This window comes from Phragmites australis, chromosome 4, assembly GCF_958298935.1.
Source record: "Phragmites australis chromosome 4, lpPhrAust1.1, whole genome shotgun sequence".
Classification (NCBI taxonomy): domain Eukaryota; kingdom Viridiplantae; phylum Streptophyta; class Magnoliopsida; order Poales; family Poaceae; genus Phragmites; species Phragmites australis.
The window spans coordinates 19,806,686-19,878,774 of NC_084924.1; the positions used below are offsets into that span (position 1 = coordinate 19,806,686).

General features: G+C 44.2%; 3 protein-coding genes and 1 pseudogene across 4 annotated transcripts; 3 read left to right on the forward strand and 1 right to left on the reverse strand.

Moving 5' to 3' along the window:
- Positions 1-13,644: 13,644 nt before the first annotated feature.
- Positions 13,645-17,272, forward strand: LOC133915884 (DNA-directed RNA polymerases II, IV and V subunit 6A-like). The gene is made up of 6 exons (XM_062359260.1): positions 13,645-13,901; positions 14,600-14,633; positions 14,726-14,898; positions 14,977-15,028; positions 16,775-16,842; positions 16,928-17,272. The coding sequence occupies exons 1-6, from the start codon at positions 13,867-13,869 to the stop codon at positions 16,995-16,997; spliced, it is 432 nt and encodes a 143-aa protein (XP_062215244.1). The 5' UTR covers positions 13,645-13,866; the 3' UTR covers positions 16,998-17,272.
- Positions 17,273-17,589: 317 nt separating this feature from the next.
- On the reverse strand, positions 17,590-19,185 carry LOC133915883 (protein POST-ILLUMINATION CHLOROPHYLL FLUORESCENCE INCREASE, chloroplastic-like). The gene is made up of 6 exons (XM_062359259.1): positions 18,866-19,185; positions 18,706-18,793; positions 18,347-18,539; positions 18,133-18,245; positions 17,951-18,058; positions 17,590-17,848 (listed from the first exon to the last, which is right to left on the reverse strand). Exons 1-6 carry the CDS (start codon positions 19,039-19,041, stop codon positions 17,729-17,731), a joined length of 798 nt encoding a protein of 265 aa, XP_062215243.1. The 5' UTR covers positions 19,042-19,185; the 3' UTR covers positions 17,590-17,728.
- A 23,451-nt stretch (positions 19,186-42,636) lies between these two features.
- On the forward strand, positions 42,637-53,559 carry LOC133915885 (arabinosyltransferase XEG113-like). 2 transcript variants are annotated; one of them, XM_062359261.1, is made up of 10 exons: positions 42,637-43,490; positions 48,651-48,907; positions 49,161-49,296; positions 49,595-49,689; positions 49,798-49,851; positions 50,431-50,544; positions 51,819-51,917; positions 52,025-52,144; positions 52,623-52,709; positions 52,790-53,559. In XM_062359261.1, the coding sequence occupies exons 1-10, from the start codon at positions 42,779-42,781 to the stop codon at positions 52,958-52,960; spliced, it is 1,845 nt and encodes a 614-aa protein (XP_062215245.1). In that variant the 5' UTR covers positions 42,637-42,778; the 3' UTR covers positions 52,961-53,559. The 2 variants fall into 2 exon arrangements, with proteins under 2 accessions (XP_062215245.1, XP_062215246.1); XM_062359262.1 differs by lacking the exon at positions 49,798-49,851.
- A 14,145-nt stretch (positions 53,560-67,704) lies between these two features.
- LOC133914659 (putative receptor-like protein kinase At3g47110) lies at positions 67,705-69,943 on the forward strand (annotated as a pseudogene).
- The last annotated feature ends 2,146 nt before the right edge of the window (positions 69,944-72,089 follow it).

Consider the following 72,089-nt stretch of genomic DNA (forward strand, 5'->3'; position numbering starts at 1 on the left):
TCTTCGAGTGAGACTCCGAGAAAGAGTCTCTGCCTGTCAAACGTGCTAAAACCGGAGTCTCCGAGTTGGTTCAGAGTCTCCAGGTCCTGATGCTTCCGGACCCTCCGAGCATCCTCCGGACTGAGTACTCGGCTGTTTCACAAGTGTTACCTAGAGTCTCCGGGTGAACCCGGATACTCCAGGTCAATGTAAAAGTCCTGTAATGGCTAGTTTCTGACAGGGTTGGTGCGTGTGTTTCTGTGCTACCCGGAGTCTCCGGGTGAACCTGGATACTCCAGATCTGTTCGAAAAGCACTGTAACGGCTAGTTTTTGGGCGAAAGGTATAAATACCTCTTCACCCCCTCCATTCAATACTGCTGAGCTACCTACGAATAAACCTCTTAAAAGCATTCAATAGCCCTCCCAAAACCCCTTTAGTGCTTTGATCTTTGCAAGATTTGAGAGTTAGGGTTTGGGGAGTGAAATCTATAGCAAGATAGCAAAAATCCAATTTTGAGCATTTGAGTTCTTTGCCAAGCTGTGATTTGCATTCTTTACTCTTGAAGCTTCATGCTTCTAGATGGCAAGAAGTCATCCGTAGAGCACCCAACCTTTGTGAAGTGCCACGGAAAGTTTGTATCACCCTTGATTTGAGCAAGAACCCTAGCTTGATCTTTGTGGTCGCTTGGGTGAAGATAGGGTTGAAAGAGACCCGACTCTTTGTGAGCTCCTCAATGGAGACGTAGGCACTTCTTTGTGAGGTGGCCAAATTTTGGGAACAAATCTTGTCAACATTACTTTCGTGCTCTTTCCTCGTTCAAATTGATATTTGGGGATTTACCCCAATATTGTTGTTTGTGAGTATTTGGTGCAGGTTGTTCTTGAAAATGAGCATATACATCTTATAGCCTGTGGTAACTCATAGACCAAACTAGACTTGCTTAGATTCACTTTGATTTTGAGTTCCTGTTTAGTCTGGATAATCCGGGTAAACTCGGATACTCTGGAAGCCGGAGTATCCGAATTAAGCCGTAGTTTTTGGACACTGTCTGATTCGCTACAAAGTTTTATTTTTCAGAAATGACTATTCATCCCCCTCTAGTCGATATCAAGTACTTTCACCATGTCTACAAGAAGAGCAAACTAACTCACTATCACCATTAAGCTTAGACAAACCACAAATAAGATCTAAATCACTAACTCGAGTGATATGATCCTGACCAATATGATCAAGTGTACGATGCAAAAAGAATAGATATTTAGAATCATTAGCAACAAGACATCTAAGCTTAGAAGAAGGTGATGCATCAAAATCAGCTTTAAAAACTCTTCCAAAACGTAAAATTCTAAAAACAAGATCACCTGAAGCATCTAATACTTTGCATTCATTTTTGTTAAAACACACCTCAAGGTCTTCATCAATCATTTGTAGGACAAAAAGAGTTAAATTTTAAGTTCTTGACTAGAGTAATATCCTTGAACATAAACTTATCATTTACATGTATTGTACCTTTTGCCACAATAGAAGTAGAAGACACATCTTTAAATGTAACACTCTCAGCATGAGATGCACGTACAAGAGAGGAGAACTAATTCTTATCACCGGATATATGACGTGAGCATCCAAAATCAACTAACCATATGCTCTCCTTTCTTTCTCGAGAAACCTACAAAGCAACAAAAGATGTCGATGCCTCAGTACTGGGGTTAGTAATAAAGCATTTAGAAATCCAGTACTGAGTCACCCGACTAAAAGAGCAAGTAGGAAAAATATGAGTAACCAGAGTACACTCAACTCGAGAAGCTCGAGTAGGTTCAACTTGAGAAGTACTAGCAGCCTGAGTAGTCTCAACTCGAGAAGCCCAAGTAGGCTCATGACGAGTTACACGTGTAGTGTAAGGTGATGACTATTTCACCTCATGAGGGATAACACGTGCCTTTCAAAAATTAGATCTAACCTTAAACTTTTCTTTCTTTTGTTGCTTAGCTAGTCTAAAGCAAAACTCTACTAAATGTCCATCTCTACCACAATAACTGCAAGTGTACTTAACCCGGTGTGTGGATTTAGAAGAAAAGGCTACATTTCATTCATTATAGAAAATAAAAATCCAGCAAAGTTAAAAACAACCTTCTTATATTTAGATTCAACAAGTGTTTCAAATTTACCACTACCAAGAGCTCTAAGAACAGTGGGTGCATTTGTCTTAGAATGAGTATAGTGATCAAAACCTAAACCTTGTTTACATATGCTTGACTTAGATGAATCTAAAATCAAGTTCAGATTTTTCTTTCTTTTAGAGAAGTTCTAAAGTTCCTTTCAAGTAATCAACCTATTTAGAAAGAGTTGGGCACTTATTATAAGCAACATTCATGAATTTCTTTTGTTTACGATATTAGAGCATGAAAGACCCTCATGAGTAATCATGTCATTAGCTATTTGAGAAATTCTAGCATTAACATCATGCAACTTGAATTCTAGAATTGAGTAATTAGAATAGGAAGTTGAATCAAACAAATCAGACGTTGAACAACTAGGATTTTTAACTTGTCTGCAATTTAACACAACAAGTTTCACATTCTTCTCAATTTCTTCTCTAAATTTGTTAAGAGTGAAAGCATAAACATCTCTAAGAGAAGTGAGCTCGGTATAAATTAAGTCATGACTTGCAAGCATCATCATCAGGAATTAAAATCTTAAGTCTTGCAATTTTAGTATTCAGCGATTCAATTAAAACATCATGTTTCTTAATTTTTTTGTTACGTTTCTCTAAGAGTGTACCAAGATGAACAACAACATTAAATAGATCATTATAAGTAGGTAATACTTCATTACCATCGCTGTCAAATTCATCTTCGATTGAGCTTTCTTTATTGCTTGACATAAGACATAACCCAGTCAAATCATGTAATTTCTTACTCTTGGATGTTGTCTCATCTTCGTTGCTCTCCAAATCAACGTCACTCAAGTTGTCTTATTTGAGCGTTGGAAGAACTCGATGCACGACCTTACTGTTGAGAAATATATTCTTCTTCTTGTCATTGATCAAGCACTTCTTTTTCTCCTTCTCCTCTTTTGTTGCCTTCTCTGCAAGCATAGGACAATTGGAACGAATATGGTTGAGATCACCATATTCATAGCATCTTTGAGGATCTCCACTTTCTCTCTTCCTCATACGCACATTCTGCAATGTTTTAGAGAAACGAGTAGAGAGTAGTGCTAAATCTTCTTCAGAAATCAACTCAAACTAATCATTGGTTAATAAAGATATAGAAGATAAGGAAAAGCTTGATGAAGAATATTCAATAAGAGACATGCTAGGTTGAGATATCAAAGCAATTGATTTATTAGCGTTCTTACTAACAAAAACATCTAGCTCATGAGTTTTTAATTTAGAATAAAGAACATCTCATATAAGTATACACATGACAGTAGATTCTCTAATAGATGTTACTTTCATCTCCCACATTGAGATATCTAAATCTCCTAGTAATTGACGTGCATTCTCAGCATCAGTATATGTAACATTAACACCACGTAAATTGCTAAGAATTTTATTAAGTCGAGCAAAGAAATCATCTAGTGACTCACCAGATTTCATCTCAAATTTTATGTTTCTTTGTTATATAAATCTTGACGTACCTCTTTAATAGTAGTTGAACCTTCATAGTAATCATAGTGTTTTTCATTCCTTGTACGCTGATTTGAGATGTATTTCTTGGTCGAAGTCACTCCTTCCTAATCCTTGGATGATCAGGTTCCTTGCCTTGCTGTTCATCTCGACGGCCGGCATGTTTCGCACAATCACCTCATTATTCTTTGAAGCCACATATAGCTTGTAGACCTTTTCTCAAATTGTAAAGCCATGTGCTTGAAATGTAGGCATCCAAGGTGTTCCAAACTGAAAATCAACTCCATCAAAAACACAAGATTTTGTGGAATACATATGTGAAGTCATGTTTCTAATTGCCAATTAAGATCAATTAGAAAAGGATTAGGTTATGATACCAATTGTAGGATTGATTACACTCTAGTAAGGCAATCAGAGGAGGATGAATGATCGTGAAAACCAAATTCTACGATTAATTCACCCAAATCGAAAATCGATTTAAACTCAGTATTCCACTCGAAATAGATTATACAAATTCTAGTAAAAAATAATGTAGAGAAAGATCCGCTGATCTGATTACTTTCAAATTTTGATAGCTGAAACTAGATTCAAATAAGAAACTAACCAAATAAGAATCAAGTCAACAGCGCAGATAGATGAGGGCTCCCCCAAAACCCACGCCGGCGTTTACTCCGAGCCTGGCGGCCACCTCCTCCTCAGCCGCGGTGGCCACCTCCCCCTCGGCCGCGCGCGCGGTTCCCTCTCCTTCGCAGACGTCGAGTTCCCTCCCCTCCTTGTCCCCTCGCGCGGCGCCCTTCTTCCCCCGCTCGCGTGGTCGGTCTAAGCATGAACGCTGGAGCGACGATAGCCTTGACAGCCTAGGGTCCTCTGGCTCTGATGGCGGCCCTTCTTACCGCGACTTTGTCGTCTCATCTTCGGCTCCAGCATCGTTAGCTATTTCGGCAGCACACGACTCGGTGAGCGGTTCGGCTTCCGGTGGGGGCGACGCGGCAGCTGCTGGAGCTGGGGCCAGGCCCACCCCCAGGATCTTTCTCTCCCGTCGGCAGCGTCCTGTTGTCCCGCGTGGTCGTCCTGACTCGGAGGGGTGGCAGGTGGTTGAGTCGCGGGGGCCTCGGCACCAGCGCCGGTGTGCGGCTCGTCCTCCGTGTCGTCCAGTCCCTATCAACCTGGTCGGCAAGTGCTTCAACTGCTTCTCCACCGCGCACTCCGCAGCCCAGTGCCGCCAAAGAATTCGGTGCTTCCGCTGCAGGTCTCTGGGGCACCGATCTTACGTGTGCCCTGGACTGACTGGTGCGACCCCTCCGACGAAGCGTGTCCCTGTTTGGCGGCAGGTTCCTACAGTCCAGGTACCAGCGGTCGCTACCCTCCCGCAACGGTCTTCTCCGGCGGGCATGGTGTGTGGCGCGACTGGTGTGGCTGACCCTGCCCCTCCGTCAAGGCGAGTCTCCGTGTGGTAGCGCATCTCTCCAATACCGATGCCGGCTGACGCCAACCCCCCGCAACGGTCCCTCCCGGTGGGCGCGGCGCGTGGCGTGGCTGGCATTGCTGCGGCGCCTCAAGGGGGCTCCGCAGGCATGGTCAATGACATGGCGGCGCATGATTCTGGAGGCGTTTCGGGTGCCAGGGCGGGGCGGCACCGGCGTCATCGGCAGCGTTTCCGCCAGCGTGGGCACTCTGGCACACCCCCAGCAGCGGATGCCTTGCCTGAAACCACCTCAGAAGTGGTGCCTGTGAATCCCTCAGCCTGTGAGCAGCCTCTCCCATGTATCATCAACTGGACCGATCGCTTTGCTAGGGCTGAGGAGGACTTCGCACACACGGTGATCGTGACGGTCATTGGCGAAGAGCCTTTAGCCGAGGTAAGAGTGGTTGCGGCGGCGATTGCTGCCCAGTTGGATGTCGACGCGAATAGCCTGGTGCTTCGTCGTGCTTCTGCTTCAAGCTACCTACTAGTTCTTCCCGACCTCAACTCGGTGGAATCTCTGGTTGGTCTCCGACAGCCGCTCCGCAACACTAATTTCAGACTTCTGTGCAAAAAATGGAGTAGGCTGGTGGGTGCATCTGGGAAGGTTTTGCCTTCGCTGATCGATGTCGAGCTCCGCGACATTCCCGCCCATGTGTGGGAGACCTCGACTGTGGAACATCTGCTGAGCCTTCATGCCTGGATTCAACGCGTGCATCAGGACACTCTCAACTTGGTGGATTTGTCAGTTTTTCGCTGCTCGGCATGGTGCTCGGATCCTTGTTTGATTCCTCATTCCAGAAAGCTTTGGGTCACTGAGCCGCTAGTCGCTGTTGAGGAAGACCCACCGGTGAAGCGTGTGCTGGAATATGATATTGACATTCGTTTCTCCGTCCAGCTTCATCCTGATGGTTCTGCAGCAAGCCCACCTCCCCCGCCTGGGGATGATGACGACGACGGGGGTGCCTCTGCGCGTCGACGACGCCGACTGCGCTCTCCATCGCCACCGCGACCCCCAAGTCCGGCTGCTGGTGGCACGTCCGGCGTTTCTGGCGCTGGCGGTGCGGGACGTGGGCCTGGCCGAGTGCGAGAGACCCCAGCTGAGACGTCATCGGCCGTCCCAGGGCTGGTCGCCGATTCCCAGGCTGCCATTGGTGTCCCGCGTGGGATCCCAAGCGTCGAGCTCCTTAGCAATAAGTCTATTCATGTTACCGAGGGCGAGGGGGCGGCAGCCGCTTTTGCCCCAAAGACGCTGGTTGGCGGAACGCTATCCATTGCCGCCTCTTTCCCTGCGGATGAGGTAGCCCCATCTGTAATTTCTCCCACCTTGGTGCGCTACGAATTTGAGAGGGATTCGCTGCTCCCCTGGGCCGGTGGTGGGCTGGAATCGGAAAACTCCCCTGATGTGGCTTTGGGCCCGAAGCCTGGGCTGCAATCTTCTGAAGATGATGGCGAGAGGGGTCTTGGTGGGGCAACGGCGCTACCGGCCTCAACACGTTCCCCCCTCCTCTTCCCCGCTGATGAGGCTACGGTGGAGCCGGCCTCTCCGCAATCCCATTCCTCCCCCATACCAGAGTTCAACCTTCTGGTCACCTCGTCGCCACAATCCAAGACCCCAGCAAAGCCGCTCCAAGTATACTTCAGGCGCCGCTCCCGCCGCTGTTCGAGGGGACCAGCTCGGACCTCGCCGGTCCCTCCGCTAGCAGGGGAAGTGGCTGCTGCCCCCGCGGACGTGGCCCCGCCGGCGACAGGGGAAGTGGCTGTTGCCTGTGTGCTTCCTCTCGCCACGGATGTGGCCCCGCCGGCGACCGTGAGCCCCCCTCCCCCTCCGGACGCCCGGGCTGCCTTCATCAACAAACTTGCTCGGCGCGCAGGGGGGCCTTCTCCCTGTCCCTGCCATCAACAAGCGTCGAGGCAAGACCCTGCCACCAGGTGACACCCCATGGCGTAGCCGTCGCCTGGCTGGGGCGAAGACTGATTTTGGACTCAACAATCTGGAGAGGAGAACGAAGAAGAGGACAATGCGGACTCTAGAACTCATTGAGGAGCATGAGGGTATAGATCAACATGCCCTGGATGATTATGTGAAGCTGTTTGAGCAGCCCCTTCCTGATTCTCATCTCCAGGCTCTGGCTGCTCTTTTCAATTGGTCCCTCCCTGAAAATCTGGGTGAGGGGGAGGGTGGTGAGCTGCTGTTTTAAGCCACCAGTTGTTCTTTTTGGTCGTTTGACAAATCTATGTTTAATGGATCCTTCCAAAATTCTGATTTGGAATTTAGGGGTTTGAATTCTTCTTCCAGACAGGACTCTCTGTGCTCTCTTGTGGACTCTTCGCGGTCGGATATTGTGTGTGTTCAGGAAACCAAAATTGCAGGCATGTCTCGCAGGATTATTCTCTCAGCTCTTGGGTCTGATTTTCCAGATTATGCTGTTGTCCCCTCTGCCGGTGCTAGTGGAGGAATTCTGATTACCTGGAGACGTCATATTGGTGTTTCAGGAGTTCAGAGGATTGACAATCACAGTGTAACAATTCAGTTTGTTGCTGAGGATGGGCAAGCGTGGTGGCTAACTTGTGTTTATGGGCCACAAGGTAATGAAGATAAAATCCAATTTCTGCAGGAACTACGTGATGTCCGAGCAGCTTGCCCAGGACCGTGGATGATTGCTGGGGATTTCAATCTAATTTATAAGGCTGAGGACAAGAATAATGCTAATTTCAATAGGGCCATGATGGGTCGCTTCAGAAGGCTTATCAATGATCTTGCTATCAAGGAGATTCCATTGCACGGCCGCAAATTCACATGGTCAAACCAGCAGGTTTCCCCTACTCTAGTGAAATTGGGCAGAGTTCTCTGCACTATGGACTGGGAAGACAGATTTCCTAATTGTCTGCTACAGATTTTGGCTTCTGATGATTCGGATCACTGCCCCCTTTTACTTGGTCTACGAGATAACAATCCGGGTCGTCGCAGGTTCCATTTTGAGTCCTTCTGGCCCAAACTTGATGGCTTTCAGGAAGCCGTCTCCTCAGCCTGGGCCTCGATTCCTGCTGGCCTCTGTCCTTTCATAACCTTGAAAAAGAAATTCAAGGCCACCACCAGAGGTCTGCAGAGATGGAGCGACAAAGTGGTCGGTCAGGTGAATTTTCAGCTCGCTTTGGCTAGGGAAATTCTCCACCAGTTTGAGATCGCCCAAGATAGTCGTCAGTTATCCTCGGGGGAATTATGGCTCAAAAACAGTCTAAAAAAGCACAGCTTAGCTCTAGCATCCCTCCAGCGCACAATTGCTCGGCTGCGTTCAAGGATTAGTTGGCTCCGTGACGGAGATGCAAATACAAAGCTCTTCCACCTTCATGCTCATCACCGGAAAAGAAAGAACTTTATTGGAAAAATTGTTGATGGTGAGCAAATCTGCACTAGTCATGAGGATAAGGCTGCAGTTATTGATGGTTTCTTTGAAAATCTGCTGGGTAACTGTGCTGACAGGGAGTACACTATCAATTTATCGGAGTTAGAAATCAATGCTCATGATCTTGCTGATCTCGAGCTCCCATTTAGTGAGGCTGAAGTGTGGAACACAATTAAAATTTTACCTTCAAACAAAGCTCCCGGGCCAGACGGCTTCACGGGACGATTTTATAAAGCTTGCTGGCCCATCATAAGGGATGATATTATGGCGGCAGTTTCAGCAGTTTGGAACAGGAAGTTTCTGAATTTTGACATTCTCAATTCAGCCTATATCACTCTCCTTCCTAAGAAGAATGGTGCTGATCAGCCTAAAGATTTCCGACCCATAAGCCTGGTTCACAGCTTCGCCAAATTAATCACTAAAATGTTGGCTAATCGCCTCGCTGGTCGTTTACAACAAATGGTCTCTCCTATTCAAAGCGCCTTCATAAAAGGGCGATTCATTCAGGATAACTTCATGATGGCTCAGCAAACAGCAAGGCTCCTTCATCAACAAAAGCAGCCTCGGATTCTTCTCAAACTAGATATTTCAAAGGCCTTTGATTCTGTGTCTTGGCCTTTCCTTCTGGAGGTATTGCAGCAGCGTGGTTTCGAGCAAGTTTGCTGAGATATCATCAGTGGGCTGCTCTCCTCGTCATCAACCCAAGTTCTTTTAAATGGGGTGCCTGGGGATCATATTCATCATCGGCGAGGATTACGACAAGGTGACCCCCTCTCCCCCATGCTCTTTATCTTGGTAATGGATGTGTTGGGGCATATGATTAATAAAGCCACCAGTGAAGGTTTTTTGCTGCCACTGTCAACTCGTGGATTTCAGAACCGCATTTCTATCTATGCTGATGACGTGGCTCTCTTTCTCCGCCCGGAGGCTGGGGATATCTCTACAACCGTGGATATTCTTAATTTGTTTGGAGAGGCATCTGGGCTCAAGACAAATCTGCAGAAAAGTATTGTGCTCTCGATCAGGTGTGGTGATCCGGAGATTGCTACCATACAGAACCTGCTACCCTGTCCACTCTCAGAATTCCCATGCAAATACTTGGGTGTGCCCCTATCCCTAAGGAAACTAACCAAACAACAGGTGCAGCCCATTATTGACCACATTGCAGATAAATTGCCCGGCTGGAAGGCAGACTTAATGACTAGGGCTGGAAGATGGGTACTAGTACAATTTGTTCTCACTGGGATGCTCATTTATTTGGCTATGGCCGTTGATTTTCCTCCATGGGCTATCAAAGCGGTGGACAGAATTCGGCGCGGTTTTCTTTGGAGAGGTCGCAAAGAGGCGAAAGGTGGTCATTGTCTTGTGGCCTGGGTCAAAGTTTGCCGACCACCGGAGTTTGGGGGTCTGGGAATTTCAGATCTTAAGTCCCTTGGCTGGTCTCTGCGCATGAGATGGGTTTGGCTGCAGAAAACAGAGCCTCATCGCCCTTGGGCTACTCTCCCATTCCATGTGCCTGAGCAAGTGAAAGCCTTCTTCTCTGTAGCAGTGAATTCTTTAGTTGGAAATGGTACAAATACTCTTTTCTGGACAGATCGGTGGCTTCATGGGCAATGCATTGCAGACCTTGCCCCTAGCCTTTTCGCGGCTATTCCTAAAAGGAGGGTTAAGCGACGCACTGTCTGGGACGCCCTCAATAACCGGGCTTGGATTTCGGACATTCAGGGAGCCCTTACAGTTGGTGTGATTGCAGATTATCTCCAGTTATGGGATCTATTGATGGATTTTTAGCTGCAGCCGGAGGTTGAGGATAAACACTTATGGAGGCTCTCCTCCAATGGACAATATTCGGCTAAGTCGGCATATGAAGGATTCTTTTTGGGTTCTACTCTTTTCGAACCATGGGAAAGGATTTGGAAATCTTGGGCACCGCCCAAATGTCGCTTCTTTGTGTGGCTGGTCGCGCACAATAAGTGCTGGACGGCTGATCGTCTAGCACGTCGGGGGCTACCTCATCCGGAGTATTGTCCTCTTTGTGACCAAGAAAAGGAGACTATCGATCATCTCCTTGTCCATTGCGTGTTCGCAAGAGAATTTTGGTTCATTTTGTTCAGACAGGTCAGTCTTCAATCATTGTCCCCTCAGCCTACCGAAATATCCTTCCATGCTTGGTGGGAGAAAGCTAGCAGCAGCACCGATGATGAGATGATGAGGCAAGGAATTAATTCGCTCATTATACTCGGAGCCTGGACTATATGGAACCATCGCAATGGGTGTGTTTTCGATGGAGCACAACCGAACTTAGCTGGGGCTTTGATCATAGCAGGCGAGGAGCGCCGCTTATGGTCTATGGCTGGTGCTCGAGGGCTTTCATTCTTGACTGCCCTCCTTCCCGGTAGTTAGATTGTCTACCTTAGTTTGGTCGCCTTTGTGGTCTCGGGCGCGATTGTAATCCTGGAAACTGTTAAGGAGTGAGTGCGTGTGTGTGTGTGTGTGTGTTCTGTGTATGTGTGGTGTTTGTGGGGTTGTTTGGGCTCTTGCCCTTTTCTCTTCTTATATAATGAGGCACAGCTCTCCTGCGTTTTCGAAAAAAAAAGAATCGAGTCAATCGGATATGTGGATTAAGAATTATGCTTAGTCGAAGTAGACTGTATCAATAGAATCGAGTAAATCAAAACCTAGTCGAGTTGACCGAAAAGCTACTTGAGATCAACCAAATCCACTCTAAATTTTCTTAGATCAAACACTAAATACTCTAGCAAGGTTTTGGATGGATTAAACCAAGATGAAACTTTATAGAAACACGAAATTAATCGAAAACCAAAACTAAGTATGTAGAATATAAAACAGAGAGAAAATTTCAAATCAACTTACGAAACTTGATTTTTATTGCATATATGAGTTTACAAGATGCCTCTCTAAAGCATCCAATAAGGATTTTTATGAAATCTCAAAACCCTAAACAGATCTACTCTCTAGATCAAAAGTCTAAATCTGATCTCATTCTTGATGCACCTTACCCTGACTGAGACTCTCTCAATATATAGCCCTCCAAACCATCCTTGATTTGAAAATAACATGATCATATCCTACCTAGATATAAACCATACCAAGACACATTCACACATAACCGAATTCAATTTGTGCTTGAGTCCAACTCAAACTAGCACTCGATTCCTTATGGGACTGGACTCTTCGACCAATCAGATCGCAACCTGACCTTGCCATGTACTCGAACGGCTCTATCATCCGAACACACAATTTGGTTGTCCATGACTTCGCGTACGTCTACCCTTCTCCGCAACGCACCTAGTCACACACATGCAACATTGTCTTAACGTACACGATTATCTAGCCTGAACGTCCCACATAACATCGTCGATCACTACGACCTTAGTTCCTCCTTATCCTAGTCGCTGAACCTCAATTCCTCCCTAAACTTAGTTCGTCGATCCGTCATCGATATGTCACCATCGAGCAACACCTGCACATGAATCAAACAACAAACTAGTGCAAGTACAAATCCTTCCCGACTTGACTCAAAATCAATTCACGCAACACCATGCAAATGAGTATATTGCATCATCTCTACGCTAACACCAGCGTATAAGAATATCTAAGCAGCATCTTAGCAACTCATGAACATTATCCTAATATTATTATGTTAAATCACTTTGCTCTGTTAATTTCATTATTCAAACTATTTTTTTATCACATGAACTGCACTGCGAACTGAAAATAATGCTAGCTCTCCACTTGGGTTGACCTCTCACTCCTCTCTAGCCCAAAAGGTTAATAGGCACTACATATCCTCACACCATGGCTGGTGGGATGTACAACAATATTGTGCAACTTGAGGGTGTAAATCCTAGAGAGCTCGATATAAATTTTTTTGAAAATTTCATGAGTTTAGAATATGTAAATCAAGGTTTTCTAGTTGTTTCTATCTTGTATTGGTAACGTTAATGACCATCTTATGGATGATGAGGCTCAGGGAGCTCCTACCCAAGCACTTTGGAGCAGTTTATTCTCCAAAGCTACATGGGTATCAGATTTTCAAGTTGGATTGGCTTGCTACATATCTTGCAAGTCTTTCCCAAATAGAGCTGATAAATTGGCCAAGATGCACGCAGCTACCATCACTTGGTCAGTTACCTAATCTACAAGAACTGTCTCTTCGCGCATTGCCAAACATCAAGAAACTGGATATGGATTTCTGTTGTGGCAGTCCAACATTCGTGAAGTTAACAATATTTATTCTGCAGGGCATGAAGAATCTATAAATCTGGAACACAACCATATCAGTATCTAATGATGATAGTAGGAGAAAATTCATGTTTCCCATCCTTCACAAGTTGCTGATACACGGTTACAGCAAGCTGACGGTGAAACCGTGCCCACTTGCCGTTGTGGAGTGGATCATAGAGGTTAATGATGTAATGATATCATCATGGAACAAGGGAGGACGTGCGAGCACTTGTTTTTCAATCTAGTAACTTTTTTTTTTTTGGAAATCACAGATTGCCATGTCCATCCTGATGATTGGAGGTTGCTCAAATTGAGCAACTTCCTGAAATTTAGGTTGTGCTTATCTTGAGATTAAGTTAATTTGTGTGAATTCTTGGTTACAGAATTACTGATTTGGTGTGCTAGTTTGAGTAATTCTGCCAAGTCTTAGTAAGTTTAGATTCATTAATCTCATATTGACAAAGTCGGTCCAATACCATAATTTTCATTAATACAGTTGGTGATGTGATAGTTTGAAGATGACAAAACATGGTTGTGACACACGCATATAAAGATGGATCAAGGCTCTGTACTAGCTCATTTATGCGTGTTTTCAGTTTCCCAATCTAAATTATTAGAGTTACAATATACGGAATAAGGGATAGAAGAGGGTTGTAACAGCATATTAGGGCAAATTGGATTTCTCATTTGGTCTAGTTTGTTAAACAAACTGAGATAAAATAGTCAATTTGTTAGACTTCAATGTAGGGTTAGGAGGGATTTACCCCAAATTTGCACCGCACAATATTTATTCTACCTCTTAGGAGGGATTTTGCACCGCACTTAGATTTCTGGGATAAATACAGCTATTTTATGTATAGGGGTATTTGCAACTTCAGATGAGGGATAAGGAGCCATTTGCAATTTTTTTTTAAAAAAAAACATTGCCGGATTTCTTCTTCTTCTCAAGATTCGTGGTGGGAAGCATAGAACCCCACCCTTAATTCGAGGAGACGGCCAAGATTCTTCTCAAGTTCTTTTGTGGTCCGGACTCGTCTCGGGCGTACTCCCTTTCTTCCAGTCGCGCTCCTCCCCACAGCCGCACGGCGAAAACCCTAGCGAGCAAGCCACCGGAACAGCGGCGCTTGGGCGGCGTGAGCCATGGCGGACGACGATTACAATGAAATCGACATGGGGTTCGATCTCTGCCTCCTCCCTCCCACCTTCTCTCGTGCTTGTTTCGTCTTATAACGCAAAAGTTTTCATAGCAGAGCTAGGGTTTCGATAGATACTGTCTTCGCTAATTCTAGAACAAACAACCGTTTCCCTTTGTTTATTGACAGCATTTGGGTTGGTGGTGATTGATCTGGCGCTCCTCGTGAGAGTAGGGGGCAGGGGCAGGGGATTTCATTGATTCAAGAGGGAGCTAGGGTTTGGAGTTGAAACAATAGGCGGCCTTGGTGTTGCGTCTCGTAGGAATTCATATCGGTTTTCGTGCCTTCGGTAGTTAGTTGATAGGCTGAATTTGTCCATGAGTCGAGTAGTTGCTTCCTGCAGCGGTTTATGAAATGCAGGGTTCCTCTCCAATTAAGGGCAATGTTTGTAGCTTTTGTTTGTTGCCTGCCTGGTTTGGAAACTTAAGGGTGTCACTGCTTTTTAGCTGCCAGGCTTACTTATCTTCTCAGGATGTCATAGTCACTATGTCTGGTACATAGATGCGTATAATTAAACAAACTAGAGGATATTCATAAATATTGGTAGAGATAGAGTTCAGCATTGATCACCATCCATTTGTGACTCTTTTGATCACTCAGATATCTATTATTATACGCCAAGGTTCACATATTTGTTTCGGTGAATTTAGGATCTCACAGTTCTTCATTTTGTTATGCAGGTACGAGGATGAGCCCCCAGAACCTGAGATTGAGGTGTGAACCCATTTCTATTCTTCTATTCTACTGTTATGGTTTATAGGAAGAGCTTGTACAACTGATAAAACCAATGTACTCTTGTTGAACAGGAAGGGGCTGAAGAAGAGCTTGAGAACAACAATGAGGATACCCCTGATGACGTTGTAGGTGCAGAGGGCGAAGAAAAGGAACAGGAAAAGACCCAGAGGCCACGCAAAACGTCAAAATATATGACAAAGTATGAGCGGGCACGCATCCTGGGTACACGAGCTTTGCAGATAAGGTCTAGTTCTGTTTGAGAGTATTGCACGAGTAAATGAGATCTTTCAACAAAATACTGACCCTTTTTGTTATTTTACAGTATGAATGCTCCAGTCATGGTTGAGCTTGAGGGAGAAACTGATCCTCTTGAGGTAAATTTAATTTTTGGTTTTAGTAGAGTTTTAATTGGGATGGCTCGGGATAAACATTAGACTTTGTATATTTTTGTTGATGGTCTCAGTTTCACTTGTTGAGCTATATTTCTCGTACTAGTAAAAGCTTGAATAGTATTTCACAATAAACATTTGCTTTCTAAATGAAGGTTAACCTATGGATACCATGTGTAATGTAATTAACCATGTCATTTTCTTATTTATGAATGTACATTAGATCCACTGTGTAATGAATATTTTGCTCATCGTGGAAACTTTTAATATTCAATAGTGTACATATGTTTGAGAATGTCCTTGTGTACAGGCACTTGTAATAATTGTATCAGAAATCCAATCAATTAGTGCCAATAGAACTGACTGACTTTCGACTAGAATATTGGGTTGCTTGCATTTTAGTTGGGAAACCTCATTATGCTATTTGTCAGTTTGAGATACAATTATACCATTTACAAGAAGTACTCTTTCTAAAATAATGTGGCCATTGATTTGACTTTTAGTTAAGAAGAGTATGGAAATTTGTTAGTTCAGTTTGATGGTCTGATAGCCAAGCATGCTTTAAAATTGTACAATAGGTCTCTTGTATGGCTTATGAATATGTCTACCTTCTCCTGTATGGTCTTTCCCTGAGACCTGATGCATATTGGTTCCAGTGTATTCACCTGAACTTGTGAAAAGTTTCATTGTCTCAAGTGTCAACATAGGTAATGTATTGTGTACCGTTGAGTATATACATGTTGTCAATGTTAGATGTAATGAGATAACTACTGTGCAGAGGATGGCAAGACTGGCTTCAAAAATATTAGGGTTTCCACTTTAGAGAGATAGATGCAGACTGGGATGTCAGAACTAGAGGGGTTAAGAGATAGCAAATAGAGGGGAGAGATTTCTTCTTGGTTAAATAAAATTCAAAATTCACAACAATGCATCCTTATGTAGATGAATTCTTTCCTGAACACAAAAGGATGCCTTCTTGTTGTGGACTTATGAACCTCCAATACTTTCCTACCATGCCCAAATAGACCACCTACTTCTCCTGGTTTCAATATCTAACTTAGTCTGAGCTGAACTTTCTATTTTGATTCCTGAAGACAAGCCCTCCTCCTGGACCTGGAGAAAGACACACTGACTTATAATTCTCTAACTTTCCTGCATAGAAAGAGTTAGCCATTTTTTTATCAAAAATTCTGGACAAAATACTGCAGAGAACGGCTTTTGAAATTCAGGTCAAATTCCATAATCGTACTGGACACTGGACAGGGACAAAAATGAAAAGAAAGAGAAGCAACTGATACTTATGTTGTTATAAAATCTATTTCCTCTTTTGTTTGCCCTACATGCATGTTTTAATCTTGAAAATTTTGTGGGTTTACACATCAGTCCCTCTTTGTCACTTAAATGTTTTACAATTTTTAGCCTTCTATGTCTACTCTGGGGTATACTAAAAGCATATCATTGTTGGCCTGTGAATTAACAGGTTAAAGTCATTTGAACAAAAGGAATATTGATGGCCTTAGTCTCTTTGTATCAAAAGCTTGATAAACTGTAATATTTTGGGTTATAAACCTCCCAGAAAAGGAAAATAATATGAAATTCCACCTTAGTTATCAATAATTCCTTACAAATACTTTCAGATGCCTTCTCTTATTCCTCATACAAAATGTTAGCATCAGTTTTAGTTTTTATATTGCCTGCTTTGATGATCCATATGTATTTGCACAATTTTAGATTGCCATGAAAGAGCTGAGAGCGCGCAAGATCCCCTTCACAATCAGACGGTACTTACCTGATGGAAGGTTAGTTTATGAGGAAAAGCTCAACACTTGTAAGGAAATTTTACTCAGACTACAGCTCATTGTTAATTACTTTCTGTTCAAACAGCTATGAAGACTGGGGAGTCGATGAGCTCATTGTGGAGGACTCCTGGAAACGCCAGGTTGGTGGGGACTGAAGCTGCTAAGCTACTCAGCATGAAGGGCATTTTGTGGTGCAACTGGACTGTCCTGTAGTTATAATGGTCTGTGCGACTTCTTTATAAGTGGATGTCGTAGGGAATGAAGTTATGGTATGTTACCTTAATGTTGGGGGCCGCCTTGCACTCTGGAATCGTAATCCGCTAGCATGGTTGCATATGATTGTTTGGGTTATTTCAGACATGCAGTTGCAGCGCACTTTTGTGAATACCTCGTTAATTTCAACCTTCCCAAGCGCTGATTCATGAACTGAGATAGGTGGCCTATGGTGCTGTTCGTTGTTGGGGTGATCGAGTGCAAACCCATTGTTGAGCATTAGCTTTAACTCGAAAATTCTATAAGAATCGGAGTAATAAATACAGATATTAGAAGGGTGGTTCAGAGCATAGCTGAGCAGGAAATTCGCAAATCAGAGCATGTTGTATACCGTTCTACTTTGTAGATTGGTTTGTGTTTTGCGCTTGCAAAGATCGATAGCAAGCTGATTCAGAGATACGTAGGTGTGGGTTAACAATTGGTCCAACAGTTTCGTATTCACAGCTCTATTGCTGCAAGTATGATCTGATCATCTTGTTCACCAATGCGCTGTTATTCCGGTTAACTACACAAATACATATTTCTGTACCACAGACTCACAATTTCCCAATGCAAGCACTGTACCGTTGTTTTTATCATTCACATTTCCTCTGTTTCTACAAATGAGTCTCCTTCATTCCTCGGAATCGGATTCCATTGGGCAAGAGCCGTCGTCCACGGTCGCCAGCGGGTCGTACAGGTGCGAGTTGGGGTCCATGCATCCGCTCACGATGTCCAGCTTGCAGCGATCTCCCTGCCAATGCCATGAATCAGGTAGGATCGAGCAAGATCACGAGTGATGGTGTCATCCAACACATGAAGAGATCGCAGAGCAGAGAGGCTGATGGTTACCCACCCCATCTTCGTAGTAGCCGTCCATGGCGCAGCTGGTGATGACGATGTTCTCGTCCGGGTAGATGGCCCTGTCGCAGGCGCCCTCCCTATTCAGCTCGTCTGCCAGGCCCTGCGTCACCACCAAAATCCTCATTCTTTTCCTAGAAAAAAGTAGCAAACAAAACAAGTTCGTTTGAAGCTCACCTCATTGAAGAAGCTCAGCGGCTTGTTCTGCCAGGGCTTGGGGACCCTGAACTTGAGGGTGTACGGCCCGTCCCACTCGGCCCCGTTGGTGAAGGAGAAGATGAGGCTCACGGCTGCAACGAACAACAACATCAACGCTCGCCTCGGTTGGGTTTCTTCTTAGAAGGTCGGTTGGTTAAGGAGCCTAAAGGAGAGATCGACGAAGACGACTAACCATGCTGCGGCACGCGTATCCTGATGGTGTAGATCGGTGGGTCCGCCTTCCCCCTGACCTGCAGCGACATCTGCCTCGGCTTGCCGCCGCACATGATCGGCTGGTTGAAGCCGCCGTTGAACGCGACGCCGAACCCCTCGTTGGGCCTCAGCTTCGTCAACGCCGGGTTGTAGAAAAGGGTCAGCGCCTCGCCCTGCCACGACACGTGCCTCGGTGTCATAGAAAAAAAACGATAGATCAATGGAAGCAGCAAATTAACACCCAATTGCCTGTCTTCCTTAGTTTTGATGAATCTAGTTATCTGCTTAATCCCAGAACTTTTGGCCAATTTTGGAGGAACACGAAATCCATGGACTTACAGGGGAGGGAGGGAGCCCGTTGCTGGTCTTCCAGTACACCGGCGCCCTCCCGAGCTCGAACTCCGCCCACGTCGGCAGCGAGACGACCCTGAAAGCCATATCCAGCTACCTCATCAGTCAACTGCGTACAAGGAGAGTTCAGCAGGCTAGTTACTCTTACTCCTTCTGCTCCTCTACCGCAGCCGGCGTCGCCGTGGCAGTGGCGGCCGCGGCGGCGCGAACGCTCGTGGACGAGCCCCGGCAGGTGACGACGACGACTCCTGCGCGGGCCGGACGGCGGAAGGCGGCCCCGGCGCCGGCGCCGCTCAGGCGGCTGCAGGAGGAGAGCGTGACCATCGCCCTTGATTGTTGCAGCTCGTTGCAAGTGTGGAGGTTGAGCTGACGAGATACTTTTGTGCTCCTCCGGCGTGGGTAGCGCTGGAGGCATTTGCCGCAGTTGGCCGCCGGCGTATATAAGGATGGATGGACGCGGGTGGACGTTTGTGGTGGGGAGGGGAGGTGGCAACGACAGGGCCTGGACTGGATGATGCCACTGGTAACAAGTCTAACAAGTGCGAGATGGTCTGCTTGATTTTTTTTAGCTGCGGGGATGAAACAAAGCTCGGAGTGGGCGCTTTGGCTTTCGCGGCAAAAAAAAAAATCTTCTCCAGCCAGCCTCCATGGTCAAAACTCGGAGCTCAAAATATCCTCTCTTGATCTCCTCGCTCTCACAGAATTGCGGCTTGTTCTTTTCTATTTTCCGTCAGTGCAGCTTGGCTTTCTTGCCATGTTGGGGGGCAATCCGCACTTGAGATGTAAAAACATGCAGAGTTAGAACACGGACGACACCGTCCCAAAGGATACAAGATGGTTTAGGTTTTCATGCCGATCGATAATTTCCCTCTTCTTTGAATTCGCAAGAAAATAAATATGGACGTGGATATGTATCTTTTGGCGTCTCTGATATTTTGTCCCAACTATTCGAATTTAAATTTGGTAGCGCAGCACTTCCACTCTAATATACGTTTAGTTACTTGTAGAGTTCTTTTCAATTTGATGTGAAATCATATTTTAGATATTGAATTGGATTGGACCATCAAAGGTTTATACTGAATTATAAATTACAATGATAAATTGTGCTATGCATGAGGTTCTGTCGAATATATTTAACTATGAGGTATATACGTATAAGGAGTATATCATATATGACGGGTATATCGTGTGCATATTTGACAATTTCAGATATTACGGAACTCAATCCGCGATACCTGATACTCCTAGAATCTAGAAAGTGTATACTAAGAAAGTCTCGATTGCTTATCCAACTCGAGAAGACTAGTATCTATAACAAATTTATTTACTTGGACGACAAGAAGGATCCCTATCGATTACGGATGGATAGGAGGCGATACATCACCCCTATATAAGGCGGGGACCCAAATCCTCTAGGAGAGACTCTTTTTTTGGCTACTCGAGGCAAGCATCAGGATCTTGACATAGAAGGAACTCAACAACTTTAGCCCTATATTAGACTAGATTCAATTTACTCCTTGTAATATATTAGTCATATTGTCTATACTCGAGTGAATACATATACATAATCATCCATACATGACATAGGGTATTACTCTAACTAGAGAGCAAACTGTATATATCGTGTGTACCTCGCTTCATGTTCGATCTCTGATTCACGAAGGTAACCCCGTTATTTCCAAACATATTGTCAGGAACAAATCCTAGACAATTGGCGCGCCAGGTAGGGATCTTCTACTTTTCAGGATCGACTATGTCTCGAGTGCACATCGACACCAGATTCTTCGATAACAGCTTCTATGATCACTTTGGGCCAACAACAATCACCCTCGAATCACCCTTAGCCAGATTGAAGATCACATTCAGAACTATAATCTTCCACTGGGACCATCAAGGTGAACAGATCCATACCGGTATTATCGAGTCTAGACCATTGGACGCATACCGCGAGGTGGGACATCTCAAGTGGGATCGGAGGGAGTCAAGGTGGGACATCTCGAGTGGGATCCCAGGAAGCTTAATGTTCTCCAATGCATAGACACTGACAGTGAGAAGGGTGGTGACGATGGCTCCGCCACTAGCTAGAGCAGCCGAACGGATCGATTCGTGTTCATGGCCAGGGGAGCTGGTATCCCACCTGCTGGCCCAATGACGGTAGATCCAAATGCCATGGTGAACAATGGCACAGAGATTTCCGAGGATCCAGCAGCAGTAGCCGCCTCTCATGGTACCAATGTTGCTGGTGATATGCTACTAGAGACATCTACAGCTGGAGTCTTACGTTTCTTTGACACAACTCTCCATCAACAGACCGCAGGAGGTCAGGTACCTCCTGGTCTTCAGCGGTGACTTCTGTTGGGCACACCTCCACCGCCAACAGCTCAAACATCAAGGGACGAGCTCCCTCAAAATAGTAACTACGGAGCAACATCATCTAGACCATAGCCAAGTATGGCCAGCGATCTTTTCAGCACTCCGGATGCTAACGTCCAGGGAGCCCATCTGATTATGAGATCTCTTCCGGATTTGGATCTAGTTAATCCTTTAATCCCTACGGTTAACTAGGTTAGGACCTACTTGATGCGACACAGATCCAAGCTGCTCGAGCGAATAATCCTAGCAACTCTAGGTGTCCCAGCCAGCAAAATGTTGGCTTGAGGGGCCACAGACGCGAGTATCCCCAAGTCGAAGGATCCCATGCAGGAAGCTCAAGTGATCGAGCCCGAGTGCCACTTTGCAGTCCCAACTGCCACTACCCTATCTATAGGCGCAAGAACCAAGGAGACCTGAGGAATCACATTCCCCACAATCGACATGATCTACGTATAGTCATAGACAACCGTCATGAGAAGCGTCATGAGGACGACCGCCGTCATTACGATCGTATATCTCCAAGACGAGATGGTTGACGTGACTCCCCTGCTCGAAGGAACATGCGCAATAGTCCTCGCCCACCTCCTCCTAATGAATTCGATGGAGGCTGTGAAGCTTTCGTACATGAGCTTAGGTCAATATGATGGCACGAGAAGTTCAAGGTGGGTCCAATCTAGATATATGATGGGAAGATCAACCCCAATGAGTGGTTACAGATCTATACCATGATTATTCAAGCAGTGGGCGGCGACAACAAGGTAATGGCTAATTATCTACTGACCACGCTCGATAGACCTACCATGTCCTGGTTGTTGAACCTACCTCCTAACTCGAACTGATCGTGGGCTGAGTTGAAGGCTCAGTTTCATAGACAACTTCCAAGGCACATTCGAGTGACCCAGAACGGAGAACGATCTCCATCAGCTGACCAAGGTGAGGACGAATCACTCTGAGATTTCATTCACCAGTTCAGCGACATACATCTACAACGAGTCAATCATCATCGCCTTCAAATGAGACATATGGGACACGGATTTGCTCATGAAGATGGCTACTCTGAATATTCACACAGTCAAAGATCTCTTCGAGTTGGCCGACAACTTCTGGATGGAGAAACTTACCTTCGATGTTGTGGACTTTGAGATGGCATACAACATGATCTTGGGCCGCTCAAAGCTGTCATTCATGGCTGTGGTGCACTATACATACCAGACACTCAATATCCTAGGTCCCAAAGAGGTCATAACTATCAGAGGACACCAACGTGCGGCGATCAAGTGTGAAAAGAAGAACCTAGACATGGTTGAACACTTTAGTTGAGTGGCAACCACTTCTAAAAGCGTGAATTCCAAGCGTCAGAAGCATCAAGCCACCATTGAGATCAAGGTCCCTAAGATTATAAGTCTTACAGACACCTCCAAGTCTAACGATGTTGCTAAGGGTGAGACCAACGATGACACTAGCGATAAAAAGATTGATGGTGGCGTCAAGACAGTGCCCCTCATCCCGTCTAAACCAGCCAAGACAGTTAAAATTAGGGCTAACCTCGACCCCAAATAGGAATTTGAGTTCATCACTTTCCTCTGGGCAAACCAAGACGTGTCTGCTGGCAACCATCCGATATGCCTGGAGTTCCTAGGAAATGATCGAGCATCGACTAGCTGTTAAGCCCAACTCCAAACCTGTGGTGCAGAAGCAGTGAAGATTTACAGAGGATAGGAAGTAAGCTATCCAGGAGGAGGTCGACAAACTCCTTAAGGCAGACTTTATTCAAGAAGTTTGTCACCCTACATGGCTCGCAAATCACGTCCTCATCAAGAAAGCTAATGGTAGATGGAGAATGTACGTCGACTTCACCAACCTCAACAAAACCTGTCCAAAATCTCCGTTTCCTCTTCCATGCATTGATCAAATCATCGACTCTATGGCGGGTTGTACATTGCTGTGTTTTTTAGATGCCTATTTAGGGTATCACCAAATTAGCATGGGAGTAGAGGATGAGGAGAAAACTGCTTTTACTACTTCTTTCGACGTATTTTGCTATGTAAAGATGCCCTTCAGTTTAAAGAACACTGGTACTACTTATAAACAATGTATTTAAAACTGTTTACAACCCCAAATTAGACGTAATGTGGAAGCTTATATCGATGATATTGTAGTTAAGTCAAGAGCTGAGGATACATTGATTGACAATCTCAAGGAGATATTTGGCAACCTTAGGAAGTATCATATGATGCTCAATCTAAAGAAGTGCACATTCGGCATTCCGTCTGGTAAGCTTTTAGGCTTCCTGGTGTCGAGTCGAGGCATTGAGGTCAATTCACGCAAAATTGAGGCTCTTGACCAGATGCGGTTACCTCAAACACTGAAGGAGGTTCAAAAATTAAAATGATGCATTGCAGCTCTTAGTCAATTTATTTTCAGGATGGACTAGCGAGGGATGTCTTTCTTCAAGTTATTGAAGAAGCATGACCGGTTTGTACATTGCAGCTACCCCACAAGTGGTAAACACAGTCCTAGTGGTCGAACGGGAATGTCCCGAGAAAAAGGCCAACGTCCAGAAACCTGTTTACTACGTGAGCGAAGTCCTACACGACGCTAAGCTATAATACCAGCAAGTGCAGAAGTTGCTATATGCAGTCTTAATGTCTTTCTAGAAGCTACAACACTATTTTCAAGCACACAAAATCACCACCGTGTCGAGGTACCCGTTGAAGAATGTCATACATAATAGGGAGGCCACTGGATGAATCGCGAAATAGGCAGTCGAGCTCAATGAATTCGACATTGGATATATACCACGCATAAGTGTGAAGTAAGGAATACTAGTGGAATTCATCGCCGAATGGACAAGCATTGAAAAAAATAGGCCAAGTGTGGTCGAGGACCACTTGACGCTTTTCTTCGATGGGTCACTCACAATTTAGATCACAATTTAGAGCTCGAGGGCTGGTATTGTGCTCAAGTCTCCAATGGGCAATGAACTCAGTTACGTTGTTCAATTAGATTTTAAAGCTTCCGACAATGTTGTAGAATACGAAGGACTGGTAAATAGGCTCCAGATAGATGCATCACTTAGAATCAGGCAACTTCATGAAAGCGGACTCACAGCTAGTCATAAACCAAGGTCAAAAAGAGCACCAGTGCTCGGACGATAACATGGCGACTTACTTGAGCAAGATGTGAAAGCTCGAGGGAAAGTTCAAAGGGCCAGAAGTAATGCACATTAGGAGGAGTGACAACTTTGATGCAGATGAACTTGCTAGACTCGCTTCTTCCCAAGCTCTGGTACCCGTAGGATTTTTCGTTGAGAAACTCCTCAAACCATCTGTACCGATAATTTGACAAACGGATGTTACTCAACTCGACCAGCAATCTGGTTCAGTCAGTGAGGCAGACCCGTAAATATGGATGCTGCACTACTCGAATACGAACCGACTTGGATGAGTTTGTACCAAGCCTATCTCGAAGGTCGAGACATCCCTGATGATGATACATCTACAGAGAAAATTGCTCGTAAGTTCAAGCTCTACGCTTTGGTAAATGGCAAGCTCAACCAAAAAGGGAGTAACAGAATCTTGATGAAGTGCATCACACAGGAAGAGAGCAATAAAATACTGCTCGATATCCATGGAGGCATGTGTGGTAATTTGCCGCACCTTGGTCGTAAAAGCTTTCCGCCTAGAATTCTATTGGCTGACTACCCTCTAGGATGCTTCCAAGCTAGAAGTACGAGAGCTACCAATTTTTTGGAAGGAAGACCACTTGACCAGCCCAAGCTCTGCAAATAATTCTTCTTTCTTGGTCTTTCTTCGTATGGAGCTTGGATATCCTGGGACCATTCCCAAGGACTCAAGGTGGTTAAAAATTCCTATTCATGGCTATCGACATGATCACTAAGTGGATCGAGATCAAACCAGTAGGAAAGATAACCACAGAAGTGGCTAAGAAGTTCATGAGGAGTATAATTATTCGATTTGGTATTCCGCCTCTGATAATTACGGATAACGGTAGCCAGTTTAGAAGTGGGACCTTCACTATGTTCCGTGAAGAATTTGGCATCAAAATGTGTTTCGCCTCAGTATCTCACCCACAAAGTAACGGTCAAGTTGAATGTGCTAATGGTATAGTCTTGTAGGGCATCAACACTCGGGTCTTTGATGGGCTAAAGGCTTACTCGAAACACTGGGTGAAAGAACTTCCCTTGGTACTATGGGTCATTTGTACTTCGACTAAGAGGCCCACCGGTGAAACTCCATTCTTCTTAGTTTATGGAGCAGAGGCAGTGCTCCCGACTGAGTTGCAGTTTGGATCACCGCGAGTGGAAAGTTACTCGGAGGAGGGGCAAGTGCAGTCACAAGTGGAAGAGATCAATTTACTTGAGGAGTATCACGATCGAGCATCTATTCGAGTAGCTAAATATCAACAAGTGTTGCATAGATACCATAGTCAGAAAATCCAACCTAGGAAACTCGCTGATGGGGATCTTGTCTTGCGAAAGGTGCAGAAATAAACTGACAATACCGAGTGGTCCTTTGCAGGATGCAAAGGTGACCTGGCGGTTGTCGACGGAGAAGAGAATTGTACTGTCTCTACCACCAGAGGATTGGGGGCTTCATCACCGAAGACCTCGTCGGCGACCTGGTCGATGATTTCATCCAGATCACCACCATCTTCATCTCCCTCCTACACAACTCGTGTCACTGGCTCTTGTATCGATTGTTCCGTGGCATCAACATCAAGAAGACATCGGGGGTGGTAGGTGAAGGGTTGGCGACCTTTGATGGATGTTCTATTCTTTCTCCTCTTAGGCCTCTCGACCGATTCCTCCTCATCGTAAGAAACAATGATGACTCTTGAAGGAACCATGACGAGGGGCCTTGGGATGAGACATCTTATCTCTTCACTTTCTAGACTAGGCTTGGGAGACAACAGTGGAGTGGAGGCCATGGTTTCAAGCTCTACTAGTTCTACTGGGCGTATAGGGAGAAAAGAGGATGACGAGGTGAAAAACAAATGGCCTCGAGTCCCCTCTATTTATAGTGGTAGGAATGGGTCCACTGTACACACAGAGCCGTCAAGATTTGATATCGCTAAGCGTGATAATGGGGCCACCTAGGTCATGCAACATGTTTGGAGAAAGTTGAGGCATCGTTGTGGTATTATGACATGTCTAATCTCTGTAAAGAGGAGTGCATAGCCGTGATGGTACGTCAAATCAAGGGTTGCGATGAAAACGAGCATGAAAGGGAGTGCATTTTTAATGCTCACCTACCTGCCTGTTCGACTTTACTCAATGATCGTGGAATAGTCATAGCCATGAGCTCGGGGGCTAGTGCTCTCGAGCATGTGGTCGAGGATAATGTGTCGATGCTTACGCTCTTTTTCTGTCTTGATTATAATATCGACCAGAAAGCCGAGGGCTACATCGCACGTTTTTTGATGCTTATGCTCTACTCTCCACTCGATTCATTCATCGAGTAGAGAGCTGGGGGCTACATCCTATAATTTTGATTTGATACTTTTGCTTCACTCTTTGTCTCTAGTTATCGCACCATTCAAAGAGCCAAAAGCCATGTTGTGTGAATACTTATGCTTCATTCTATACTCGATTGCAGTCATTGATCGAAGAGACAGGAGCCACGTCAGGTATATTTTGATGCATATGCTCTACTCTCTGCCTTGATTATCACATCAAGTAGAGAGTCGGGGGCTACATTGCGTACTTTTGATGCTACGGCTTTACTCTTCACTCGATTCCATCATCGAGAACATAGTCGAGAGTTATATCAACACATATCTTCAATGGTACATGTATGTCCTTTTTCTACTCTTAGATCAAATAATCTTCTCCTTGACCATAGAGTCAGGGGCTACATAATAATATCATACTTTTCATAAATTTTGTATATGTTTTTTTGCAAAAGTTCATTTGGCTTTGCATCGACTACTTTGGATAAGAGCCAGTGAAGGCATATGTCGGGTTGATGACGGACAACTACACCTAATAAGGCATAACGACACAAGAGATTGTGTGAGGAACCGTCCAAATAATATTCTAATTAATCACCAAGAGAATTATTATTCATAATCACAACCTCGATGATTAACCGGAATATCATCCCAGTAGTCCCGGCATGTGTTTTGTGCCCAAGATCGAAACACATGCCTTCCCAACATATACATCACAAAAAAACTTAAAAAAGAGCAGGTAATTAATATTATATTAAAAGTTCTTAAGCATGCAACAAGTTATCACAATTTACAGCAAAAGAGAGCTAGGAGAAGACTAAAACCTGCTCAACTCCTAACCAGCAAAAGAACTGAGCAGCGGAAGACTAAAATCTATACAACGAAGGATATGGAGCCACATGTCCTTAGGCTCCATACCAGAACACTGAGTTCGGAGTAGAGTGTGCTACTCCTGCCCTCCACCTTGATCGGCAGGCACAAAGTAACCAAACACCGCCCCCTCCTCGCTGACCTATGAACCTACATCAACTTAAGGGCAGCACCCTGAGTACGAAGGTACTCGCAAGTCTTACACAATATGAGTATATAATATCCCGACTCCAAGGATTATGCATTGAGCTGTTAGCAAGAGTAGGCCACAAGGTTAAGTAAAACATATACGGTAAGCAACCTAGACATATGTGTGAGCAACTAACTTAACCAACATATATGAAATTACCCTGCAACTACCAACTCATCATATGAAACTGAAACCACATTAGTATCAATGTATAACAAGTAACATCTCGACCACCTCCCACATATCCGAACCACAAACCACATATCCGAACCAAACAACCGAACCAACCACGAGAACTCTACGACTAGGTGCAAATGAAACAATAGCATGCTCATGACCGAGAGCGCGGCAGTTCGAACTGTTTATACACCCTGTAGGGGGATACTTCTGGACCCACACGACACGAGAACCATACGGTTTGTGCCACCGGCCAAAGTGCACACAAGGGGGTACTCGTGACAACCTTTCCCAACCAGCCCCAATCGTGTGAGGCATGCATTGCTCGGCGCGGCGATACTAGAACTACTCACGAAGCAAACTAGTACCGTTTACAAGCCCACTCGCTCACACCGTGGATGTTCACGCCCACAAAGCCACAGCTGTGAAGGTATTCAACTCGCCTTACTATTAGATCGGCATGTGGTGAGTAAGGTAAGTGCTAAATCCAACTACCCCGATGATCAGCCTTAAATGATGCAAATGGTCTATGGTATCTAGGTTCCCTTCCCGAACTACCCTCGGACTTTCCTTGAGGGCATATGACACCCCTAATACCGCCCACATCTCGTCTCATACTCACCACTCAACCAACTAACACCAACAACCCATCACGGTAACCATTGTGAAAGTAATTTAACCTATAGCTCGCGAACGATGGGACGTTCCACCGCTCGACTTCTACCGTGGACCTATGCATTGCTAAGCATCTCGCATCACTTTTAAGTTAGACCTTATCATGAATAAACCCAGGCTACTCACCTCACCTCATACTCACCACACAACCAACCACCATATCTCAACCACCTCAACATCAAGTATTTGTAACCATAAACATTACTGTAAGACAAGAGCAACCCTAAGCTCACGAACAACGGAGTACGCCGCCGTTCATCTTCTACCGATAACCTAATGCATTGCTAAGCATATAAGTCGAGCTTACACCTAGACACAACATCATCTCTAGGCTACAAGGAACATACACGAACAGGTGGTCAAGGTAGAAGAAATGCAACGGCTTAGGTTCTACCCAAGGGTACCCGACGACACATGCATACATACATAAGCATATTTAATATTTTTTTATTTCAAGTTAACCCGGTGAAATATGATAGATTTTTTCCTTGATGCACTATCTCACAAAGGTGGAGTGCCTCCGGATCGCCCTCGCTCACCGGGATCGTCAGTTCAACGATCTCTAAAAAGAATAACGCGTGCAATGCAATGAGTATGAATAAAGTGCAAATATATGCCACAATATGCATATAATGGATGAAAACATTTTTCCTAAATAGAAAAAGTCATAGGAAAACTAGTAAAATTGGATTCATCAATTTTGGACTTATGATGAATTAATGGTGAATTAATGAAGCTTTAACCTAATTAATTAATCTCAGAAATTTAAGTCATTATTTCATGGCTGGGGATATTTTTAGTAGGTAGATAAGGTTATTATGAAACCAAAAAAAAAATTCATAATTTTTGGAGCTACAAAGAATTTATTATGAATTTTACAAGTTTCAGCAAGTAGTAACTGTGTTGTCTGGGTATACAGCGGTCAGACCACATGTATACTGGCAGTCAGACCGCCAAGAGTCATGGCCAGACCGCCGAAAACACGGTCAGACCGCCCCCGTGTAGAGGGTTTTGGCCCCTGGCGGTCTGACCGACCTTGGGGTGGCGATCAGACCGATGGGAGTCGCCGGGGGCACTTTGGGAGGTCATCGGCGACGATTTCAGCGACATTTGGAGTGGGGACTTGGACCTAGAGCATCACATTGACTTCCTCTACTGTGTAGGACAACATGTATATGCCGAAATCGACCAAAACTCGGCTATTGCTTCTAATTCATCAAGAACTCATGAACTTCAACTCTAACTCCAAATTCTTGGATTTCGACCAACCAATTTGCGCATCCATGCCATGGGAGCCTAGTAGACTCACCCAATATGTTTTGCCGAGCTTGAGGACCATTGGTTGAAGAAGGAAAAAGAGGAAATCTCTCGGGAGACGAAGAAATCCGGTGTTCTTCACGTTTCAACCCTAAACACCAAAAGATATCAAATCTGGCCCAAATCCTTCGAGAAAGAGCAAACAAATTAGAGGGATGGGAAGCTTATGAGCTTGTGATCCCAATGGTACCACATGCATACCTTGATTCGGCTCCTAAAGCGCGGATTTGAGGGAGAAATGGAGAAAGTGCTTGAGAGAGGAGAGAGGGGTCAGCTCCTTTGCTTTGGCTGGTTGGGAGAGGAGAGAGGAGCACGTGGGAGAGTGAGGGAGCAGGTGGGGCTGCTGCCCAAGTGGAGGGAGAGATGGTGGGGCCGGTCGGTGGGCCCATGTACAAGAGAGAGAAGTCCGTTTGACTGCGAATTCAATTCTTTTCTCTCCCAAATTTCTTTCTCTCAACCAATTGATTTCAAACGAAGTGCTCTAGTGCGCCAAAATAATTTACCTCGAAATCAATTATGACACTAATGATGCATGATTAAGCTTAATTATGCAATTATGGAATTTAGGACGTGACAATAAGTATGGATGAAATGCAACAATGCATGCCATAGGATGCGCAAAACATGTTAAAAGTGCAAACATGCGAATTAGAACAAAATTGGGACTCAAACCAATTTGAAAAGTTACTGAAAGTGCGGAACCTCTGAACATATGCGGACTCTCCGCAAAATTATGCGGAACATCCGGACATTGCGCAACTCAGGCAAACTCCGGACTATCCAGACTTTTCTCCTGATACTCCGGACATGTACGGACCCTCTGGACTTTTGTCCGGACATGGGCTGAAAATGTGTTTTCGATGATTCGTCGATCGATTCAACTTGAACACTAGACATACTCTACCTAAACATGATCATACACTATATAAGGGGTTTAGATTCAATTAATTATGAAATGTTAAAGATTGAAACCATTTCAATGACTCATTAAACCTCAGCGCGTATTTCATTAACCAACGGAATTCAAACACTCATCTCATGGCTCATAGTATTTTTAATGTGTAGAGCATGTTAATACAAGGCTAACAAAAGTGGTTTCATAATTTTAGGACATGGCAACAACTAACCGTGACCTAAACAAACTGAAACACATTTAATTAACTCACTAATTCTCAAAAATATTTTCTGGAGTTCCAACATTTTTAACACATAGTTCACACTCATACAAAGCTAACGCACATGGTCTCATGTCGTTTGGAGTTCGGATGAATTAATTGTGAATTTTACAAGCCTCAACGCGCTTGATGAATAGTAACTACGGACCCTCCGCACTTTTATGCGGAACCTCCGCACTTTTGCGGATTATCCGCATTTTTTTTTTGCGGAGCTTCCGGACTGCGGAACCTCTGGACAATTTTTTGGAGGTTCCAGACTTTCCAGAACTGCTCCTATTTGAGGGGAAACTTTGACAAATCGATTTGCGATCTTTTCCACTCCAAAAGGGGATATGTTTGGGAGAGTTTAGAGAGTCTAGAACTTAACTAACCACCTAGCAACTCAATTCCTAAATCAAATCTCATCTAAATCCTCATTTTGGTCCAAAACCTCAAAAACTCATAAACTTTGCTAAACCTCAAAATCGACGAACCAAACCACGAATTCTTGCCATGGGGAGCCTAAGAGACTTACTCAAGATGCTTGTGGAGTTGGGTGACCACTGAGAAGTGGAGAAAATAGAGGGAAATCGAAGAACTCCGGTTTTCCTTATGCTTCAACCAAGAACACCAAAAGACATCAAATCTGGTTCGAATCCTTCGAGAAAATGAAAATGAATTGGATGGATGAGTAGCTTATGAGCTCTAGAATGCAATGGTACCACATGCATACCTTCAATCCTTCTCTAGAGCTCGAATTTGAGAAGAAATGGAGAGAAAGCTTGAGAGAGAGAGAGGGAGAGGGAGAGCTCCCAGTCGCTGCACGGGGAGAGAGAGCACGTGAGAGTGAGAGGAGTAGGTGGGAGGGAGAGAGAGGGCAGGTGGGGGCTGCCCACTTGAGTGGTTGGAAGGTGGGCCCACATGTAAGTGAAAAGTGTCTATTTCGCTGCGAATTCAATTCTTTTCTCTCCCGGATTTCCTTCTCTCATCCAAATGATTTCAAACGAATTGCATTAATATTCTGAATTATAATTACGCAATATTAAACATAATGCTTAAAAAGCATGATTATGCTTAGTTACGTGATTAAGAATTTGGGACGTGACAGATTGTCAGACATCTCATGCCTAACGACTGAAAAAAGGTTCTAAAGTTCTAGTCGATCCTATGTGTGCCTTCTGTCGAGCTCATATCCAAACACTTGTTGAATACGCAAGTCTGTGAAAGTTTGCAAAAGGTCATCATGTGTTATGTTTCTAGTTTTACACTGGTCTTTTCCTTATTATTACGGTCTTCTCGAGTATTCACTCAAGGGATGCGCATCTAATAGCTTGTTTTATCGAGTTTATAGATATCAATGGATATTCAATCAATAAGTCTTAAAGGTGGTCTACACACCTACGGATCAAGATTGCATCTACTCATGCTAACTTCATTTCATCGATAAGGAAATAGTGATAATATCATGTTAGATGGACAACATATCAGCAACGTTTCATTGCAATCATCAGACAAAGGCATACCAAAAAGCCTACTACTCGACTAAGGAGAAAGTTTTGGTGATATTAATTTACAAGAACGCCATTTGAAATTCCTCTCAAGGGATTTTATGGTCCTGGAAACATCGTCATGATAGGAAACTTCAAGCATGTCATCATCGTCTCGGTCGAAAGTTGAATTCACTCGGCATAAGCTAAGAATTCAACCAGTGATGGTAACTCCGGGTATTGATGATATAGCTTTGGAGGTCATGCTTAGTAGAATTAGTATTTCTTTCACCCAAGGAACAACCTTCCATTCTAGTGGATCCTAAATATCATCACCGAATGCGTGGAGAAAAACCGGCGTGAATGCATTGTGCTCGGCTGGATCGTCAATTTGCTTGCCAACCTTTAGGAAAAACATGCGAGATTCGATCAGGAGCAATCAAGAACCATTCAGACTAGGTTGCTAGATCTCAAACTCGGGCATCAATTGTTTCAATGTCACACAACTCCCGATGGATCCTCTGAAGCCACTCCATCCAAAAAATCAAAAATACACCACCAAAACTTGCCACTAGAGATCTAAAACCAACGTGGTGGTTCATTGATAAGATAAATGTGCATTCTCTTCGTCATCTGAAAATGAAAGCACAACATCCTTAGAACAATGATGATGAATAATTTTCATGCTTATGCATTGCAAACACCTCTAGGTTCACCCAGAATGCATCATAGGAAAGCGATGGGAGATTACAGAACCATCTGGTCACTGGGTTAACTACTCTACCTTTGATTTGATGCCCTCGCTCGATGATGATCAAGAGCCCATTCGAGGCCCCAATCATCTCCCAGCTGTCACTGACTAAACCTCGAAAACAAAGGTAAAAAAAACTGCTTCACTTCCCAGGCGATGGACCTCCACTGAGCCATCCTCGTGCAGAACGGTCCTTTCTGGATCCAATGAGCAAATTCTGCCATCCTACACACTTCACGCCATGAGGAGCAGACACAATGGAAGAAGGTGAAATATTCTAGATGCTGCAATTTGTTAGAGATAGTGTCGAGCAACCCCAAATGAAAACTCACCCAATTTGGAGTTTCCACCATAAGATCCAAAGTGAAAGATGAAGTCTTTTGAGTGGAAGGCAAGAAATGGTGGATGAATTCGAAGGGCAAGACTGCAGAGGAGGCAACGAGGCTAAAACAATGATGGTGAAGTTCTCCCCTCAGATAATTAAATAGGTCTTGCTTCAAGATGAGACTCAAAAATTATTTCCGCTTTGGATAAAAATTGTGGCGCTTCGATCGATGTGAAAAGCGGTATGATGACGACGTGTGAATCTCTGCATGTCCATCTGTATTATGCGAGCATTAAATGCTCCCATACCTGTTGCTTCAAATTTCGAAAGGTTTTTTTTAACTCTACTCAGAGACGAATGTCGATAAGACAATATTACTGGACCTTATCAAGTACTCAAGTGTGGATAACAACATGGCGCTTGATCCAAAAGTGTTTCCACTCAATACTCAAAACATAGCCTCTTCTTATTCGATTCTTTCAATTGTAAGTTCGATCTACTTTACTCAACTAGGCTTGAGTGGGCACTTGCAGAAATTCCCCTTGTTGAGTAGAGTTAGGGGGCTACTATCGAATATTTAACTATAGGGTATATATGCATAAGGAGTATACCATATAGGGACGGAGTATGCCGTGTGCATACTTGACAACTCCGAATATTATAGAATCGAATCTGCGGTACTTGATACTCCCAAAATTTAGAAGGTGTATACTAAGAAGGTCTTGATTGCTTACCCAGCTCGAGAAGATTAGTATCCATAATAGATTTATCTATTTAGACGATAAGAAGGATTCCCTATCGACTACGGATGAATAGGAGGCAATATATCACCTCTATATAAGGCAGAGACCTAGATCCCCTAGGGGAGACTCTTTTTTTTTAGCTACTCAAGGCAAGCATCATGACCTTGACATAAAAGGAACTCAGCGACTTTAGCCCTAGGTTAGACTAGATCCTATCTACTCCTTGTAATAGGTCAGCCACATTACATGTACTCGAGTGAATACATATACATAATCATCCACATATGACATAGGGTATTACTCCAACCGAGGCCCGAACCTATATACATCCTATGTGCCTTGCTTCATGTTTGATCTCTGATTCACGAAGGTAACCCTGTTATTTTTCGCACATATTATCAGGAACAAATCCTCAATAGGTTCAAATGCCATTGATAATGCCATTGAGATGTAAAAACAAGGAGAGCTATAGCTTGGAGACACCGTCTCATATGATACAATATGGTTTAGGTTTTTATTCCCATTGAAATTTGTAACACTAGCTCAAAATGCCACTAAAATCAACCTACAACACCGCCAAAACTTAAAAGAAAATTCGACAGCACATTCCCTAAAACTAGAGGTATAACTGATATCAACCCATACAAAAATAGATAGTAATTTAAAGATCAACACACTAGTAACATATAAATCCTAACAAATGAGGGGCATCTCTCAATCATACATCTAAGCCACCATAGGCCAAAACAAACATAATAGGGCTAAGAGTCACCAACTGACAACAACTAGTTCAAACAAAAGATAAGTTGAGAGTGCAAATGACGTGTTGCTAACCATCCCGTATGCCCACGTCACCTTAAGACGCACTTGAAAAGATAGCAAGGGTGAGATTAAAAAATCCCAATAAGTAGATTGTTTTAACCAGCTATTTAGCTACAATTAATTAAACATTTGTCTTTAGCCAAAATAATAAGTTGAACATGTTAACAATATCTAACAAACATGATTAAGCTTGACAATAAAACAACGATCATATGCTATCATCCGCTAGCTATGTCTCGTCATAGCAGTATCAACCAAAACAATATTAAAGACTTCCTTGCAACATAAAAATGACATCGAAACGATTAAAGTAAAGACATCCATATGAATTGCTCTTCCTTACCCTTACCCCTCCTCAGATAACGTAAGGATGTGCACTGTACCCCTTATCGAGTAACATACGATGTTGTACTGGTATGATTGCGGCCATAAGACGGTGAAAAAATTTTCAATGCAACATACCTTGTTTATAATATGATTCATGCATAGCAAACAAACACCTCCAAGATATGCATAATACTTCAAGAATTGCATATTACAATAAAGAACAGCTATAAAATGATGTATCTCACCCACTTCACTTCTTAATTCAAGATTCCAATACTTCAGAAAAGTAAGCATTACGGAAACAAATTCATGCATAATTGAAAGACATAACTTCCAACATAGGTATATATGCCATACTTCACATACGAGGAATATGAACAACTACAAGAAATATGACATATCTCACTTTCTTTACCTCATAATCCAGCGAAAACATCCTATCTTTAGAAGGCAAAGAGTAAGTAATACGCTCACATTTAATTTGATAAATCATTAGCAAGTGCAGAAATTAAAATATATATGTAACCAAATAAAGAGTTAAAGCATAGTCATCCACTACATTTACTCACCTTCACCAACAACGAAGGCAAAACTAGTTGTGTCCCGAAGCGGCATCACCTGAACAAATGCATAAATTAGCACCAAAATGCCACAACAACAAAAGTAAAATGAGGCACATGCACCTAAGCCCAAACTTCCACTAAAGAGGTCAAAGAACTAAGAAATAACTCTCGTCGGACAACAACACTGATTAGCCAAAACCTCCTAACCGCTTAACAAAGAAGAATAAGACCAATGCCATCGGAAAGCTAACGATGAGACCTACAACTTTCATTATAACCATACGATCAGATCCGACACCTGTTAGGCCTCAATTTTGAATTAACCCGCTACACACTAACCGGACCAAAGAAACAATTACCAGACGACGAAAATGATCGATCCCAACTATCTACAAGCATATAATGACTACAAAGAGGTCACCTTTGCAGCAAGATCTCGAATCAAAGGCAAAATCTGGAGAACTCGTGGAAATTCCCTTTCTTCACCCTTCTTCTTCTTCTTCTTCTTCTTCTTCTTCTTCTTCTTCTTCTTCTTCTTCTTCTTTTCCTTTCTTCTTTCTTTCCTTTCCTTTTCTTCCTCTTTCTTCCTTGGCCGGCCGACCCTTCCTCCCAGCACCCCCTCCATACCCCTCCCATGCTCCCCTGTGCCCACCGACCCGGCAGGAGGTTGGGCGGCACTACAACTGAGGCTATGGTGGCGGAAGGCAGCAATGGTGGGAAAGTAAATATGGGCATTGATATGTATCTTTTAGCGTCTTCGACATCAAGTGCTATTTTGTCCCAACCGTTCGAATTTAAATTTGGTAGCACAACACTTCCACTCTAGTATATGTGAGGAACCGTCCAAATAATATTCTAATTAATCACAAGGAGGATCATTATTCATAATCACAACCTCGATGATTAACCAAAATATCATCCCAGTAGTCTCGGCATGTGTTTTGTGCCCAAGATCGGAACACATGCCTTTTCAATATGTACATCACAACAAAGCTTAAGAAAGAGCGAGTAATTAACATTATATTACAAGTTCTTAAGCATGTAATAAGTTATCACAATTTACAGCAAAAGAAAGCTAGGAGGAGACTAAAACCTGCTCAACTCCTAACCAACAAAAGAACTAAGTAGCGGAAGACTAAAATCTATACAACAAAAGGGGATGAAGCCATATGCCCTTAGGCTCCATCACAAAAGCACGACCACCCAGAGTAAGATGCACTACTCTTGCCCACCACCTGCATCGGCGGGCACGAAGTAGCCAAACACCGTATCTTCCTCAGCGACAGGAGTACCTGAAAGCGTAGGCATGAGTACGAAGGTACTCGCAAGACTTAAACCATATAGAGCACATATACATAGCTCGACTCCAAGGATTATGCATTGATCATTAGCAAGGATGAACCACAGGTCAAGTAAAATATAAGAACTAAGCATCCTAGACATATGTGTGAGCGACTAAAATTTAACCAAAACATATGAAAACTACCCTGCAACTAACAACTGAACAAGTGTATCCGTAAACAACATGTATATCAACAAGTAACAAGTGCCCACAATCACCATTTCTCACAAACCGAACCACAAACCATACTCAAAACTCCACGACCGGGTGCAAATGAAATAATAGCATGCTCATGATCGAGAGCGCGGCATTTCAAACTGTTTATACACCCTGCAGAGGGATACTCCTGGACTCACACGACACGAGGACCATTCGGCTTATGCCACCGGCCAAAGTGCACACAAGGGGGTACTCATGACAACCTTTCCTAACCAGCCCCAACCATGTGAGACATGCATCGCTTGGCGCGGCGATACTAGAACTACTCTCGGAGCAAACTAGTACCGCTTACAAGTCCGCCCACTCACACCGTCGATGTTCACACCCACAAAGCCACAACTGCGAAGGTATTCAGCTCGCCTTACCATTAGATTGGCATATGGTGAGTAAGGTAAGTGCTAAAGCCAACTACCCCGACGATCGGCCTTAAACGATGCAAGCGGCCTACGGTGTCCGATTTTCCTCTACCGACCTACCCAGGGGAACTCCACATCCGGGTAGGAAAAAACACCATCCTAGCACCGCCCACACCTCGTCTCATACTCACCACTCATACAACCATGTCAACCTCAATAAGTGTATGTAATCATAAGAAAGTTATATGCTCGCGAACAACGGGATGCGCCGTCGTTCGACTTCTACCGAATGACCTAAGCATGGCTAAGCATATAAGTCAAACCCATACCTAGACATTGACAACACCTCAAGGCTATAAGGAATGTAAATACACAAGTATTCAAAGTAGAAGAATGTAATCGGCATAGGTTCTACCCATTGACACCAGACACTGACTCACTAAACATGCATACATACATAAGTATAATTTATCAATATTTAGACTTCTCCAATTACACAAGAGGGATCAATATGCTTAGTTGCTTGCCTTGATGCACTCGCTCACAAAGGTGGGGTGCCTCCGGGTCACCCTCGCTCACCAGGATCGTCGGATCGACGTTCTCTAAAAAGAATAACGCGTGCAATTCCATGAGTATGGATGAAATGCAACAATGCATGCCATATGATGCGTAAAATATGTTAAAAGTGCAAACATGCGAATTAGAACAAAATTGGGACTCAGACCCATTTGAAAAGTTACTGGAAGTGCGGAACCTCCGGACATATGCAGATTATCCACAAAATTATGCGGAATATCCGGATATTTGCGCAACTCAGGCAAACTCCGGACTATCCGGAGAATTCTCCGAATACTCCAGGCATGTGCAGACCCTCTGGACTTTGTCCGGACACTCCGGACATTGACAGAAAATGTGTTTTTGCCGATTCGTTGATCGATTCAACTTAAACACTAGACACACTTTACCTAAACATGGTCATACACTATATAAGGGGTTTAGATTCAATTAATTACACAATGTTAAAGATTGAAACCATTTCAATGACTCATTAAACCTCAACGCGTATTTCATTAACCAACGGAATTCAAACACTCATCTCATGGCTCATAGTATTTTTAATGTGTAGAGCATGTTTATACAAGACTAACAAAAGTGGTTTCATAATTTTAGGACATAGCAACAACTAACTGTGACCTAAATAAGCCAAAACACATTTAATTAACTCACTAATTCTCAAAAATATTTTCTGGAGTTCCAATATTTTAACATGTAGTTCACACTCATACGAAGCTAACGCAACTAGCCTTACATCGTTTGGAGTTCGGATGAATAAATTATGAATTTTACAAGCCTCAATGGGCCTGATGAATAGTAAATGCGGACCCTCCGCACTTTTCTGCGGAACCTCCGCACTTTTGCGGACTATCTGCACTTTTCTGCGGAGGTTCCGGACTGCGGAACCTCCAAACAATTTTTCGGAGGTTTCGGACTTTCCAGAACTGCTCCTATTTGAGAGGAAACTTTGCCAAATCGATTTGCGATCTTTTTCACTCCAAAGGGGGATATATTTGGGAGAGTTTAGAGAGTCTAGAACTCAATTAACCACCTAGCAACTTAATTCCTAAATCAAATTTCATCTAAATCCTCATTTTAGTCCAAAACCTCATAAACTCATAAACTTTGCTAAAACTTAAAATCGACCAATCAAACCACGAATTCTTGCCATTTGGAGCCTAAAAGACTTACTCAAGATGCTTGTGGAGTTAGGTGACTGCCGGGAAGTAGAGGAAATGCTCGGGAAACGAAGAATTACGGTGTTCTTCTCATTTTAACCCTAAACACCAAAATTAGCCAAGAACGACTCAAATCCTCCAGGAATTCGAAAATGAATTGGATGGATGAGTAGCTTATGAGCTCTAGAATACAATGGTACTACATGCTTACCTCCAATCCCTCTCTTAAGCTCGGATTTTGGAAGAAATGGAGAGAGGGCTTGAGAGGGGAGTGAGAGGGAGGCAGCAACTACTGCTGCATGGGTAGGAGGCGTGAGGGAGAGTGGGCAGGTGGGGGCTGCCACTTGAGTGGTTGGAGGGTGGGTGAGGTGTGGAGCCCATGTGTTAGAGAAAGGAGTCCGTTTTGACTGCGAATTTAATTTTTTTCTCTCTCGAATTTCTTTCTCTCATCCAATTGACTTTTAACGAAGTGCATTAGCGTTCCGAATTACAATTACGTAAAATTAAACATAATGCTTAAGAAGTATGATTATACTTAATTGCGTGATTAAGAATTTGGGACGTGACAGTATATGTCTAGTTACTTGAAGAGTTTGTTTTGAATTTGATGTGAAATCATATTTTAAAGATTGAATTGGATTAGACCATCAAAAGTTTATACTGAATTATAAATTACGATGATAAATCGGGCTATGCATGTGGTTCAAATGCCATTGATATCTTACAATTGTATAATTTCATTGGATATCAAAATTTGACATGAGTAGATATCCAGTTCTAATTTGCATTTATTATGGCATCTACTTGTATTTCTATTCAAGCACATTTGCATTCGCATTCATTTATGAAATATGGATATGAATGTGGCTTGACCATTGTTTGATTTGTTTTCACCCTGGCTGATGATTTATTCTGACTAGATTTTGAGTCAAATCGCCAAAGAGAGAACTTAGTGGCAGCAACGAAATGGCATCAATGTTAATGCAAGGAAAAAAATCCCTAATATAGTTCCTTTCTGGTTCTAAACCTATTAATTTGGCCTTGATTTCAAACTCTTCGTAGGTCGAAATTTGAGCTAAATATTAATAGATGATGGTTAAAATTCAAATCCTGGATGCACACATCCCAAATTGCCACTTATTTTCTGTTGAGGAGTAATGTTTGAGTATTGGGCCAAAGTTCTTCCCCACTAAAATTAAGGAGCCTTATATCTTTGCACTCTACCTAAGAAACCTTTTGATAGGCGACACACTATCCCATCTTCTTCTATCTTGCCGTCGTGATTGTCTCACCGGCTCAGTATGCCTTGGCCCTGTCCACCTTTCAGCACACGAATTTAAAACTTTGCACCAGATGATTAAACTTTGAACTCAAATAACCAACTTCCAAACCCATATTCTAAATTTGTTATTAAAGAATTTAAGAAGTCTCAACTCAAACTTTCAAAGTTGGGAACCGATTTTCAACTACGGGTTTCCAATTTTCAAATTTAAAATTAGGGTATTCCTATTTTGAATCCAAAACTTATAACTCAACACCCAATTTAGTGCCACATCATGTGAATCTCTCACTAGGAAATTTTTGTAAAAATGAAAACGATAAGAATTGAGCGAAGACGAACGCCATGCCAGCTGCTGATGGTAGCACCAAAGTAGGCGAAGGCAGTACAATCTGCACCCGTCTTGACTTGCTTGTCATCGATGGTGGAGGTAATGAGTATGGAGTCGGGAAAAAGGTGTTTGGGGTGGGACTTGGTGGTTCCGATTGCTTTCGTGGTGTTGGCAGCAAGGCGAGACAGCACATCGAAGTGAGAAGGCTGTCGTGGCAGGTCAAAGTGTGGAACGAACTGTAAAAATCAAAAGGAAGAGCTTTGGTAAATGGAAGAAAAAAGGTTAGAGTGCACCTATGTTGCTTTGATTGAAGAACACAGATGAAAAAGAATCTGATAAATGTTGCTCGAGCTAGTAGCGGCGACCGCAGATTAGTGTTACGACTAATCCTTTGAGACATAAGGTAGTTGATAATTATCTCTATTATATAAAACACGAGTTGTTTTTTACGTTATCTATTCTCTTACTCTCTTCCTATCTAATAAAAAATTCTAAAATTTGAATAATTTATCTACCTTTATCATCCATACTCGTCCTTCAGCCTCCCTACCTTATTAGTTGTTACGTATATGAGACCCGTTTTATTACTAACAAAAATAAATAAAAAAATTAGCGTACAATCACCTCCTCCTATTTTAGATCTAATCTAAAATCAAACTATAATATCGCTCATAATGTATTAATTCAACACGCTCTCATAACGCATCTATATCTTCGTACCTTAATTTGTGTTTGATATTATTACGTCTAATATTTGTTTCTCTGTACAACACATAGACACTTAGCTGATGTTGATAAAATGTTACTTTGTGTTTTTTAGTATAAGGTGCCTTTTATGCTGTATATGTGGTGTACTCTTTGAGATTCTTAGGCTGTTGTTTTCGTGTTTTATAATCATCATAATAATCTATAGTGGGACATACAACACCTCTAAGTCCATGACTCTAATATTGCAAAGTTTTATCACGAATGATTCTTAATATTACAAATAATTATCTTGAGTGATTGGAGCGAAATTTGATCATATATCTCAAAATTGATCAACCTTTGATAATATATCTAAAACTAATTATCATTTAATCATATGTTCTATATAAACTAGTTTGTAATAAAATTTATCATTCATCTCTTATTTAATATAAAATTTTACAGCAAACTAGTCCTTTTACATATGATCAAAGTTCTATCGTCGTGGTACTGAAAACATTTATTAATTACGTAGAGCAGCGGGAATGAATCACGAAAAATGCTCTGCTTTAATTTATTAATTAACGCCCCCTGCTTACCTTAATTAATGCCTGCGGGCCCGTATTCATTGCCGCTGAGGCGCTGACCCGCACGGCAGCATGCGAAGGCATCCGCACCCGTAGCTTTCCCCGTAACGGGATCGCCAATCCTTACCGTGCACGTGACGACGGTGCCGTCGGGCCGGAGTGCCGGACCCAGCCCGGTCCAGTGGGCCCCAAGCCTTTCGTTCGCCACGCCGTGCGGAATGGGCGCCCCCACCGCCCGCTGACCCCCTCCGCCTCCGGCGACCCGGACCCCGGCCGGCGAAATGGCGGCGTGGTGCCCCGCCGAGTCCACCAAGCCGGTCTTCGTTGGGATCTACGGCGCCGTCCTCGGCAGCTTCGCTGTCTCTGCCCTCTTCTTCCTCTTCTCCTCCTTCTCCCTCTCCGCGCTCCCGCTCCCCCTCCCCACCGCCGCCACCACCACCACCAACCTCTCCGCTGCCCCCGCCCAGCCGGAGACCATGTACAACCGCGCCATCTGGAAACCCCCGCCTCGGGGAGCTCGGATGCCCCCGCCGCCGGCATTCCGGCTCTCACGGGACATGGTCCGCGCCCGCGCCCGCGACGGCGTCATCGTTGTCACCTTCGGCAACCACGCTTTCCTCGACTTCATCCTCACCTGGGCGCGCCGCCTCACCGACCTCGGCGTTGACAACCTCCTCGTCGGCGCCATGGACACCAAGCTGCTGCGGGAGCTCTACCTCCGGGGCGTGCCCGCCTTCGACATGGGCAGCAGGATGGCCACCGAGGACGCCGGGTGGGGTTCCCCCACCTTCCACAAGATGGGCAGGGAGAAGGTGCTGCTCATCAACGCGCTCCTGCCCTTCGGGTACGAGCTGCTCATGTGCGACACGGACATGGTGTGGCTCAAGAACCCATTGCCCTACCTCGCCCGCTACCCCGACGCGGATCTCCTCACGTCCAGCGATCAGGTCATACCCACGGTCACCGACGACAGCCTGGAGAACTGGAGAGAAGGTAATTACTAACCATAGACATGGATTGTCAGTGCTGTTACTTGCTAGTGTGTTTGTTATCAGTCTCTGTTGCGAGCAGTAGTAACCGACTGCAGATTGCATTACGTTCTATTCAACATTGAGCGTTGACAGGAGAAATGGTGTGATTTGCATTCTGAATGTAATAATCATGGGAAAGAAGTTTTAGCTTTTTGTTATTTAGTATCAGAACTGAACATTACTGGTAAAGGATTGCTTGCTCTTTGAGAATTTTCGCATGTAACTTGATAGTGGAATGAATCACACGATCTTGTTGATTGAATATCCAGAGTAACAATTTACAAATATATAGCACTCAAGCTATCACGTAAAAGAGTGTGAACACGTCATACATGCATTCATACATGCATGCGAAGATATAAAAGAGGGAAGTCAAAGAGATGCTTGTGTGAACGGGCAGAACACTCCCCCGCAGTTGAGACGGGAGCTTACCGAACGTTGAGACTGGAGCGAAACTCTTGGAAGACCGAAGTGGGTAGCCATTTGGTGAAGATGTTGGTGTACTGAGAGGACGTCGGGACATGCATAACACTAACGTCACCGAGGCTGACACGTTCGCGAACAAAGTGTAGGTCAATCTCCACATACTTGGTGCAATGATGTTGTACCAGGTTGCTGAAGAGATAGACCGCACTGACGTTGTCACAATAAACAACAGTGGCACGCTAAAGTGGACTGTGGAGCTTCATGAGCAACTGGCGCAGCCAACAAGCCTCCGCAACACCATTGGCGACAACGCGGTACTCAGTCTCAGCGCTGGACCAGGATATTGTATTCTGCCGTTTGGACGACCAAGAGATAAGATTGTCTTCGAGGAAGACCGCATAGCCAGAGGTGGACTTCCGAGTGTCAGGGCAACCAACCCAATCAGCATCTTTGTAGACAGTCAAAACAGTGGTGGAGGTGCGGTGAAGAGCAAGACCATAATCAAGAGTCTCCTAAAGGTATCTCAAAATGCGTTTCACCAAATTAAGATGAGGCTCACGATAGTCGTCCATGAATAAGCAGACCTGTTGCACGGCATAAGTGATATCCGGATGAGTAAAGGTCAAATATTGCAGAGCACCTTCCAGACTGCGGTAGTGAGTCAAGTCATTCACTGGAGCACCATCACTGGAGAGTTTGGCATGTGTGTCGATTGGGGTGCTGCAGGGCTTACATGCTGACATCCCTACCCGCTTCAAGATATCTAGGATATACTGTCGCTGTGAGAGAAAAAGAGCACCATCACAATGATTAACCGTAATCCCAAAAAAATAATGAAGAGGTCCGAGATCCTTCATTGCAAATTCCTGTTAAAGAGCATCAATAGTGTGATGAAGAAGACTTAGAGATGAAGATGTCAAGACAATATCGTCGACATATAGGAGCAGGTAGATAGTATCCGAACCACGCCAAAAAATGAAAAAGGATGTGTCGGACTTGGCCTCCACAAAACCAAGAGATAGGAGGTGGGAGGCAAATCAACTATACCATGCTCGAGGTGCCTGCTTGAGTTCATAGAGTGATTTGTTCAATCGACATACATCATCAGGCCGGGTAGGGTCAAAAACCAGAGGGCTGCGCATAGTAGACTGTCTCAGAAAGCGTTCCATGTAGGAAGGCATTCTTCACATCGAGCTGATGAATTGGCCAGGCACGAGAGAGCCAATGTGAGAACTGTGCGGACAGTAGCGAGCTTGACGACAGGACTGAAAGTTTCATCAAAGTCAATGCCGGGACGTTGGGTGAAACCACGAAGAACCCAACGAGCCTTGTAGCGATCAAGAGAACTATCCGGTCGAAACTTGTGACGAAAGACCCATTTGCTGGTGACAATATTTGCGCCTGGAGGTCGAGGAATGAGATCCCAAGTGTTATTTGCCTGGAGAGCCTCAAATTCTTCAGTCATAGCAGCGTGCTAATTAGGATCTGACAAAGTGCCATGGTACGTCTTAGGAATCGGTGAGAGGGTGGAGGCATGAAGGTTCATGCGATTAACCAGGAAACGAAACCCGATCTTGCCGCGAGTGACCATCTGGTGCTGGTTGGCCACCAGTGGAATGGAGATAACAACATCCTTGCCGGTTCGACTGGCAGCAACCCGAGTCACGGGGGCAACTGAACCAGAAAGAGGGGCCGCGAGACCTGGCGCCTAATGGGAAACATACACGACCGCCTGAGCAGGCACGGGCATGAAGCGCCCGGGGTTATCCCCGGTGCTGGGCTGACATCCTGGGGCGTGGCAGCGATCGGCCCAACCCGAGCTGGACTGGTGCAAGCGTCCACTAGATGGGCTGGAGGAATATGAGTTTGGCCAGCCAGGGGGGGAACCAAGTGGGTGGCCAGGCCGTGACCTGCTGGCAACAACCTATGGCCAGAGGCCGGCAGGGGCAGCAGGAGAAAGGCCCGCCTCGCTTGATACAGTAGTAGAAGCGCCCCCTGGTGTAGCGCTGATGCTGTTGGCAACAGCCTATGGTGGGAAACCAGCAGGGGCAGTAGCACTGTGGGAGGGACCTCCGAGTGTACCTGCACGGTTAGTATAGAAGGGAGGCAAAATAGTGTTGAGCTCGGTCAAGAAATCAAAGTCGGATGAAGGTGGGGAACACACCTCGGAGAAGGGAAAAGATGACTCATTAAACACGACGTGACGTGAGATGATGATGCGATTGGAAGAAAGGTCGAGACATCTGTATCATTTGTGATCCGAGGGATAACCGAGAAAACGCAAAGGGTGGACCGAGGTGACAGTTTATGGGGAGTAGTGGTGGAGAGGTTGGGGTAACACTTGCACCTGAAGACACGTAAATGAGAGTGTGGGTTGGACACCATGTAAAGCGAAATAGGGTGTAGAAAAAAGGAGTGTCTTTGTGGGGTGGCGATTGATGAGATAGGTGGCGGTGTTTAGTGCTTCTACCCAATAGGAGGGAAGCATGCTAGCTTGAAAGAGAAGGGAGCGAAGAATATTGTTGATAGAGCGAATGATGCGCTCAGCCTTGACATTTTGTGGAGAGGTGTAGGGACATGAAAGACACAGTTGGACACCTGTAGTGAGGAAGAAGGAACGAGCGGAGGAGTTATCGAATTCCCGGCCATTGTCACATTGGACACTCTTAATGGTGCAGCCAAATTACGTAGAGACATAGGAGAAAAATGCGACTAAGTAGAGAAAGTGTCAGATTTTAGTCGCAAAGGAAACGTCCAAAGAAAATAAGAGCAATCGTCAAGCATGACTAAGTAATACTTATAACAGGAGATACTGGCAACAGGAGAAGTCCAAAGATCACAATGTATTAAATCAAAATTCCGGACGGCTCTAGAGTTGGAGCTAGGAAACGGAAGACGCACATGACGACCAAGTTGACATGCATGACAAAGGGATTCTGATTTAGTACATTAGATGCCTGCAACGGGGGCGAGATTGGAGAGGGTGACCAAGATGACCCAAACGCCGATGCCAGACAGCAGAGGAAGGAGTGCTAGCGAGGAGTGCATGCGAAGGAGGCGACGATGCAAACAGGGGGTAGGGCTTGCCCGAGCTATTGCACTTGAAGAGGACCGGCGAACGGATGTTTAGAGGGGTGGAAGCAAGATCGTAGAAGCGAACCTATCTGATATCATGATGGTGGAATGAATCACACGATCTTTGTTGATTGAATATTTCAGGGTTACAACTTACAAATATATAGCACTCAAGCTATCACGTAAAAGAGTGTGAACACGCCGTGCATACATTCATCATATGCATGGAAAGATGTAAAAGATGGAAGTCAAAGAGATGCTCGTGTGAACGGGCAGGAAGAGTGTCAACACGTCGTGCATGCATTCATGCATGCATGAGAAGATGTAAAAGAGGGAAGTTAAAGAAATGCTCGTGTGAACGGGCAGGAAATCTAACATAACTCACAGCGCAGCCTGACCTGCATAAGGATGTTGTGGTACCCTATCCGCCATTTCCCTTGTACTGCTTGGTCTTGAAAGTCTGAAATGAACTTACTTTCAAAACAAAAAGGTAATCTTTGAGTATTTACAAAGCGAACTGTCGATGAATGAAGATTTTTACTAGCAACAGAAAGACAGAACTCACTTAGCTAGTTTTTAAAATACACTGTGAATGTGTATCAAGCATCAAACATCTGCAATGTAGACTCGGTGAAGATAAGCTCTTGCTTGGCAATCCTTCTGTGTAGATCAAAACAACTAGGTAATTCAGCATGCTCTAATTTTTTTTATAATGGAATTAGTAAATGAAGCATTACTCATTTGGAGTGTGCTATTACTATGAGTATTAATAATTTGATTCCCACTAGTCCCCACTGTTGTACCTTCTAAGTTTAATTTTGCAAATAAATTATGTTAAGCATTAGCCTGATGCTTGTGGTTCACTTGCACCATGTCCTTTTACGTAGAGTTTAGTTTGTCTTTTGGCGGTTGGAAAATTGACAACTATCTTCACAATCTTCTCTGCCTTATACATTTGTTTAAATCTTTAGATATTGATGGTCCTTATGGACCTTATCACTTGTCCTCCTCGGTCTCCATGGTCAAAGGAATCAACGATATGACTTCACCCTCAAAATTATTTATTTTCTGCTTCATCCTCAACTCCTGGGCATGTCCATATTCCTGCTCTCTATTGTATCCTTACGATTCTAGTAAGTGGCAAACTGCAACAGTTTAGGTGTGTTGATAGTTCCCCAACTTTTAGGCAAACTATTTTACTATCGTTCGGAAAAGCTACAAAACTGAAGATGCTAGTAGATCATACCAAAAAAAAATCATTTTATTATAATCATGTAGGATATTGTTGCTTTCCATGTTATTCTAGGACGAATCAAGTGTTGGTACTGCCTACTTGTGCCAAAGGTTTCTTGCTGGATCACTACAACACTTCGTCAGAAACATCTTTTTACATGCACATCACATTCACTGGATTACTCTGATGCCTTTTCATATCTTCTTACCTTGATTTTCACTAACAAGTTGCCCATTTAACCATATGTAGAATAATATTATTTTTCCTGTCTAATATACCATCAATATGTACCAATTTGAAAAAAAGGAATAGGATCCTTCCGACAATTTTTTACATTTGTAACTTAAGAATACAACTAATTATTCATCCATGTTATCTTATCCACAGTTACTGGAGCATTCAATATTGGCATTTTCCATTGGCGACCCACTGAACCAGCTAAAAGGCTGGCACAAGATTGGAAAGATCTAGTCTTATCTGATGATAAGTTGTGGGACCAGAATGCTTTTAATGATCTTGCACACAGAGTTTTTGGACAGTCAGTTGAAGGTGAAGATGATCTTGTATATTCTTATGATGGAAAACTGAAACTGGGAGTACTACCAGCAAGTATATTCTGCAATGGCCATACATATTTTGTGCAGGTAGGAATATATTTTATTTGAGATTAGCAATTATTAATTATGCATGTGAAAACATTTTTTGTTAGATAGTAGTTGCATCATGTATTTTTTCTTCCTGACGCTCTTTAGATGTTCTGTTTACATTCTTTTGCTAGACCGGATTTTGTACTTGTGTTCATAGAGTTTTTCCCCCCTGCTTGCAGTTTGCTGTGTTCATAGTGTGCTACTGTCCTATTGATAACTAACTGCTCTGTTTATTTTTCTTGATTGTCAGGGCATGCATCAGCAGCTTCATTTAAAACCATATGCTGTGCATACTACTTTTCAGTATGCAGGCACTGAAGGAAAGCGTCATAGATTGCGCGAGGCAATGCTTTTTGTTGATCAACTGTCATATTATGACTCTCCAGGTCTATTCACTAGTCTATCCCTGTTTTGTGTTAACTGTAATCTATCTTTGGGAGCAGGGGTTTATGCTTATATGTTATCTCAAACTTACCAGTCATCTAAAGGCGCCAGAGTAATTAAAACACCGATTAAAAAACACTGAAACCACATTTACTAATAAAAATTGTTTGTTCCTTTTTATCCCTTTTAAATCTTCATGGTTTTTCAACTGCCTAAAGTGGGACGGGATACTAATAGTCTTATAGTTTCTACTTGCTATTATTTCATCATGTTCATACTTTGTCTGGTCTCATGTTGCAGGAGGTTTCCTATCATTTAAACCTAACATTCCAAAAAGTTTGCTGTTAGATGGCGCTCACACTGTTGAATCTCATTTTGCATTGGTTAATTATCAGGTATCTTCTGCATATATATCTGATCAAATTGCTGGCTGTGTTTCTGTTTTTTGTTGTTTCATGTTCTTTTTGCCATATATAATTAGTCATGTGCTTGAAAATTTTCAGTTGAAGCAAATAAGAACTGCACTTGCAATTGCGTCCTTGCTAAAGCGGACACTGGTTGGTGAAACCTCTTTGCTATACTAATTTCATTCATACGGCATGATTGTCTTCTGTTCAGGAGCCTTTTAGTGCTGATACTCAAAAAAAAAAAAGGAGCCTTTTAGTGCTATATTCTTAACATGCATGATTGTGGGTTAAATGGACATACATATTCTTAAGGTGGCAGCATCTCACTGAACTCAATTTGTACCAGCAATGTTGACTTCGTTAATTTGATCTCTTCCCAGAAATTTTACTTGCCTATCTATTAACTTCAAAGCAAAAGGTTGAAATGAGTGCAAATGTGCTATGATTTTTCAAGGATTAACATTGTCTATACGGATGTAGGGTTCTATCTTTTTTTTTAATGCAAATTTCGCAGCTCTATGGTACTGACAAATTTTCCATATGGGCAAGGTAGAGTTACTATGGTGATAAATTAGATGCTTGCTTACAGTGAGGATAAGACAGAGTTATCATACGTTGTTATCTTCTATTACTTTTGGAGCTAGTGGGTTTTCAAAGTATTATCTAGTTTTTGTTTGTGTTTTTCATACATGTGGATGTCCCTTTTCTGACTACAGCTTGTACTTTTAGGTAATGCCTCCATTATGGTGCAGGCTTGACAGAATGTGGTTTGGACATCCTGGAGTTATGGAAGGAACAATGACCAGACAACCTTTCCTCTGCCCAATGGACCATGTATTTGAGGTAATGTTGCAAGGAAAACTCTTGTTTTTTATAATGGAGATTGGTTTTTTTCTGCCACATCGTTTTCCCTTCAACCTGGGTTAAGTGTTTATTGGCGAAATCGTGAATTTTTTGAAACTTATAGGTACGATTGGCTACCTGTGGGCAATCGTAATTCAATCTCATAATTTTCATGTATCCTTTCATGATTTCATGAATTGCCAGTTGATCATTTTACATGCTAATATGCTTAGTTGGCTAGGAGGCAGTAATTTCCATGATGTGATTAGTTGCTGCAATAGCTATATAATTAGGAGAATTTTCAGGAATGAGTTTATCCAATAGGTCCCACTTTTCAGGTTCTGTTAAATGCAGTATCTATGGTTAGTGAAAATACATAAACCTGGTGTGTCATGTTAGATGTCTCAATACCTTGTGTTGTATATCTTCCTCTACATTTTATATACGAATTTGACTATGACAAGAAAAAACAGGTGGTGAATTAAGGATCTAGGTACAGTTAACAAGGGTATCGTGGGAAAAATACGCCTATGAGAAGGTTAGCATGGCAAAATCAGTGACATGTATTGCTAACTTGGTAAAACTTCTCTTGAAGTGATTTGGTACTAGAAGTCTAGTGGCCGTGGGTGATATGGGCTACTTCAAAGTTTTTTTTTCTCGAACACACAGGAGAACTGTGTATCTTTGTATTAAAGAGAGAAAAAAACAGAATTGAACAGATGTACCCCCCGCTAGGGAACCGAACCCGACGCAACACACCCCAAACACCAAGAACAGATTACAAACGATACTTCAAAGTTAAGGGTGTTAAATGGAGAACAACAATACTTTGTGGTAGTAAAGTGGATATTCAAAATGTTTATCCTGGATTCAAATAGTGATGCAACATACTCTAGCACTGGTCTTGCTTGTGACTTGAAATGTATTGTACTCTCTTGGGTCTTTGTTATAAGGTATATTAGCTTTTCAATTGTTCAAGATAAGGCATACATGTAGATTTAATGCTAGAGTACCTCTTTTACTCTTATTTATTTCTTTCTCTTCCCTAAGAATTTATGCATGACTATCCACACAAATCGCCAGCTCTCATCTTTCCAAAGAACTTATTGTAAGGGTACTCAAGTCATGCTCTTGTGGATTCCTCAAACTTAGATTCACTAAACTCTATGCCCGGTCAAAATGTCTCTTAGAAAAGTAGTTGGAGGAAATAGTTAGCTAATTTTTGTACGTCAACCATTAAGCAATATTTCTTAATCAACAATTTCATTTTGCAGGTACAGGTTATGCTAAAGGACTTGCCCAAGGAAGAATTTGGTCCATATATTGATTTCAGAGAGTACTCCTTTTTTGAGAATCCGTCATTTCCTAAACAGGTAATATCATGTGATTTGCAGTCATTTCAACATTTCATGTTGAATGTTTAGGAACAAGAGAGGGTGAGCATGTGTCCTAATTGTTTCTATTTGGAGTATTGAATTAGGCGAAAGAGTCATTACTAGAGGTTCAACTCTGCGATGATCATAGCTCCAGATGCTCTGCAGCTAATGGAACCAATAAACACAGACCCCTTCTTTTACCAAGGAATAGCACGGAACAAAAGGTAAATTATGATTACTTCTCCCCTGGAGTTTGTGGTTTCCGTCAAGTCCAAAGTACAACAATCTATATCACAGGGTCAGACTTATCTCAACATTATAATTTTCGTACATAAAATTTGAAGAGCAAGCTAGAGGAGAGTTTTTTAGAACCAAAGCAAAAATGGAAACAAAGAATGAAGCAATAAGCCATTTCATGCAAACTCAGAAATACTGTTTATCACTAGAAATCACTACACACAGGTTTACCAAGATTCCCAACCACTGCCACCAAAAGAAATGAAAGAAAGAAAACACACAAGGACACCTAATGGCAGAGCAGGTTTTATCACTAGAAATCACTACACACAGGTTTACCAAGATGAATACCCTGTAGACTTTGAACTCATACAGTTAGCTATTGTAACGTCTGCTTTATCGTTTGAGAGCTTCTGGAATGGCATATGCTGAAATTTGCGCCTTTTCCCCTTATCTTTTTTGCAGCTGTTGAATGTCTTCTCGTCATATAAGAATGTCAAAATCATACAGTTCTCATCTATGGTTGATGTGTTCCGAGGTTTTGCTGATGCAGTAAGTTGCTATTTATTTTCACAGTGTTGCCTAAAGTTCTGAATAAAAGCTCTCATCTTAACTCGCACTATTACAACCAGGCTACCCAGACGAAGTTTCGGAATCGTTTGAAGAGGTATGTGGGCCTATGGTGCTGCGTGCAGTTCCGTGAAATAGGTCACATATATTATGATATGTACTGGGATGAGAAACCAGGATGGAAGCCACAACCCCCAGAGACTAGGGAAGATGACCATCCGCCTTTGTCATGACATCAGATGTAAGTGGCTAACTACAGGTTCACTAATATCAGCAGAGCAGCCTGCTCCTTTCTGTTGGAAATCCATCGATTTTTCAGGCCTACTTTTTGCTTTGAAGAAAAGAAATGGTGATCAGTTTTCTAGTTCTGTTCTTCAGTAGGTGATTCACTTCTCGCCAAGCAGTAGCCCCCCTTCTCCATTCCTTGTTCAGGTGGATGGTTTACATCAGACTATAAGCATGGACTCTGTTGATATAGGTTGAGGTAAAGTTTAGGTTGTGGTGCATAACTCAAAATCGCTGCATCATTCATTTAGTTCACACACGCACCAGCTGCAGCCTGAAAAGGAGAAGGGGGCTTTGTTCTTAACTGCTGTGCAAAACGTGGTTGTAGCTGCTCTGATTGTAATTTTCAGATAGTCTGGTTGGCACACATGGTGACCATGAACACGAGAGCACTTGGCCAAGCAGTCTGACGAATTCGACTGAAGCGAGTCTCAGTGAAAAAACAACCTGTAACTGGTCCACAATATTTGGGCACTAAGCGAAGATGTTTTCACTGGGATAACTTCATTACGTTTTTTGTCAAATATTTGAGATGGTTTTAACAGAACTTGTATTTTGTAAAGCTTTTTTTCTTTCTTGAAACGGATTGTGCATGTTCATTGAAGAGAGGAATAGAGTGTACTTACACTCATTCTCCCTATTCATTAAATCAAGATAAGAGTTCAGAAATTACAAATACCTACCCAATGAACTCATGACACATGTTCCAGTTGGGTTGCAGCCTTATAGAGCTGAGTTCTGATTCTAGATTTACAGATTTTGATCTTGACTCTAGATTTTACAGATCTTGAGCAACCAAACCAACGGGTCGAGGGTGACCAGTATCCAGGAAATCAGGACCCTTTCAGTTCCGGAAACTAGCCAGCATTTAGGCTAAAAACCTTGGACCTTTTATCTTGGGATATTTTGTTTTTCAAATTTAAATGGTTGAAACATGTGCAATAGACGGCTACAAACTAATATAACCATTCCATTTGAGATAGGATCGGGCTTCAATCAGCCGAACTAACACCCTGAAACTGGGAATGTCAATTTTTTTTTTTTTTGAAACAGACTAAATGTTAAAATAATTTCTTGATGTTATAGGATTCAAGACAGCTTTTAAGTCGACAGAATAAACTTTGGTAGCAGAAATTTGTATTACTCGATGATCCCTCTCGCTGTCCTTGGTTCGTGCCCGTCAACTGCACGGCAGAATGCCTCAAACGGCACAGGCGCTTTCACCACAGTGATCGCCCAATTGAATACTACGTTCTTGACCTGAGTCAAAGCGCCCGGGTCCACTGTCAGTGACTGGCTAGTTCGGCTTGGGTGAAAAAGAATTCCGGGCTATTTTTAATTCGGATATTCCAGAAAATACGAAATTGAATTTTGGTTCAACACATAATTTGGCTGAAACTTGTAAAATACATAGAAAATTCATGAAACCAATTTTGTTAGGTTTATATGATCATTATCTACATGTTAAAAATACTGGAGCTATGAAATGTGTATTTAAATTGCATGGGTTAATAAAATAGGTTTGAGCTTCATTAATCCAAAATTAAATATTGGTAATCCAAAATTGATGAAATCAATTTTGTAAATCTTATTAATTGATTCCATGCTCATTAAAAATAATCACCCTCATGTTAGATATGATTAAATTCCTATTCAGGGTTAAGCTTTGTGTTCAGATTAATTAATCCAGGAAATGATTAGATGCTTAACATTAATCCAAATTAAGAAAATCTTTAGGCTTAAAAACTCATGTCGTGAAACATTGCACCTCCTTCATACTCATCATTGCACGCGTTCTTCTTTAAGCGAATGAAGGTCCAGAGCGTGACGCGAGTGTGATCGAGGGTGACACCGAGGCACACCACTTCTGCAAGTTCTGTTCAGGAAGTATCGGGCAAACCCAAGAGCAGCAAGGCAATCATCTAAGCATATTGCACCCTTTGTTTAAATTAAATTGAGTCTAAATTGATAAATTATGCTTTATGTATGTTTGCATGTGTTGAGTCCAGTGTCGGGCTGATATGGGTAAAACCTATGTTGATGCATTATCTCTACCTTGACCTATTGATGAATCATTATCCTTGTAGCCTTGCTGATATAGTTGGTATCTAGGTTCAAGGTTTATTCGAAATGCTTAGCAATGCTTAGGTCCTCGGTAGAAGTCGAGTGACAGTGTTGCCGTTGTTCGCGAGCTTAGGGCTTAATCACTGTTTACAGATACAAAGATGATGTTGAGATGTGAGATTGAGGCGAGATGTGGGCGGTGTTAGGGGTATCTTCTGCCCAGGAGGAGTCCTCTGGGTAGTTCGGGAGGGGAGCCCGGGTGCCATAGACCGTTTGCATCGTTTAAGGTCGTCCGTTGGTACAGTTGGCTCTAGCACTTTCCATTCACCACATGCTGATCTAATAGTAAGGTAAGCTGATTATCATATGTCATGTCAACACTTTCCTTGCGGCTCTATGAAGCGTAAGAGAAAAAGAAAAGGAGAAGCAAGGTGGCGGGGAAATGAAGGTGTCCGGGACACGCTCGCGGTAACCCCGGTGCCATAGGGGTATTGCAAGTAGGTGGTTCCGGGTATGAGAAAGGTTGACTTGAGTACCCCCCTTGTGTATACTTTCATGAATAGCACAAACCGAATGGTCCTCGAGTTATGTGGGTAAAGTTGTACCCCTGTAGGGTGTAAGAACAATTCGAATTGCCGTGCTCTCGGTCATGAGCATGCTATTGTTTTATTTGTATCGGTCGCAGAGTTTATGAATGTAGGATAAGGTTATGGTATGATGGAATTGATTGCTAGTTTGTTGATGAGATACTATGGTTACTATACATACATGTTCATGTTATGGTTTACAGGGTAGAAAGGTAATTGTTTTTTAGTTAAGTATAGATGCTCACACATATGCGTCTGGGCTGCTCACCGCATATGTTTTACTTAACCTTCTAGCCTACTCTTGCTAACAACTCAATGCATAATCCTTGGAGTCGAGCTATGTATACGTGCTCTATATGGTTTAAGTCTTGCGAGTACTTTCGTACTCATGCCAGCGCTTTCAGGTTCTGCTGGTGAGGGTGAGGCGGTGTTTGGCTACTTCGTGCCCACCGATGCAGGTGGTGGGCAAGAGTAGTGCATCCTACTCTGGTGAGACATTGCTTTTGGGGTGGAGCCTAAGGGCATATGACTCCACTCTCCTTTGGTTGTCGTTAAGGTTTTAATCTTCCGCTGTGTAGTTTCTCTTTTGTAAACTGTTGCAAATGGTTGTATGCTTAAGAACTTGTAATATAACTTTAATTACTTGCTCTTTCTTAAGCTATGTTGTGATGTACAGGTTGGAAAGGCATGTATTCCGATCTTGTGCACAAAACACGTGCCGGAACTATCGAGATGGTATTCTGGTTAACCATTGATGTTGTGATTATGAATAATGATCCTCCTGATGATTAATTAGAATATTATTTGGATGGTTTCTCACAGCGTGGTATTAGAGCCTGGTTTAATGAAGTAGCCTAAAAATACTTAAGACATTGTTTAGTAAGTATGTCAACCTCACTAAGCAACACACTAAAGTTTATTTGTGCATCTTCCTGCAAATATGTACGAACCTATTATATTATGCCCCTAAGTATAAATCGTGGATACGAGCGACGCTTGAGTTGTTTGTTTTCGCATTATGATGCATTTATGATTTATGTTGCATCGGCGAAGGAGGCCTGGTATGTTCCGTAAGGCGATGGTACGGGAAGTGCGTGCGTTGGCAGCAATGCATGAATTGTCGCTTATGCGGCAAGATGCACCAGCATCGTTCAAGCTACTTATTATTTCTGGCACAAGGGGTGATGATTGGATATATAGATGCATGTGTTCTTGATGTTTGTTGTGGAGAGACGCGCTTGAGAAAGAAACGGTAGATAGGAATCGAGCATGCATTCATTGTTTCCCTATTGGTCATATACATACATGTTTCCATATATAAGGTATTAAGGGTCCAAGCAAACGATATCTGAAGAAAAGAACTGAAGCAATTGTTCCAATTTGCATCAGTATTTACATGAGATTATGGAAGAAATTCGTCAGGGGAAGAAACAAACGAGCTGAATGCTTTTAGGCTGTGTCGGAGTTTGACTTCCCCTCTTCGTCTTGTCATTGCAACAGGATGAGAACCCGCCATAGTCTCAGAGACCTTCCCGAGGGTTCTAACGAGAACAACCCTCTGCCGCCTCCACCGCCGGGCATGGCAGATGTGCTTATGCAAATTGAACAAAACCTTCAAGCTCAGACGGCACTCCTCGAAGCTCTTATGCGTAACACGACCCCTCAAGGAGGAGGTGGAGCCGGACACTGAGACGATTTCTCGGATTTCCTTAGGACTCAGCCACCCACCTTCACGTGTGCTGAGGATCCTCTCGATGCAGACCATTGGCTTAGGACTATCGAGCAAAAGCTCACTCTCCTCAGATGTGAAGACCACGAGAAGGCGCTTTTCACCGCCCATAAACTTCAGGGTGCGACGGGCACGTGGTGGTCCAACTATTTGACCATGCACCCCGCAAACCACTGGGTGTCTTGGGTGGAGTTCCGCCAGGCATTCCGTGATTATCATATTCCCAAAGGGATAATAGAAATAAAGAAACGGGAGTTCTTGGATCTTCAACAACGGGCCAGATCTATTATGGAGTATGTGCAGGTGTTCAACCACCTTGCACAATATGCGCCAGACGAGGTCAACACTGATGATCGAAAGCAATACTGCTTTTTGAACGGCCTCTCTCTCAAGATGTAAGATCGCTTGTCAGCTCATGAGTTTGCCAACTTCAATAGGTTGGTGAGCACCTACCTCACCGTTGAGTTCAAGATGAAGGGCCATCAAGAGGAGAAGAAACGCAAAAGGTTTATGTCTCCTTCTGTGGGCGGGACCTCTCAACGTACCCGCACGGAGAGTCAACCTCCACCATCTCACATGTCGGCCTCAACTGCTCGACGATCGATATGGATAGTACGACGCCCGTCTCCCTCTGCTTCGCAAGGACAACCTCCAAGACCCACAGGATCCCAAGTGAGTGTGACAGGTGACCCTAGCGGCCCGTGCTACAAATGTGGGCGTGTTGGGCACTATGCTCGTAATTGCCCTTACCCCAAGCCGGGAGCCGTGGTGATTGCTCCAAGGCCACCACCCGCTCAATCTACTCCACAAGCCTCACAGGCTACACATGTCCCCAAGTGTGGCCGAGTGCACCACATCACCAATGAAGGGGCTCAGGAGGACGACAGCGTGCTCGTCGGTACGCTACTCGTGAATTCTCATTCCGCAGTTGTTCTTTTTTATTCTGGTGCATCTCATTCATTCATAAGGAGGGTTATACTTTGAGACACCATATAGTTATCGAGACCCTGCCTTCTGCCTACCATATCGATGCACCCGGGACTAAGTTAATAACCAATCGGGTTGTTCCTAAGGCCAAGATTCTCATTGAGGGAGTTTAGTTTTCTGCAAATTTGATCTTCCTGGATACTAGAGGAATGGACGTAATTTTATGAATGAATTGGTTAGCCCAATATAGTGCTCGACTTGATTGTGCCAGGAGAGTCATTTCTCTCAGAAGTCCAAGGGGTGAACGGGTTTCTCTTCACCTTGGAGAAGGAGGTCTCCACATATATGTTCTGAAGGTTGCCACAGCCACGAATATTCTGAATATTCCTGTGGTTTGTGAATTTTCTGATATCTTCCCAGAAGAACTGCCAAGAATGCCACCCGACAGAGTAGTAGAATTCTACATTGCTCTTGTTCCTAGTACGGCCCCAATTTTGAAAAGGTCATATAAGATGCTGCCAAATGAGTTAGCGAAATTAAAGAAGCAAATTCAGGAGTTACTTGCGAAGGGCTTCATTCGTCCTAGCTCCTCACCTTGGGGATGCCCGGCGCTCTTTGTCAAGAAGAAGGATGGCACTTTGCGGATGTGTGTGGATTACCGTTCTCTGAATGAGGTCACTGTCAAGAATATTTATCCGCTTCCTAGAATCGATATTCTATTCGATCAATTGACCGGTGTTCGGATCTTCTCTAAGGTTGACTTGAGACTGGGCTACCATCAAATAAAGGTCCAACCGGAGGATATTCCGAAGACGGCTTTCTCCACCCGCTACTGGCTTTATGAGTTCACCGTCATGTCTTTCAGCTTGACCAACGCACCAGCGTTCTTCATGTACTTGATGAACACAGTCTTCATGGAGGAACTCGATAAGTTTGTCGCAGTTTTCATCGATGACATTCTTATTTACTCCAAGATTGAAGAGTAACATTCTGAGCACCTCCGTTTCATCCTTGGCCGACTTCAAGATCATCAACTCTATGCCAAGTTCAGTAAATGTGAGTTGTGGCTCAAGGAAGTTGCTTTTCTGAGTCATGTGCTGTCGGAGAATGATGTTGCAGTTGACCCGAGCAAGGTGCAAGATGTGCTCAATTGGGTACAACCTAAGAATGTCACCGACATCTGAGTTTTCTTGGACTTGCGGGTTATTACCGCCGGTTCATTGAGAATTTCTCCAAGATAGCCAAGCCCATGACCGAGCTCTTGAAATAGGGCAGATTGTTCGAGTGGTCGAATGAGTGCGAGTTAGCTTTCCAGACCTTGAAAAAGCTGCTCACGACTGCTCCCGTTCTCGCTTAGCCTGAAGTGGACAAGGGTTTCGATGTCTATTGTGATGCTTCCCGCATAGGCCTCGGATGTGTCCTCATGCAAGAAGGCCGAATTGTTTCTTATGCCTCTTGACAATTGAAGCGCCATGAGGAGAACAACCCAACCCATGATTTAGAACTCGCGGCAGTTGTCCATGCCTTGAAGATCTAGCGCCATTATCTGTTGGGAAATCTCTGCCGTATCTATACGGATCACAAAAGTCTCAAGTACATTTTTACTTAGTCCGATCTGAATATGAGGCAGAGAAGATGGCTTGAGCTGATCAAGGATTATGAGCTGGAAGTACATTATCATCCCAGCAAAGCGAATGTGGTCGTCGATGCCTTAAGTCGAAAGACTCATTGTCATTGTCTTATGGTTTCGCCCAAGGATTCTACCCTCTGTGATGATTTTCAAAGACTTGGTCTTGAGATGGTTTCGGAGGGTTACCTTTCCAACTTGGAGGTGAAATCCATTCTCATCGACCAAATTAAGGAAGCTCAGAAGGAGGACAAGGGCATGGAAAGGATTCGTGATAAGATCAAGGAGGGGCAAGCCAAGTGCTTTACCCTGGACGACGAGGGTGTCTTGTGGTTTGAGAAGAGATTAGTGGTCCCTAAAGTTCTGGAGTTGAGAAAGAAGATCCTAGATGAAGCTCATGATTCCTTGCTATCCATTCATCCAGGGAGTACCAAGATGTACCAGGATCTCAAGCCCAGATCTTGGTGGACTCGCATGAAGCAAGAGATCGCTCGATATGTGAGTATGATGTCTACCGAAGAGTGAAGGTCGAGCATCTTAAGCCAGCAGGTATGCTTCAGCCCTTGCCCATTCCATCCTGGAAGTGGGAGGAGATTGGTATGGATTTCATTACCGGATTGCCGAATACCTCTCATGGGTATGACTCAATTTGGGTCATTGTGGATCGGTTGACGAAGTCCGCTCATTTCTTGCCCGTCAAGATCACCTTTTCGACCAAACATTACGCGGAACTGTACCTCACTCGGATTGTTTGCCTTCATGGGATTTCGAAGAAAATCATTTTTGATCGAGTCACTCAATTCACTTCCCATTTTTGGAAGGGCCTTCATGAAGCTATGGGAACCGAGATTTTCCATAGTACTGTATATCATCCTTAGACCGACGGACAAACTGAGAGGATGAATCAAATCTTAGAATATATGTTGAGGGCTTGTGTCCTCACATATGGGAAGAAGTGGGAAACCTGCTTGCCATTTGTGGAGTTCTCCTACAACAACAGTTACCAAGCGAGCATTGAGATGTCACCATTCGAAGCTTTGTATGGCCGACGATGCCGAACGCCGTTAAATTGGTCTGAATCCAGCGAAAGGGCTTTTCTCGGCCCAGATTTGGTCAAGGAGGCAGAAGAATATGTTCTGACGATTAGCAAGAGTCTCTTCATAGCTCAGTCTTGACAAAAGAGCTATGCGGATTGCCATAGACGAGATCTTGTGTTTGAGATTAGGGATTTCGTCTATCTTAAGGTGTCGCCTCTCAAAGGGGTTCGACGCTTTCAAGTCAGAGGGAAGCTAGCACCTCCCTATGTTGGTCTGTTTCAAGTCGTTGCTTGGCGTGGAGAGGTGGCCTATCAGTTGGACTTGCCTCCATCCCACTCCGTCGTGCACAACGTCTTCCATGTCTCTCAATTAAATAAATGCCTTCGAGTCCCAACTGAAGTCATTGAAGTTGCAAACCAAGAATTGCAGCTGGATCTCTCCTATTGCGAACATCCAATTTGTATTCTTGAGGAGTCAAACGAAAGACGCGACGCAAGCTAATTAAGTTTCTTAAGGTTCAGCGGAGTAATCACTCCGAAGACGAAGCAACGTGGGAACGTGAGGATTGGCTTCGTGCCGATTATCCCGAGTTTTTCTCCAAATTGCGAGTGTTGCATTAATTACTATTCCTCACAGCGCTATGATAATGAAGACATCATGAAACACCCTGCATGATGTTGAGATGCATTCACCTTTGAGTAGATGAAAGTTCCGTCGTTCTGCCCACACCACCCGTGGGTTAGTAGGAATCTGGTATTCCTGTTTTTCTTATATATGTACACAATCACCATCAAGTCACCAAGGAGACCACCCTCACATTTGTTCTCTCATGAATATAAATAGAAGTTGTAACTTTGTCATGTCAGTAAACTGAGATGAGAAAGGATGATGACACCACCGTCACTCACCTGGCACCCGTCTTGTTATCTTGTAATATCCTTGTCATAAGATTAACATGTCTAGGTGAATATGGCACTCAGAAACCTGGGACTTTTCTCGAGGTCTGGGAAATATGCCATGCAACACTGTCGTATCATCTAGTGATGCCATTATCGTTCCGGTCCTCTCAACTCCTTTTCCTCGCTCTGTTCCATGCACTTCATCCGAATCTCGGGACGAGATTCTTTTCAAGGGGAGGAATTTTGTGACAGCCCAAAAATCATTAATCAAGTCACTAAGCATTAATGAGCATTATTAGCATCATGTTTATTGTTTTGAGCAAGTTTTGGCTTGCAATTAAATTAAACATAAATGGTTAAAGTCAATATTAAATTGTGCTTTGTGAAGTATCTCACAAAGTTGCTATAAAACATAGGTCTAGAAACAATTTAAGAAATTAGTCCATGCCATGTGAAGAATATAATGAATTTTCCCAATTTTTTGGGAATTATCTTGAAGGTATAAAAATTACCACAAGTTAGAAAAGCTTGCATCTTTGGTGAATTTTAATTAAAAATTGGCTCAGTCTATTGGGGTCAAACAAGTTAAAATGGGTTGCACAAGAATTATAGTTTCACACAAAATTTGTTCCACAAAATTTGGACCATAGGAAGACATCCAAAGGAATTAGGAAAGTGGCGGGGATATTTTTGCTTCGGTCGTCACTATTTAGGGGTCCCACCCATCATCCCCTTCGCCCTCACAGCCTCTCACTGCCGAAATTGTTGACTCGGGCAGCCAGTCACATCACTAGACGAGTTGGGCACGGCACCAGTGACCAGAGGCATAGGCGTCACCCTTATCCCTCCCGGGCCCCCTCTCCCTCTCCCTCGTTCCTCTCGCGCGCACCCAGAGCAGAGCCGCAGTGGAGTAGCACGCCGGCCGTCGGCAACATCCATGCTGTCAAACTCAACTCCGACCCAGCCAAGCCCCCGGAAGCTCGGATGGAGCTTCACCGAGCCCTCCCTGACTGTATTGACGCGTTTCCTCGTTGGATTGAGGCTTGCTCCGTCATCTTCTTCGTCGTCGGCGCCTGTCTCCGCCCCTTCGTCATTGAGCCACTATATCGGAGCCTCCTCCTCCCGAATATGTTGCTCGGTAAGCCTCCCTGCGACCTCTTGAATCCTTTGCGCGCGTCCATTTTTGTTTGGTGCATCGCCAGCGCACTCCTCCGCGATGGCCGAGCCGCTGCCGCCTCCCCACGCACGCCGCCAGCCAAGCCACCGCCGAGCCCATCGGTAGCCAGTCGCGCTGTTGTGTTCGCCGTCACGTGTAGTAACCGTAGGTGCCATTGGCCGGGCCGTTTGGGCTGTTGTTCGCTGCCGGCACGCTCGGACCGGGTCGCCATCATGTTGCTGCCGTCGTGTGTCGTCACCGCCGCTCATCGGACCTCGCCATTGACCACATGTGCCACCGGCAGGTTCCCCTTGGTGTGTTGATGCTTGTGCTACCCTCGGCTGGCTGGAGTCCGCCGCCGGCGAATCGCGCCAGCACCGCCAGCCGTGGCCCGCCTTGGCGCGGTTCAATTTTGACCCGAGTCAAAGCGCCCGAGCCCACTGTCAGTGACCGTGGCTAGCTCGGCTTGGGTGCAAAAAGGATTCCAGGCTATTTTTAATTCGGATATTCCAAAAAATGCGAAATTGAATTTTGGTTCAACACATAATTCGGCTGAAACTTCTAAAATACATAGAAAATTGTATATAGCTCCAAAAATCATGAAACCAATTTTGTTAGGTTTATATGATCATTATCTACATGTTAAAAAAATACTGGGAGCTATGAAAATGTGTATTTAAATTGCATGGGTTAATAAAATAGGTTTGAGCTTCATTAATCCATAATTAATATTGGTAAATCCAAAATTGATGAAATCAATTTTGTAAATCTTATTAATTGATTCCTGCTCATTAAAAATAATCACCCTCATGTTAGATATGATTAAATTCCTATTTAGGGTTAAGCTTTGTGTTAAGCTTAATTAATCCAGGAAATGATTAGATTCTTAACATTAATCCAAATTAAGAAAATCTTGAGGCTTTAAAACTCATGTCGTGAAATATTGCACCTCCTTCATGCTCATCATTGCACGCGTTCTTCTTTAAGCGAACGAAGGTCCAGAGCGTGACGCGAGTGTGATCGAGGGTGACACCGAGGCACACCACTTCTGTGAGTTCTGTTCAGAAAGTATCGGGCAAACCCTAGAGCAGCAAGGCAATCATCTAAGCATATTGCACCCTTTGTTTAAATTAAATGGAGTCTAAATTGATAAATTATACTTTATGTATGTTTGCATGTGTTGAGTCTAGTGTCGGGCTGATATGGGTAGAACCTATGTTGATGCATTATCTCTACCTTGACCTATTGATGAATCCTTATCCTTGTAGCCTTGCTGATATAGTTGGTATCTAGGTTCAAGGTTTATTCGAAATGCTTAGGTCCTCGGTAAAAGTCGAGTGACGGTGTAGCCGTTGTTCACGAGCTTAGAGCTTAATCACTGTTTACATATACAAAGATGATGTTGAGATGAATGGTTGAGATGTGAGATTGAGGCGAGATGTGGGCGGTGTTAGGGGTATCTTCTGCCCAGGAGGAGTCCTCTGGGTAGTTCGTGAGGGGAGTCCGGGTGCCATAGACCTCTTGCATCGTTTAAGGTCGTCCGTCGGTACAGTTGGCTCTAGCACTTTCCATACTCACCACATGCTGATCTAATGGTAAGGTAAGCCGATTATCATATGCCATGCGACACTTTCCTTGCGGCTCTATGAAGCGTAAGAGAAAAGGAAATGGAGAAGCAAGGTGGCGGGGAGCCGGAGGTGTCCGGGACACGCTCGCGGTAACCCCGGTGCCATAAGGGCATTGCAAGTAGGTGGTTCCGGATATGAGAAAGGTTGACTCGAGTATCCCCTATGTGTACTTTTTTGCGTAGCACAAGCCGAATGGTCCTCGAGTTGTGTGGGTAAAGTTGTACCCCTGCAGGGTGTAAGAACAATTCTAACTGCAAATGGTTGTATGTTTATGAACTTGTAATATAACTTTAATTACTCGCTCTTTCTTAAGCTATGTTGTGATGTACATGTTGGAAAGGCATGTGTTCCAATCTTAGACGCAAAACACGTGCCGGGACTACATGATGGCATTCTGGTTAACCATTGAGGTTGTGATTATGAATAATGATCCTCCTGATGATTAATTAGAATACTGTTTGGACAGTTTCTCACATGCATAGATTTTCAATTACTAAAGAATAGCAATTTCTACAGAAACCAAAACCAACAGAGCAGCAGACCAACAGGACAAGTGTTGACTAAACCATCAAAAATCTACTGCTCCTTCACATGTCAATTAAAACAGGATTAACGTGAATCAAACATTATAGCAGATCCACATCCAGGGATCAATAGTTATAGATAGTGAACTGAAAACAATAGAATTCCAAAACTCTGTAGACAAGGACCAATCAGAGAGTCCCAAAACAAAACCTCAGTCACTGCCTATATCAAGCAAGAATAAGATAAATATACAGGTTCACATCCATTGTACTCAGATAACATGACCAATTTCAGTGCATTTTATCATCATCAAGCATTAAGGCACAATAAATCGTATTGTTCAGAACAAAAGAGAGGTAAAAACTCACAGAGAGATACGCTGAAATGCGCTGAGTAGAGAGGCTAGGCACGGCTCTCCTGCCGCTGTCTCAGAAACCCTATTCATCGCTGTTGCCGCCGGCGAGGAAGACGGAGATACAAAGCCTTACCACATTGCGTTGGTGCGTGCGGGCAAGCCTCAGCACACACAACACCGACAAGCACCAACATAAGGAATTCTCCACTCAATCACTGTAAGCACTAAAGCACCTGCACCAAAACCGAGCTCACCTTGACTCAAGATCAGTGATGACAACCATAACCAAGAGTGATGAGTAGGAAACCAATGGAAGGGAAGGGAGTTTTTCTCATTGCTATCCAGGGAGAAGAAGGGTGCCTCTAAAAGGATGCGATGACCAGGCCTTCCAGCCCCATGTCCTCGAGGGAAATGGAGGGTAGTTGTGCCACTGTCCATCGCCGCTAGCCCTCTCTCTCCCCTCCGCACAAATTTTCTTTTTCCAGCCCCTGTTGCCCTAGCACTACTTAGTGCCCCGTAAGACCTTCACCACTTGGGTTTGGGCCACACATATTAGATGGACCATCAGTCCAGCTAAGATAGAGCCTAAGACAGACATTAAAATTCATATAAAACTCAACAATTGTTAGATGTTGCTGAATAGAGAGAGGATTAAGGAGTTCATATATTGTATCAAGTGGTATGCTTATACCTTGGAGTCTTGGTGACTTGCTGTCACCTTAGGCCTTGGTGACTCAAGTTTGTTGACCCTCCGATTTGGTGTAGAGCGGTGGCAAAAAAGATTGTGCGGGGACACAGAGACTCCTGCTTTGGTAGCTCAAACTCTGAAGTGAAAATGATGGCAAGTGACCGAAAGAGAGATTTATGGTGAGATATTGTCTTAGTAGCTTAGTGACTCAACCTACTTGAGGTCTAAGTGGCTAAGGGACATGATCGAGTGTTGTTCGAGAGCTATAGCCTAAGTGACTGCTCTAATATAGACTAAGGGTCATATTTATACCATTTATACCACGAGATAAAAATCATTTTATTAAATTTACTCTATTTACTATCTTTACGTTCCTATATTTAGATATTTATAACTTAATTTTTTATTTATCTTTCTAAAATAATTTATTAGAAAATTAGTTACATATTATAAACCTTTGAATGGTAAAGTAAATCTATTAGATGAATTTAGAATATATTTAAATAAAAATCGTAAAGTTTTTAAAATCAATTAATATTAGATATCCTGATGAACCTGTGAAGTTACCGATACGAGACTCGATTGCGTCCACGTGCGAATTCCCTGCAGTTTCAGGCAGCTGCGCCCATACAATGTACGTGGAACAAGGGTGGGCACAGCCGGAAAAGTGAAGTGATGTGACGTGCACTGCTCCGGGTCGCGGTGGTCACTACGGTAAAAATGAATGACACAAAAACTGAATTATCCGATTTTGTATCCGTTAAAATACGAATATGGATATCTGTATCTGAAATGGATATAAAATGGATATATTCGAATTCATTTTCAAGATTCGGATTCAAATATGGATATCCGAATTTGAGATATATCCGATTCGTATCCGTATCCGTCAACCAGGGAACTAAATTTTGCTAAAGTTTTAGAAATTTCAGATATGAACGATATTCCAACCCAATCAAATTGAAACAAATTCCAGTAAAATTTCATCAAATTTTAGTTAAATTTGATCAAAAATTTAAATTTCCAACATAAATTTTGAACAAAATTTCTAAAATTCCAGCCCAATCAAATTAGAACAAATTTTAGTCGAATTTTATCAAATTTCAGTCAAATTTTTTCAAAAATTTAAATTTTCGACCTGAATTTTGAAGATCGAATAGATAACCGAATGCGGATACGTATTCGAACTATCCGATTCATATTTGTATTTAAGAATATCTGAATCTATATTCGTATTCAAATTAAAATATAATAAATCATACTATCCGAATTCGATTCCTCTCGTGTCCCCTCCGCGCGTAGACAGGCTAGCCACTAAACCAAGTCAAAAGAAGAATCCCCCGGCGTCCTCACCACTCGGAAATAAGCGTCAAGCAGCGATGGCGACTCGCAGCACCCGCAGCTACTACTGTCTACAAGTAGCCCTCCTGACGCTGCTGTTGCTCCTACATACCAAAGCAATCGCCCACCATGGCGACTCCTCCAGCGAGCTTGCTGCTGCTGTCCTCCTCCGTGTCCACTCTATTGGCGCTTGCGGACAGCGAGGTGGAGGCCGCAGCTCTGCTCGCTTTCAAGGGTGCCGCACTCGGTGGCGGCAGGGGCGCGCTCGCGTCGTGGAACGGCAATGCGAGCGCAGGGCCGTGCAGCTGGGAGGGCGTGACGTGCGGCCGCCACCGACGGGCGGTGGCGCTGAGCCTGTCCTCCTACGGGCTCTCCGGAACCCTCTCGCCGGCCGTCGGTAACCTGTCGTCGCTGCGGACGCTCAGCCTGAGCTCCAACTGGCTGCGCGGGGACATCCCAGCGAGCCTTGGCGGCCTGCGCCGCCTCCGGACGCTCGACCTGGGCGTCAACACCTTGTCCGGCGCGCTCCCCGGCAACCTGACCTCCTGCACTAGCTTGACACGCCTGGTCCTTGACAGCAACAATCTCACCGGGCGCGTACCGCCGAGCTCGGCGCCCTGACACAGATCGAGGTGCTCGCTCTGAACAACAACAGCTTCACAGGGCCCATCCCTGCGTCGCTGGCCAACCTGACGTCCTTGTACCTCCTTTACCTCAGGATCAACAGTTTCGAGGGCCCAATACCTCCAGAGCTCGGCCGCAATATCCCACGCCTTCAGTACATCGACCTCTGCAGCAACAGCCTCCATGGTGCGCTCCCGCCGTCCCTATACAATCTGTCATCGCTGATGAGCCTTGACGTAGGACAGAACATGCTGCATGGAAGCATTCGTGCCGATATCCATGTGAAGCTCCCTCGGTTACAGTCTTTGGCACTGTTCGACAACCAGTTCAGTGGGGCAGTCCCTTCCTCGCTCTCCAATCTCACCGATCTCATAATCCTGGAGCTATCAGAGAACTGATTCAGTGGCGTCGTGCCTCGTGATCTAGGGAGGTTGCAGTTTCTGCGGAACCTGCAGCTGGATAGTAATAGTCTTGAGGCAGGGAAGGCGAAGGAGGGGTGGGAATTCATCGATTCATTGGCAAACTGCAGCAGGCTAGAGGTTTTAGTTCTTGGTCACAACAATTTCACAGGACAGCTTCCTGTTTCGATAGCGAACCTCTCGTCAACTCTTCGACTGCTTTACCTAACTGACTTTGGGATCTCCGCGAGTATCCCTTCAGACATCGGCAATTTGGTCGGTCTGAAAATACTATATTTGGTGAATACTTACATATCAGCAGTAATTCCAGAGAGCATTGGAAAGCTGACTGAGCTATAGCTGTACAACAACAGTTTGTCGGGCCTTATACCGTCATCTGTCGGAAATCTCACCAAGCTGATCAAGCTATTCGTGCATGGCCTCGACTTGGAAGGACCAATCCCAGGGAGTCTCGGTATGCTCAACAGCCTGATCGGTCTTGATCTTTCAAGCAATTACCTCAACGATTCGATTCCTAAAGAAGTTTTTGAGCTACAGTATCTTTCTTTGATCTTGAACTTATCACACAACTCCCTCTCCGGACCACTTCCTATCGAAGTTGGCAGCTTGGCTAACCTCAACATGTTGAGTTTGTCAGGCAATCAGTTGTCTGGCCAGATACCTAGAACTATCAGAAATTGCATAGTTCTAGAGGTGCTGGTATTAGACAGTAACTCATTCCAAGGAAGTATGCCTCAGTCTCTGGGTGACATTAAGGGGCTCCGCAACTGAACCTAACCATGAACAAGTTTTCTGGTGTGATCCCTGATTCCCTTGGTAGCATCCACAGCCTGCAAGAGTTGTATCTAGCATACAACAACTTGTCCGGGTCGATCCCAACAGATCTACAGAATCTGACATCACTATCGATTTTGGATATATCCTTCAATGATCTGCGAGGTGACGTACCAAAACAAGGTATTTTTAGAAACTTGCCTTACTTGTCAATAGTTGGAAATAATTACCTTTGTGGTGGAATACCTCAGCTTCACTTAGATCCATACTCCATGCCTGCTGTCCTTTGATGAAAGCACCCCGCCGGACGCCTGGGATAGCGACGGAGATGACTACCCAGGTTTTGATAGCCATGTCAGTCTAGGCCGTAGCCCAAGTGGACGAAATTTCAGGATTCGTCGACAGGTGGCGACGAAGGTCATGTGGGCGCTGGCGGTCGTGTGTCACCCGCCGGTCTTCCGAGTGCAGCTCCGCTGGTCGTGGAGATGGAAGGCCGTCTACCGGCGACACGGCTCAGGTGGTCTCTGTCGGGCCCACTCCGTTTTGAGGGTCGCAACGTTGGGTCAATGGCTTCGCTTGTGCTGCGTGCTCTGACATCCGATGTACCTTTTGACAGAGGTCCTTTGGGCACATCACGGGTGTTGTCGCTTCAGGAACCTGAGCTGTTCAGCTATGACTGGGCGACGTCCCAAGCGTCTCCCATGGATTTCTTTGACCCCATGGTCGTTGAGTGCGTCTCCCACACCTCTCATCTGTGCCGTCTGGACCTGCTGGTCAAGGGACCCAGACTTGTGTCGCCTTCTAAGTCGCTGGTCTAGGACCCCATGCCTTTTGAGGCGTCATGCTTCGCCCCAGGCCGTGCTGCTGCTGTTCTGCCATCGTTGGAAAGGTGGGCATGGTCGAGCCTTGTGATGCTGCCCGCTCCCCAGGTCCCATTTCAAATGAAACTACGCCCACTGAATCCCCTCCCGCTCCCCTGTCACAAGACGCGTCCCTGGGTTGTGGGTCATGGATGGTGAAGGCAGTCGCGTTAACCCCATGCCTTGGCCTATCTAGGCCGGCCTGCAGGCTCATGGGGTGTGAGCTCGAGTGCCCTTCTACTACGATTCAACACCACCTATGGTTTTTGGCTCAGCGGCCACTATCCAGCTGGTCACCCTGGAAATGGAGTTGCCACACCCTCAACGGGTTTACCCGTCAAAGACCTGTACCTTGGTCTATAGTAGGCGTCGATCTCCAGCAATACTGCCACCATCAACATCGTCTCATCCTATGTCCGTGGCCACTGATTTCATTGCTCGGGTCAGCGTTCCCACGATGGCAGTGCTTACGGTGCCCCCTGCCCATCGCGCTGGCCCCGGCTGTTGCAGGCCTCTACGGTTCCTTGCCATCAGAGCAGGTGGCTGGCCAACAAGGACCGCACTTCCCAGACTAACACAGTTCATCGTGCGTAGGCGATGCTCATGAGGAAGCTAGGCGTTGTAGTGGAGGGCACGACCATTGATCAGCTGGTGCAAGACGAATACACATGTCTATTTGATAGGCCATCGTCTCGTGCCCACCCGGTAGCTCTTGCGGCGCTATTCGGTTGGGTGGTGCCCGATGATGGCGAGGTGCAGTCATGGACTTTGTTGTCGCTGATTGCCGAAGGATGCACCTGGTTGTACCCTCTTCGCTTGTGGTCGTAAAACTAGAACCTTTCAAATGGACTTTGCTACTATACTTGTTTGGAATGTGCGGGGTCTCAATATGAGTTCGCATCATGACTCCGCGCGTGTGGTCGTGAATGCTGTTAGACAAGACATCATTTGCTTTCAAGAAACAAAGGTTTTGGCCATGTCCCCCAAGATCCTCTTCTCAGCTTAGGATCGGAGTTCGATCACCATATTGTGTTGCCAGCCGATAGAACGCATGGTGGAATCCTCATGGCGTGGAGGGGGAAGGCTTGCTCCGCTGTCTCCTCCTAAGTCGACGTCTACTCAGTGTCTATCCCATTTGCGGGGGTCGATGCCCGGCACTGGTGGCTGACGACAGTGTATGGCCCTCAAATAGACGCAGATAAACTCCTTTTTCTTCAGGAGTTGCACAATGTGTGCTCCGAATGCACAGGCCCGTGGGCGGTGGCCGCTGATTTTAACATGATTTACAGGTCAACTGATAAGAACACGAATCTTGATCGCGCCATGATGGGTCGATTCCACCGCCTTCTTGACGACGCTGAGCTTAAGGAGATCGACCTCCTAGACCGTAGATTCACATGGTTGAATGATCATGCCTCGCCCACATTGGTTCGTCTCGATCGGGTCTTCTGCTCGACTGATTAGGAGGTCCTCTTCCCAGACAGCCTCTTTCAGAGCATAGTGGCAGTCACTTCAGACCACTGTCCGCTAATTATAATCCTTAAAAACAACTTCCAAGCCACGTTGCATTTCCGCTTCGAAAGCTTTTGGCCTGGCCTCGCTGGTTTCCAGAAGGTGGTTGCCTAGGCCCGGGCAAAGCCGGTGGAGGACGCCTGCCCAATGTAGCGCTTGGCGTCCAAATTCTCGAACCTCACCTGATCCTTGCAAGCCTGGAGCCAACGGGCTACTGGAAATATCAACAACCAGCTAAATCTGGCTCGGGAGCTCCTCCATCGCTTTGACATAGCACAAGACAACCAAGTTTTAACATCTTCTGAGATTTGGCTGCACCACCAAC

Coding starts and splice junctions, on each gene's coding strand:
- LOC133915884 (XM_062359260.1), top strand. CDS start 13,867: ATGGCGGACGACGATTACAATGAAATCGACATGGG. Junction 14,634..14,725: donor CCCCAGAACCTGAGATTGAG/GTGTGAACCCAT, acceptor CTTGTTGAACAG/GAAGGGGCTGAAGAAGAGCT. Junction 15,029..16,774: donor GAGAAACTGATCCTCTTGAG/GTAAATTTAATT, acceptor GCACAATTTTAG/ATTGCCATGAAAGAGCTGAG.
- LOC133915883 (XM_062359259.1), bottom strand. CDS start 19,041: ATGGTCACGCTCTCCTCCTGCAGCCGCCTGAGCGGCGCCGGCGCCGGG. Junction 18,540..18,705: donor ACGGGCTCCCTCCCTCCCCT/GTAAGTCCATGG, acceptor GTGTCGTGGCAG/GGCGAGGCGCTGACCCTTTT. Junction 18,059..18,132: donor CGCTGAGCTTCTTCAATGAG/GTGAGCTTCAAA, acceptor GTGGTGACGCAG/GGCCTGGCAGACGAGCTGAA.
- LOC133915885 (XM_062359261.1), top strand. CDS start 42,779: ATGGCGGCGTGGTGCCCCGCCGAGTCCACCAAGCCGGTCTTCGTTGGG. Junction 43,491..48,650: donor CCTGGAGAACTGGAGAGAAG/GTAATTACTAAC, acceptor TCTTATCCACAG/TTACTGGAGCATTCAATATT. Junction 51,918..52,024: donor ATCCGTCATTTCCTAAACAG/GTAATATCATGT, acceptor GTATTGAATTAG/GCGAAAGAGTCATTACTAGA.